General features: G+C 45.2%; 1 protein-coding gene across 4 annotated transcripts; it reads right to left on the bottom strand.

Moving 5' to 3' along the window:
* Positions 1-26990: 26990 nt before the first annotated feature.
* On the bottom strand, positions 26991-66128 carry SLC25A37 (solute carrier family 25 member 37). 4 transcript variants are annotated; one of them, XR_004427961.1, is made up of 5 exons: positions 65928-66128; positions 33483-33711; positions 30531-30587; positions 28592-29271; positions 26991-27477 (listed from the first exon to the last, which is right to left on the bottom strand). XR_004427961.1 is itself a non-coding variant. In XM_033171881.1 (4 exons), the coding sequence occupies exons 1-4, from the start codon at positions 66060-66062 to the stop codon at positions 28751-28753; spliced, it is 942 nt and encodes a 313-aa protein (XP_033027772.1). In that variant the 5' UTR covers positions 66063-66128; the 3' UTR covers positions 28373-28750. The 4 variants fall into 4 exon arrangements, 3 of the variants coding, with proteins under 3 accessions (XP_033027774.1, XP_033027773.1, XP_033027772.1); XM_033171881.1 differs by lacking the exon at positions 26991-27477 and having other exon boundaries at positions 28373-29271; XM_033171883.1 differs by lacking the exons at positions 26991-27477; positions 33483-33711 and having other exon boundaries at positions 28372-29271; positions 65928-65981.
* Between the last annotated feature and the right edge of the window lie 5961 nt (positions 66129-72089).

The raw sequence follows: 72089 nt of genomic DNA, 5'->3' as shown, positions 1-72089 counted from the left end.
CTGAAATCACAGTCAGGCACAGGGCTATTGTCTTGCTTGCAGGCTTCCCTCTGGCACCTGGTTTGCCACTGTGAGAATGGGACACTGGACTAGATGTCTAGATCCAGCAGCAGGCTCTTCAGTTCTTCTTATGTGATGCCCAGAACCAGACACACAGGGTGCTTTGTTTGAGAGGCATGGCTTGTGCTTTCAACTAGAGGACACAGAAGCATTGTAAGATGCTCTACTGAAGGAGTTACCAGATAAGTTGATTGTGTCATCTGAGCCAAAGCTGTAATAAAAAAAAGTTACACAAAGCTGGAACACATTTTTCATCTAATGCAGTTAAATTTTGTACCATTTGCATCTCTTGGTTGTATCCATTGGCAGTTCTTCTGCCACACAGATAGCATTATTGAATATTTGCAACACTTTCTGTTTTTGCTGGTCTTGTAAACGTTCTTCTGTGAGAGGCCAAAAGTAAGCTACTTTCTCACCTTGGCAAAGTATTGGGGAGATGCATCAATCAAGTGGTCAGGAAACACTAACAGAGACAACCTTGACTGACCCTGAAGCAAACAAGGTATTGCTCTTATCAAGGGGGAAATTCCATTTGAAAGTGGAATGACATCACAGCCTCCCCAATGGGCATTCTGTATCTAGATACCAAGAGATTTAAGGCTCCAAACCAGGGGTCCCCAAACTAAGGCCCAGGGGCCGGATGCTGGCCAATCGCCGCCTAAATGCGGCCCATGGACAGTCCAGGAATCAGCGTGTTTTTACATGAGTAGAATGTGCCTTTTTATTTAAAAATGCATCTCTGGGTTATTTGTGGGGCCGGCCTGGTGTTTTTACATGAGCATAGCTGTCAACCTTCCCTTTTTTTGCAGGAAATTCCCCTATCAGTACTATACTATAGACTACAGGGGGATTTCCCACAAAAAGGGAAGGTTGACAGCTATGTACATGAGTAGAATGTGTGCTTTTATTTAAAATGCATCTATGGGTTATTTGTGGGGCATAGGAATTTGTTCATTCCCCCCCCAAAATATAGTCCAGCCCCCCACAAGGTCTGAGGGACTGTGGACCGGCCCCCTTCTGAAAAAGTTTGCTGACCCCTGCTCCAAACCTTTACCAGCTTTGCTGTGGGTAAGCCCATTGAACTCTATGAAATTTACTCATTACATACACAAGTACTCCATTAGTTAAATACTCAGACATCAGAGGTTTTGTCACCATGATTACCAAGTGTCACCAAACCCAATGCAATCTGTAATCTTTAGCTGGTTAAATTTTTAGGTGGAGAGTTGTATCCAATGTTTGTTGTTGTTGTTGTTGTTGTATTATCTGTACCCTACCCATCTGACTGGGTTGCCCCAGCCACTCTAAGCAGCTTCCAACAAATATAAAAGCATAATAAAACATCAAATATTAAAAACTTCCTGATACAGGGATACCTTCAGATGTCATCTAAAAGTTGTATAGGTTTTTTTTTTTAATCTTCTTGACATCTGAAGGGAGCGCATTCCACAAGGCAGATGCCATTACCAAGAAGGTCCTGTGCCTGGTTCCCTGTAACCTCACTTCTCACAGTGAGGGAACAGCAAGAAGGCCCTCAGCACTGGACCTCATTGTCTGGTCAGAACGATGGGGGTGGAGATGCTACTTCAGGTATACTAGGCAGAGGCCGTTTGGGGGTTTAAAGGTCAGCACCAACACCTTGAATTGTGCTCAGAAAAGTACTGAGAGCCAGTGTAGATCCTTTAGGACTGGTGTTATATGGTCCCAGCTGCCGCTCCCAGTCACCAGTTTAGCTGCAGCATTCTGGATTAGTTGTAGTTTTTGAGTCACCTTCAAAGGTAGCCCCACGTAGAGTGTGTTGCAGTAGTCCAAGCAGGAGATAACCAGAGCAAGACAGTCTGTGGGCAGGTTGGGTCTCAGCCGGCATACCAGATGGAGCTAGTAGACAGCTGCCCAGGACAGCTGTGAGTCCAAAATGACCCCAGGCTGCCACCTGTTCCTTCAGGGATGCAGTTATCCCATTCAGGACCAGGGAATCATCCACACCCACACCTGCCCAGCCCCTGTCCCCCAGAAAAAGTATCTCTTGACTTTTGTCTTCTGGGTTTCTGAGGGTTTTCCTGTTGTTATTCTGTCTCTCACGGCTACAATAAACCTACCATTTAAATTGTGGACTGGTCACTTCTTCGTCATAGGGCAAATGGGCAAATTTAGCAGGCGATCAAATACTTTCCCCCTTCACTGTATACTCAGAGCAAGCACACGAAAATTAATGGACATGACTATGGGTTGTATTCAATGATAGCCCTATTCAGAGTAGATCCAGTGAAAGTGCTGATTAAATACATGAAAGTACATTAGCCAACATTCGTTCCTTGCTCTTGAATCTTCTCCCTAAACGTCCGTACAAGACCCACACGACAGGGACCTATATCTTGCTTATGTTGCTCTGCCATGTGCCATGTACACTTGATCATAATGTTACATGCCACCCTCACCACCACAACAGTGCCAGATTCCAGGGGTTCCAGGTGCTTACCCAGGATCTACCAGTATGTTTCCTTTGGAAATGAGGCACAGTGGAGACTGAGGTGTCTTTATGATATAGGGTTGTATTTAAACATTTATACAACCTTAGTCTAGGTGGACAGAGTGCAGAGCATTCACATGCTAAGTGTGTCTGGCCTTTTCCATAAGGACAGCTTTGGATTCAAAGACAGCACAAAAGCCATGTTCTTTGTCTCTTTGTTACCGCTTGTCCCAGCCAGCCCACCAGGTCTTCAGCCCCCTTCTTCACAGAGCCCACAACACAGAGCTGGAGCGGAAGCCTCCCTACTTTGCCTGGCAGTCTTTGCCCTCTAGTGGTTTCCTTCATGGACCATCCCTGGCCTTTGTTCTCCCAATGCCTCCCATCTAGCTAGCCCAGCTGAGCAGGCTGGGCTTGTTAACATAACTAAATCCAGGGGGTTTGGCACAGTTTAATCAAACCTTGATTAATTCTATCATATACTAAATCCAGGAATTATGGGGAGGATCTGGCACCTAGGCATTTAAGGGATCCCTGCCCCCCACCAACTTTATAAACAATGCTCCATCTGGAGCTGAATCTAAGACTGTGTGGCTGGTTCCCCTGCACAGGGCACCATAACTATGACACCGTGCACATGCAGAACAGAAGGTGAGAAGTGGGGGTGCCAATTTTTGGGCTCACACAGGGCACTGCTGAAATTTGAAATACCAAAGTCTGCCCTTGCCCCATGCTTTCCAAATAGACACTTATAGCAACTGCACTTTCTCTCAAAGCTATGATAACATTTAAAGAGGAAGTGCCTGGACAGAGATAAATTTAAGGAGTTTTTCACTGCCTGGTGGGCAATCTGGCCAGGTGCTGAAAGAACTGGGCAAATGAAATAACCAGGTAAGAGTCTCCTTATTTATTATTTTAATCCTCAACTGCCTCCTTGGTGAAGATACTGCCACCTTCTCAAAACACAAAGAAGCAAAGAGACCACAAGCAGCTCACTGAAAACCTGGGCTGTCTTCCAGACACCCTGTATCAAACTTCTCACCAACCATTAGTGTTTCCTTTCCCCCCTGCTGGGTATGTAGTAAACAAACGTGAGGTTATCAGTATCTGTGAACCAGCATGATAACCCTAATCTTTTTCTAATGACTCAGAGGCTACTCATCCAAAGTTTGGTTTATTTCCTGTAAGGTGTTGCTACATAAAAGGGGAGCATTTTATAGAGTTTTGTTCCAAAATCATAAAAAGTCAATACTTAAAATATTAGGTGTCTTCAAATTTTGAAACAGAGTTCCAAAACATGCCAAGGAATATACAGCAGACCGGTTCCTTTATATAATTTCTCCACTCAGTGAAATAAAGGGTTGTAGCCACTGCAAGTCCTACTCAGAGTAGACGCTTTGAAGTTAAAGAACATGGCTAACTTGGGTTTGTTAAGTTCACTGGGTTTGCTCAGAGAAGAACTTAGTTGCATGCAACTGGAAATCTGCTGCTGTCGATAGCTTAAACTTCTACAAACCCACCAACAGGAACAGAATGTGGTCTTTCACATTTCAGTGGCGCCCTGTGCAAGGCCAGAATCCAGTGCCCACACCTCACCTCTTGCCTTCCATTCTGCTCAGTTCACTGCATTATGGTTGCAACGCCCTGCAGTGCCCCCTAGGCTCAGCGCCCAGTGCAGCAGAAGCAGTCACGTTGCCCTAAATCTGCCTCTGCTACTAAGACCTGAAGAACCTGTCTTCTCTGTTATAGACCTGCACAGTCAACTTTCGTAGACACATAGAACCATAGCATTGTAGAGTGTGGAAGGGACCCCAAGGAATCCTGCCCACAGCCATTTCTGGGATGGGCAGGTGGGGGGGCGGGGGGCAGGGCGCTGGAGCCACCAACCTTCTGGTTAGCAGCCAGATACACTGACCCATTGCGCCACCTGAGGTCTTCATCTGAGATACCTAGAGCTGTGCCAAAAATTCAGGGGCGGGGGGGGGGATCTTCATGACATTTCTGAGAAATATTGGGGAAGGGGTTCATTTAAATGATGTACCACCATGGGATGACAAAGCTCCCTTGCTCTACCACTTTCCATGTGGCTGAAGAAAGCAGCACAGCAGAGGGGCTTCTTTTTTGCGGATGGGGATGGGGGTGATGTAAGGCAAGCTGTGGTAAACTGAATTTAAGACTGCAACAATTAGAAACTGAGAAAAACTGAAATTGACAGATCCATCCATCCCTAGCTGTGGAATGCTGCCTTCATGTCCTGCTTGCAGGCTTCCTCAAGGTATCTGGTTACCACTATGGGAGACAAGATGCTCACCTAGATGGACCTTTGGTCTAATTTAACAGGGCTCTTCTTGTGCTCTTATAGCCCTCCTCTAAAAGAGAGGAACAACCACCAGAAATTATTGAGAAGTTTTTGGCATCTGCCTGTCTCAAGAGACAATGGAGTGCACCTCCAGTGTTGAAGTCAAACCACTAGAGACTCTGCTGTGGCTGTAGAGACCAGTAATTCATAACTGCTGCCTCCCAAGTTGTTTTTGCAGCACCCAAGTGACTTCTCCGAGGTGCAAGCCCGGGACATATATGTGGAGTTCCTGGGCTGCCCAGACAGCGTCTCGGCCTGCTCTCAGCCTCGATGATGGGGTCCAAAGGAAAGCAGAGCAATACATTTGGCACCGGCTTGGCTGCAGGAGTTGCCAGAAGGAGGCTTACAATGTGCCAATCCAGCCATCTTAGAGACTCCACTCTGGATTGTGTAAGATTTACTCCTGAGCCTTTTCTTCTGCCGAAGATGTCCCACAAGACAGTGGGATGAGGCCAAAGAGATAAGAATTCCATGTGCAAGGTGCCACTATGGAGAAGGGGACTTTCATGGGTCCTCACACCATGTATCCTACCTCATTCCATGATGATAGGGACCACCAGGAGGGCCTCATCCATGGACTTTAAAGCTGGAAAACTGGGGAAATGAAGAAGGGACTGGAGAAAAGGTATGGCTAACTGGCTGAAGTTTGTAACAGGAATACGTCATGCAGCAATATTGCAGGTTCCGCAGTATTTATTGATGTGGATATAAGAGGGGGAAAATGTGGTCATTTATATTGCTGTGTACCCTGTAGAGCAGGGAGAGGAGGACCTGTGGTCTTCCAGGTGCTTTTGGATTCCAGCTCCCATCAGCCCCAGCCAGCATGGTCAACACTCAGAGATGATGGGAGTTATAATCTAACAATGGCTTGGGGATCTTAGGTTCCTCACCCTGCTGTAGAGCGGGGATTGTCGGAAACCATGATGGTATAGGAGACATCTTGTCTGATTCTAGTCAGACTTGATGCAAGGCAGTTTTGAGAGTTTTGTCATGGGAAAAGCTGTTATCAACTTCTGGTCTAAGCTAATAGCCACACTGAGCAGGTTATGCTGGCAAGCAAGCTAAAGAGTGTTTGTCCCTCCCAGATGGACATATTTCTGTACCTTGTCAGGCTTCAGAGCTGACAACTCACTTAGGTTGCACAAACAAAAATCCACTCAGGGAGAATAATTCAGGGGCCCAACAGGAAGAATGAACTTGATCCAATGTTTTTTTGGAATGAAAAGAAACCCATCTCACAAATATCAGCATAAGATTCCTGTTAAAAGCCTGCTGTGTACTACCAGTCAGGGCTGTCCAGTTGTTGACTATCCTTTGCTCTTGCGACTTTAGTGTAGTTTGTTTTGTAGAGATTAGCTGATCGTATTAGCCAAGAAAAACACCCCTGCAAGGGTGGCAATGTATCCTACCTTACGGAGGACAGTCCTCTCTCTGAAGGTGTTCTCTACTTGAAGCACTGCCCAGTCCAAGACTGGTTTAAATATAAAGAACCCTAAGAAGGGAAGCAGGTGTAACCTTGAAGTTATCAATAGTGAAAACCTGTCCAAAGAAGTGGGTCAAGACGCTGGTCAACTGGTCACAGTCTTCCCACTAGGGAAGATGAGATGTGTTTCTATTTAAATTATAGCAATTATTGCTAACTTTAGGACACCCAGCCCTGTGCCACCCCACATAATTTGATGGGTTGCTCTCTTGGAACAGACCAATACAACTACTGCTCTGGAAAGTAAAGGTAAAGGTAAAGGGACCCCTGACCATTAGGTCCAGTCGTGGACGACTCTGGGGTTGCGGCACTCATCTCACTTTATGGGCCGAGGGAGCCGGCGTTTGTCTGCAGACAGCTTCCGGGTCATGTGGCCAGCATGACTAAGCCACTTCTGGCAAAACCAGAGCAGCACACGGAAATGTCGTTTACCTTCCCACTGGAGTGGTACCTATTTATCTACTTGCACTTTGACATGTTTTCGAACTGCTAGGTGGGCAGGAGCTGGGACCGAGCAATGGGAGCTAACCCCATCGCAGGGATTTGAACCGCCGACCTTCCAATCGGCAAGCCCTAGGCTCAGTAGTTTAGACCACAGCGCCACCCGCATCCCTACATTAAAGAATATAAATACATAAAACAAAAGTAGTAATTTAAAAACTCTCATACTTGCAAAATACTTGCAAATACTTGCCAGAGGGAAAAGAGTTTAAAGCAGGTGCTGAAAACAAAATAATGAAGGCTTCTGCCTAACATCAGTGGGCAGGGGGTTCCAAAGTATAGATGTTGCCTCATTAAAAAAAAAAAAAAATAGAATTCATTTCTTGCAAGTTGGGAATGAATATTCAGTGCTCGTGGCAATTCTTCAAGTAAACTGGTCTCAAGCTGTTGGAGGCTATATACACCACTAGTAACACTTTGAATTTGATCCAACAACAGATCAGTGGCCAGTGCAGATCCATGAACATGTTGTATGCTGACCTGTTCTTGAGGCAGCTGCAGCAGTCTATGCATTCCTTGCAGACCAGATCTGCTGCCCCTGTGGATCCTGCCACCTGAGGCAGTCGCCTCATCTTGACTCATGGGTGGGCCAGCCTTTTCACTTGATTGTGGAAGAGGGAAACTTTGGAAGGAACTTTTAATGAGGACAATTTTGGAACTCATTTGGAAGGGCACATCTTAACGGTTTTACAGCCTGCATTTCCACGCTTTGCTTTGCTGCATATTTTGTGATTTTAAATCTGTGTTGGGGTTCTCTTACCAAAGAGCATGTGCCCCAAACTTTGATTTTGTATCCAGGAATTCTCTTCCTTTTATCTTTTTCTCAAACCAACAGTAACAAGAGCTGTTGAAAGGCGTATTTTTCCCAGAGGCATTATGGGAAATTAAAAGGGGCACCCCTCAGTGGGGTGGCTATTTAAATCTCCTGTAATGTCCTGGAACTACACTATGGAGTCACTATGAGATACTGAAATGGCCAGCAGCAACCAGCTTAGAGGCATATCTTGGAACTGTGGTATATAAGTTAATAAAAAGCAATGGTTGTACGTCTGTAGCCATGGGTGGACCCAGAGGAGACAACAGCTCCTTTCCCTTCTCCAGTGCCCTGAAGGGGAGTATTTTGTTCCCTGAGCTTTAGCCAGATTCTGCCTCTGTTCACACACACCATTGTGGAGCCTCTGCTTTTATTTGAGTAGCTAACAGGATTCTTCCCCTCCCTTTTGAATGGCCTTTGGTTGGGTATTGACAATATGTCAAAACCTTCTTGTCCTTTATTTGTGCCAGTGAAAAGAGGAATTACCAGGAGTATTTATCTAATAAAATATCTTTCACCAGGGGACCGTTCCATTGTATTTGCAAAGCAGGCCTCAAGGTCCTAATCAGCTTTTACACATACCTTGTTGAAAACGATACATAGAAAAAGGATGTATAACCTTGAGACTTAAACAAAGGAGATTTAAGTTCTGTGAAGGTGCAACTGTTCAGCCATCAGCCTGTTGGCAGAAGGCCCACTTAGGGCGTTTGGCCTTGTGGCTTAAGAAACAGTATGGCGTCCTCTGGATGTCAGCTTCTTCCACACTGAAAAGAAGAAACTGAAAATAAGAGTTACCACCCAATTTCTATTTTTAGACGTTTTTATTCAGTTGTGCATTTATAACAAAAAGCACTACAGTCCACCTCCTGCCACTCACCCTACTGAGGAAGAACCCACGTATTTTACGAATTAGGTTGCGCTACAGTTGTCCATGTAGAGATGGAGCCTGCTACCTTGATGCATTGCCAGGCAGGAAATTAATAAAAGAACACCATATTTCCATAAAATTGTTGAGAGTCTTGAGTTTGACTAAAATCAGAGCAGTATTGCCAGGTTGGAATTTACCAGAACTTGATGTGGCATCCAGCACCGAGGGCCTTCTGGCGGTTCCCTCACTGCGAGAAGCAAAGCTACAGGGAACCTGGCAGAGGGCCTTCTCCGTAGTGGCGCCCGCCCTGTGGAACGCCCTCCCATCAGGGGTCAGAGAGATAAACAACTACCTGTCATTTAGAAAATACCTGAAGGCAGCCCTTTTTAGGGAAGTTTTTAATTTGTGACTTTGTATTGTATTTTAGTATTTGTTGGAGGCCGCCCAGAGTGGCCGGGGAGACCCAGCCAGATGGGCGGGGTATAAATAAATTATTATTATTATTATTATTATTATTATTATTATTATTATTATTAGGTACAGTGAAGACTGGTGACATGCACACGAAAGCTCATACCAATAACAAACTTAGTTGGTCTCTAAAGTGCTACTGGAAGGAATTTTTTTATTTTGTTTCGACTACGGCAGACCAACACAGCTACCTACCTGTTTCTAAAATTCAGATAGTTGTTTATTTCCTTGACATCCGATGGGAGGACGTTCCACAGGGTGGGTGCCACTGCCGAGAAGGCCCTCTTCCTGGTTCCCTGTAACCTCACTTCTTGCAGGGAGGGAACCACCAGAAGTCCCTCAGAGCTGGACCTCAGTCTGGGCTGGACGATGAGAGTGGAGACGCTCCTCCAGATCGAAGCCATTTAGGGCTTTAAAGGTCAACACCAACACTTTGAACTGGGAGCTTTCCCTGGTGAGGTAATTTTAGATTCTGGATTTAATGGTCTTACATTGCTCAGTCACTCTTCAGATGCTAAGGTGTATTACTTCCCTTTCTTCAAAATGTGGGAAGCCAGTCCAGCTGCTTTGGGGAGCCCTCCTGCTCATTCTGGGGTGTTCCAAGGGCCAGACAGAGAGGCCAGGGACTGCATTTGGCCTCTGGGCCTGCTGTAAGCCCCTCTGCCACCACAGGCCACCCCTGCTCCCAGTATTTCTGAATTTACCCTGAAAGGAAAACTGGGCAGGGTGGTGGGTGGGGAAGTCATGGTTCAACCATATGGTGTATGGCCAGCCGCCAAGAAAGTATCAGAAGGCCTGGTCTGATCCCGTGCCTTTAACCCAGGGTGGTCAGACCCTACTTCCTTTACTACAGGATCTGCTTTCATTCTTCTTCTTCTTTCATTAATGAATTGCTTCCTATGAAGCATCATGATTTCATAATACAATACAAAACATACCTGAAACAACTGCACGTGTAAAAGCAATTAAAGACTGTTTTAAAACAATTACTTTTATAAAGAAGTTTCATATCCAATACAGAAACCAAATGGGATAAAAAAAAAATCCCTGCTGAAAATGTTTTTCTTGAAAGAGGACAGTCTTCAACAGACACTGGGAATGCAACAGAGATGCTGCCTGTCTGATATGTAGTAAGAGCAGGGATGGGGGGGGGGAAATCTGTCAATTTCAATTCTCTTGGTTTCCCATTTTCCCAGTCTTAAATTCAGGTTTCTGCATTTTTTAATCTTCATGAAAAATCATCAGCATTTTTGTGCTGGTGGGTAGTAAAATGAACACATTTTCTTATGCAATTTTGAGTAATGTACACATTTTTGCAAGCAGCTTCTCCTAATATAATGCATTTTTGTATGCAATTTTCACGAATATATTCATAACATACGCATTTTTGTAAACATTGGTTGAAGAACTGCATCGCAAAATTTGAAGAATGCACATTTCAAAGAATGGCTGTCCCTTGGTTCACATATTGTTTATATTGCATAGATATATTATGCAGATAGGTAGGAAATAATTGAAACAACATTACTAGAGTTAACACAATTGATTTATTAATTTTTTTGTAATCTTGATGCAGCTTTGCTTAAAGTATGTGCATAAACCTTTCATATCTGACCAGGGATAGATTTCTGCTCAGTGTCACTTGTGCATTTGTTCATTCATAAATCAATTCCATCCTTTTTCTGCATTAATTCTTCTTATTTATTTTTAACCCACCTCTCTTGAAGGATGCCAGGGCAGCAAATCTGCAGAAGGAAATCAGGGAAATTGCTCAAAAATGTGTATATCATAGAATTATAGAATTGTAGAGTTTGAAGGGACCCCTGAGGGCCACCTAGTCCAACGCCCTGCAATGCAGGAACCCTTCCCACATACTGACTCATTGCACCACATTTAGCACAAACTATTTAAATACTTATCGTACCTCAAAGTATAATATGAAAATGATCGTTAAATTTATGCAATGATCCACTATCATTCTGGAAATGGGTTTTTATTTGTGTGAAAGCTCAAATATAATGTGAAAATTATCAGTTAGGGAAATGTCGTGAAAATGCAATAAACCATCGTGTGAATACAGCCTAGGACAGTTCCAATCAGGATCCACAGAAATTGTGTTTTTCTCAAGCATGCCTATATCAGACACACAGGAATAAGTGCAAAATAGCTGATAAGAACAGACCCATTGTCTTTGTTTTCACACAGTAGGGCAAAATCTGGTTTACGTACAGTGCTTTTGTCCATATTGCCCCACTAGTTTCCCATTTTCTTCCTAGCAGAAATCTGAATGGACTTTGTGGACAAATAAATATATTGTCATTCTTTTCCTTTTTTCATTTTCAGAACAAAGCCACAGGTGTGGCTAAAAAAAAAAAGGCTCCCCTATACTTTATGCAGTATCTTGTCATCCAAAGTAAACACGGGCTTTAATGACATTGTCAGGGAAGAGAGGTGAGATATTTTCCTCTGAAGCAGCAATAATATTTGATTGAGAAACAAAGCATCAAGTAAACGAGATAATAATCGCATGCGGTGAACAAATACTGCCCAGATCCTGGATTAAAGGACGTGACAAAAGTCATCCAATTCCAACTGATAGAACTTTGGCAGCCAGAGCTGGAGACAAAATTGGGGGGAGGTGGGGGAGTTTTCGGAAACCAGTACAGTGTGTAGTTATTTGATCCGTCATGAGCTGGTGACAAGCATTTTGCACAACAATCCAGAGGATAATTCTCTTGCACAAATCTCATTTCAATTCAAAGCAAACCACAAATCAGATTATTCTTCATTTTCTTGCACAGATCCCCACCATTCATTCATTGAACAGCATCCATGCAAGAAAATGGTGACAATCTGGTTTCTGTTTTGCTCCAGATTTGTAGCTAATACTGGTTGTAAAACTGCAATGCTTAATTGTCTGCAGTATCTTTCCAAACAGGCGCACCACCTTGACCCCGCGACACTGGGTGCCCGGGGCATGCTGACGTCACCACAGCATGCACATGTGCGCATGTGAAGTCAGGACACCATGCAGCATGCGCATGCCATGGCTTAGAACTTGAACATGTGTGGGTTCCCACAGCCCCGCATAGATGGTGCCTATGTTTCCAAGGGAGAAGGATGGGAAGAAAACCAGAAAAACGTGGCCCTGACCCCATGGCTTCATTGGCCATGCCTCTGGGACCTCCTAGCAACCCCACAAGGTCCATTGGGCACCAGCCAACACTGGGTTGAACCAAAACTACGCTGGCTATTTTAGCCTCCAAAATGCCCCAGGAGTTCAGCCAACATGTGGGGCACTGCAGGGGAGAAATGGACAGGGCCACCAAAGTAAGCCTCCCTCACAGGGCACTCCTGAACTTTAGGAAGGTCCAGCATTGCAGGAGGGGTGACTCACTTTGCCAAGGCCTCTCAGCACCAAAGCTTGTCCTCTTGATAGATGACATGGATTCTCACATAGCATGTTAAGGCTGGATCTACAACGATCTGTTAAAATGCTTTAAAAAGTAATATAGCTCACAATGCAATTTTCTATTGACTGCTGTACAGCGCCCTCTGGTGTCACATTTTTATAACACGTTTTATCTGAGCAGTGTAGATTAGTCCTAAGTGACTTTCATTTAACAGTCAGCTGATCCTGGGTTAGGGGAAACCCCTTTAAAGGTCTCGGCAGATGAGAAACAAGCTACTTGCTCCTGCTCCTTCAGCTGCACTAGGCTATTCCCAAAGGAGAATTCCTTTAATGCAGCCAATCCCAGCTAATTGTCGGGTTTTTGGCTCCACTGTGCTCTCTTCAAGCACCAACAATCTGCTGAAAGTTGGGGCTGTGCCTGCAACCCCCCTTTTGACCCAGTCTTGACTTTGCCTGTCCCACACATGGGCTTGGCCAAAATAGCCTGGTGAGCCAAATGGGGAAGCCTGGAGGGGCTAATTAGGCATGTGGGCTGTAGGTTGCAGGTCCCCACCCCTGATTTAACCCAGTATTCCCCAGCCTCATGCCCTCTGGATATTGCTGGATTCCCACCAGCCCCAGCCAGCATGGCCAAGGATAATGGGGCACCCGCTTGGGAAAGGTGAATTTATTGTCTTAAGAAACGAATGATAATATAATAATAATAATAATAATTTATTATTTGTACCCCGCCCATCGATTCCAGGGTGTGTTAAAAGAACTGGTGCTCACATAACAGGTAACCTTTGTGGCATGTTCATCCAGAAAAATATATATCCCCAAGGATATTAAAGCAGCCCTTTTTCAGGAACATTGAATATATTATTTTAAAAACTAAGCTCTTCTATTCTTCAGAATCCCTTTTGTTAGACCAAGGGTTTATATTGTAAGCTGTGTCACCTTTATGGGGCAAGGAAGCTACAGGTGATTCAATATTGTTACAAGCCACCCCAATCTCCGCCTTGGGGTAGCAAGAGATCTCAGGGTTCTAACCACTTAACCAGGGTTGTGTTTCTGTTGGAAAATCAAGACACAGTGGAGACTAGTGGTTTTTTTTGGGGGGGGGGGGTTATTGTACATGTATTTACAACCTGGGTTTTGATGGAGAGAGTTCACAGCATTAAAGGCATCCCTCCATTTACAAGTGACTGCATAAATAATTAAATACTTCAATTCAAACCCAGAAATGGCAGGAAAGAGCTGGAGAGTCCCTGTGGTTCACGAGGAGACCCTCCCTGGAGCCCGAAGAGGGTGTAGCTGAGGGTGGTGGAAGCCCCAAAGAGACCAGAGGTGCAGCAGGACTTTGGTTACGCTGCTCAGCCAGAGCTTCAATTCTAGTTGTAGATATTTTTGGACACAGTGTTTTTTGTATGGATTGAAGAGAGCGCAGCAGAAAGGACGTTTAAAGGGTGCTTAGAGGGGGCTCCCCATTTTATGCAATTTCGCTTATGTGTGCAGCATCCTGGAATGTAACCCTTGCATATTGGAGGGGGTGCCTATACCTGTATGTAAAACTTGAAATTTAGTCATTTTCTTGTATTTAGAGGCCCGAAACTGTAGCTTGGTTAATTTGTGCATAAATATGGGGCTGCAGGTTGGATCCAGCACCTGTAGTATCAGTCATCTTTTTCACATGGAATATTCTCATAAGCAAGGGAACAAAACAAATGAAGTCAATGTGTTGCCCTCCAGATGCATTGGACTACACCTCCCCTGACCATTGGTCATGCTTGCTCGGGCTGATAGGAGTTGTAGGGTCCCATCTTGGTTTTCCCTAAAATGGAGCTTGGATTGGGGTTGGGCCAGAGTGTTGGAGCTTGGATTGGGGTTGGGCCAGAGTGTTGTGCAGTCATGGGATTGTTGTCTATCACATGACTGGGTATGTGTTTTGATTACACAGGAATGGGATGTGACATAGACAGGGTGTTTGTCTTACTGTGTTCCCTGAAGTGGGACTATTGTTCTTTGTTCTCTTTGCTGTCTGATGCGCGCGCGCGAGAGAGAGGGAGCCATGTTGAAGTGCTCTGTGTGTATTTATATGTAAATAAAGTAGATTAGCCAACATGCTGAGTTGTTGTGGTCTGTCATGCAAGCTGAGCAAACCTCTGAGGATCCGTGAGTGTGTGCTGATGTCTTCTGGCATCAGTCGCTGTGATGTTCAGACTGAGGAATGCTTGAGAAGCTCCCGATCACCCAGAAGGGAGGGAACATGCCAGTCGGGCGTGTGTCTCTTCCAGGGTTCTACTTGTGAGTAGGACATCTCCTGACACAGAGATTGCTTCTCACTTTGCCAGTTCCAAACTTTAGGAAGTATTTTATAAGTGGACTTCTTTGCTGGTCCTCTAACATACACACATGCATATCAGCTAAAAAGGTGGCCTAGGATTGTGATGTCCCGCAATCTGGATTAGCCTGGTTTGCTTGACTGATGTGTTTACCTACAGGAGATGGAGCAATAACGTGTTTCTTATGCTTGATAAAATGTTCTGAATAAGTTTATATTTTGGATTTCATCATCGAATAAATATTTAAACACCCCCTTCCCTCTTTGTCATAAATGTGTGTGCTTTTCTGAAAGGTGAGAGATGTATGAGAACGCAGTAAGAGCTACTGATCTGAAGATCTTAGGGGCGAGTAGTTGTGCGTGTCTTTTTATCTGACTGTGTAATCTTCATTGTACGTAGATGTATTGTGAATCTGTTCTGGCTCAGCACTTAGAATGTTAGTCTACTGTTTACCAACTTAGGGACAAACTAAGCATGATTTGAGGTGGCCCAACCTGGGGAAGCTGCTAAATCTGCAGCACCCATGGCATGGGGGAGAAAGGCATTTTCAGTCCAAAGGCCACATTTCCTTGTGGCAGCCTTCAAAGGGCCACATGCCAGCAGGGGGTGGGGCAAGAGGCAAAAATGGGCAGAGAAGGGAATGCAAGCCAGATGGTCAGCAGCCCCAGATCTCTCCCCCCCCTGACCTGCACAGGTAAGAGCTCCATTGTGCAAGTAGCTGGCACTGCCATGCGCTATTCACTCCGCCCCTGCAACCCAACTCAAGAGCGCCATGAGGTGATAGTGACAGGCATATTGAAAGAGTACGTGTCAAAGGCAAACCATATGAATCACAGTTCCAGCAAGTGTAAGAAATGGTACTTTCCCTGCAATGACATGTCTAAAGATGTCAAGCATCAAGGCGTTTTTGGCTTTGGACAAGTCAGCCCCAAGGCAGCTTTCACCAGCTTGGTGCCCACCAGCTATTTTGGACTCTTCCTGCCATTAGCACAAGGCAGCCTGCTTGGGGGGAAGCAGGGGGGGGGGGGCTGGTCCATTAGAGCAAATGGGACACGTCTGTGGCCACCCCCTGCAGGCTTTCTTACCTATAAGCAGTGCAGTGGGTGGCCCTGCCTATCAGCTTCCTTCTCCTCAGTCTGAGTTTTGGGCTTATAGAACTTTGTCCGCTGGAGGATGGAGCATACAAAATAAATAAATAAATAAAGCCAGTGCTTCCACGAGAGAAGATGAAGCAATTTGCCTTAGGTGACAGATTCAACCCCCATCCCCACCTGGCACCACTGCCAGCCTCGCTGTGGGTGCAGCTGCAGTGGCAAGGTTGGTGGCAACGCAGGCATGACAGCAAAGGCAGGCAGGGGCCCCAGATCGGTGGGTGCGGTGGTGGGGTGTTGCTTTGCCTACCGCAACAAAACATCCTGGGCTGCCCCAGGGATAAACCTATGATTAAGAGTCAATCCACACCACACATTGAAAGCACATTCAACGTACATGACTCCCCACAAAGAATCCTGAGAACTGCAATTTCCCCCCCCCCCCCCCGAGCTAGTTTCCAGAATTGTTGTGGGAGTTTTAAATATGTATCACATGTGCTTTCAATGTATGGTGTGGATCTGCCCCACATTGTCTCGGCCTGCTGCCCTCCCCCTGCCTCCTGCCCTACCAGTCCTATTGGGCACCAGTCACCAACTGTGCGAATGGTAAAGATCAGAATGTTCTCTGCAGCTTCCCCTGGAACACACTGGGGGGGGGGGGAGCTTGTCCTCAACCCAGCTGCTGATCCATCTCTGTGCCTCTCCACCAAGATAGCATGAAGCACCTCTGACATCAAAATTTTCACATAGGTGAAGCAAGAGCCCTGGAACTTGGACTCGTTAAGTGGTTGCCCAGCTAGCATGTCTCTATGGTTTGGTCACAAACCATAGAGACAACCGTTTATTGTTGACTTAGGCAATCTTTGCACAGCACCTACAACTCTTCCTCATGAAAAAGCCATCTCAACCCAAACTGAAATCAATGGAAAATGTAAGGAGCCGTGTTATAGATTGGTTACAATGCCATCAGTTACATGAAATGTTTAAATTAGATAGAATGTTTTTTTGAACCAAAGCTCACAATTTGAAAAAGAACTTCTACAAAACAAAGAGAAACTTTTGTCTAAAATGTATAATCTGTTATTAGAATGGGAAACGAAAGACGAGCTTGTTAAAGCCTTGATGACACACTGCTCAATAGATAGAGGACGCAATATAGATTTTAACCTCTGGGAAAAACTCTGGAAAACTGACTTGAAAATTTACAGCATGTTATTCTTTAAAGGAGAACTATATGAAAATGGCTACAGGTAGGTAGCCGTGTTGGTCTGCGGTAGTCGAAACAAAATAAAAAAATTCCTTCCAGTAGCACCTTAGAGAACAACTAAGTTTGTTATTGGTATGAGCTTTCGTGTGCATGCACACTTCTGCAGATACATGCACACGAAAGCTCATACCAATAACAAACTTAGTTGGTCTCTAAGGTGCTACTGGAAGGAATTTTTTTATTTTATCTGAAAATGATTCACAGATGGTATTTAACTCTGAGTAGGCTTGTTAAGATCTACAAGACAGAATCAGATAAGTTGACAGAATATGCACAACTTGAAGACTTAACATACAGAATAAGAGAACAAGAAGAACATACGTTTAAAGAAGATTGGAAAACGTTTATTGAATATATGGAAAATAATTGTGTAGCGCTGGAAATACTGGCAGCATTAAGATAAATTCAACAGTGTAAATAAGTTTTGATGGATGCAATAATGAAATACTGATTGGTATAGGTTTTGCAGGGATTTCTGATATGTAAAATGAACCATGGAAAGAGAAGAAGAGAAGTCATTGAAATCTTAAGGATGTAAAATGAGTATTTAAAATTGTAAAACAGAAAATTTAATTTAAAAAATGTGTGTGTGTGCCATCTCATTTTATTTCCCCACTTAATACAGATTTACCATTTCCCTGGAAAATCGAGTAAGCTTTTTAAAAAATGGGTGGCATTTTTATATAGAGGATGGCGTGCAAGTGCTGTAAACTTGCTGGCATAGGGAGCACAATGAAATGCCATGTAGAAGCAGCCACAGTCTCACATCTGTATACCCAAAGGAGCATCTCCACCCGCATGGTTCAGCTGAGATCCAGCTCCAAGAGCCTTTTGGCAAAAAGTGAGGTTATAGGGGACCAGGCAGAGGACCTCCTCGGCAGTGGCGTTTGCCCGCTGGATCGCCCTCCTATCAGATGTCAAACAGATAACCAACTGTACAACTTTCCGAAGGCAACTGAAGGCAGCCCTGTCTTGGGAAGTTTCTAATGTTTGATGTTTTGTTGAAAGCCACCCAGAGTGGCTGGAGTAACACAGTCAGATGGGTGGGGTGTAAGTAATAAATCACCACCACGACCACCACATTAGCCTTTCAGCAAGTACCAAAAAAAAAAAAAAAGTACAAGAAATGATCGTTGCCAATCTAATGCCCAATTTGTTTCTAATGAGACAACTCTATGTGGGAGAAGAGAACTGAAATTGGGATCAACAGTGTTTTCCAGATTTCAGTAATGCAGTGAATATTTAAAAATTCTCTCAATTCTGGCATATCTATGCTGCAAATTTAAACCAGTTTGAAACATGTTTATCTGTGTTTCTTTCAAAGAACTACAGGAATTGAAGTTTGTGAAAGGTACTGAGATGTCTGTGTTAGAGATCCCCAAATTCCTTCCTATCATTTCCTGCTTCAGAGCTATCTGGGAAGCTTGCAGTTCAACATGCCTTGTGGAGGTTAGGGATGGTGGTGAAATTTGGTTTTGTCTGCATCTCATTGTGAACCTGCTTCATTTCCACTTCTTGAAGCAGTAGATGTCTTGATCCTGTGTGTGCCTGTTGTACCACAGAGGGCTTTTACAAACCATTGATCCAATCCAATAAGACAATCACGCCATCTAATTCCCATACAGCTTGCCTGCCAAGGTACAATTAGTTAATACTGTTGTATCTGTATATACCAGTAGCATTAATGTGGTATACTCATTTATTATAATCTCTTTGCTGCAGCTTATCCTTAATCTTTATAAATACAAATCTGTATCAACAGGAGATCTTCAGAGACAGCGTCCCCAGTGTGTACTCTCAGAAGCACTATAAAAACAGTGTGACGAGATCAGCCAAATGCAGAAGGGTGCTTAAGGAGAAAGGCAGAAATTGGCTAGAAAAAGGCAAGTGTCTTGCAGTAATTGCTCACATGCTGTACTGTAACTTTTTGTACTTTTATTTTGCAGTCAGTAAAATCATGTGGATTAGCTTTTCCTGGGCTTTAGATAACAGATGGAGGGGAGCAGGAAAAGGGTTGCATGGCTGAATTCTCTCTCACCTCCCCACGAAATGTGGACTCTTAATTTTTAGTTTCTTTAAACATGGCACATAGCCCTTTTAAACCTACATAAAAGGGGAGCCAGCATAGACTTCGCATTCCAAGGCAAAATTATCAGACCGTAGTGAACTGTAAAGAAAGAAAAAGAATGAGCACACCCTGCCACCTTTTGGCAGAATGCAAAAAAAGTTTGCTTTCTTTGTATGCATGAACATAAAGATTTTTATTTTTGAACTAGCTGACCCGGCCACGCGTTGCTGTGGCTCATTTTGTGAAATGGAAAAGGAAGATGTAAAAGAGAAAGTGCATGCCTCCCCACAGCTTCTCCCGTTGAACTTCTGCCTGCCTCCTGCTTGTCTTTCCCCCGTTTTCGGCTTCCTCCCCACAGCTTCTCCCGTTGAACTTCCACCTGCCTCATCTCCGTATTTCCTGTTTTTGCCTTCCTCTCCACAGCTTATCCCGTTGAACTTCCGCCTGCCTCCTCTCTGTATTTCCTGTTTTTGCCTTCCTCTCCACAGCTTATCCCGTTGAACTTCCGCCTGCCTCCTCTCCGTATTTCCTGTTTTTGCCTTCCTCCCCACAGCTTCTCCCATTGAACTCTTGCCTGGCACCTCTCCGTCCCGTCCCCCACTTTCACCTTCCTCTCCACAGTTTCTCCCGTTGAACTTCCGCCTGCCTTCTGTTTGTCTCCCCCGTTTTTGCCTTCCTCCCCACAGCTTATCCCATTGAACTTTTACTATCTCCTCCCCCACCCTCTGGAAACCTGATACATGGTTCAGTCCGCTCTGGCATTGAGCCTGGGGTCAGAAGGGACCATAACGATGCAAGGAGGGGTCATGGGGAACTGGTAGGGTTCTTATACATTTGTGTGCGGCGCTTTTTCCTCTTCTGATAACTGGAGTTTCATTTGTAAAGCGATACAGCAGTGCAGAAAGGATTGTGTGTGGAGACAGGATAGGGAGCGAAGCATAGTTGCTGAGCTTTCTCATCCTACACCCCCCCCCCCCGCCATAAGGAATGGTATGGCCCGGGCCTAAAAACCTTTTCCTGCCTGGAGCTGAAACTACTAAGGAGAGTTTAGGCCTTCCTCTTAACTGTTTTTTTGGCGGTAAGGCCCTTGGCAGAGGCTGGGGCTAGGGAGATTAATGGGGGTTGTCCCTGCTGTCTGAAAATGGCTGACTTGAGGTGAAGGAGGTTTTTTGGTTGGCGCACAGTCTGTGACGCTGCCCTGCGATCAGCCTTTCTATTGGTTGTTGTCCAAAGTCTTCAGTTCTGTTGCTGGTGACACGTAATGTGTGCGCCAATTTTTTTTGCCTTTATTCTATCTTTTAGGCATGATAGGTGTGTTGTTTTTTGAATTTTTATTATGCCAGATCCTTCCCCCGTGGTCATGTTACGCTTTGTCCTAAATTTGGTGTGATTTGGTCCAGTGGTTACGGAGCAAGGTGGTGTCGGCCGCACACGCAATGGGAACATTTATATATACGGTATATAGATTTGAATTTTGGAAAAGAGAAGCTGTCCCTTCTCCAGCCCCTTACCTCACCATCTGCTTCCACAGTTTTAAATCTACTTGCACTGTCTCATGTGCTAGACATTATTTCATAAAATAACACAGGCTAAGTTTTGTACTGAGCATTTAATTCTGTACATTTATAAGTTTCTTATCAGCTACCAGATCATGAAATGCTTTCCTAGGGTCAGGGAGGGGGTCTGTGTCTTTACATCACCAATCTCCAAATATTTCTACATACAGTGGTATGGTACCCACGGACACCATCAGACAAGCCCATCATGAGCCACTGCGACTCCCAATTCATATTTTTTTATTTGTTGGGAAGGGGGCTGTTTTTTGGCTGTTTTATTTGTTGGGGATGTGTTCTACCTGCTTCTGTGGTGGGGAGTCTCAGCGATCACCAAATTTTCTTCTGTAAAACAGTTGTTTTGTGGTGCTTCGACATGCAAAAAAAAAGATAGGAGCCGCTTTGCACATCCATCTGTGATGCCAAAGCCAACAGGTATGCAGAAGATGTGCCCCTGAACACATATTTGTGTGCTTACAACACATTTTAAGGCACATGTCTTCACTTTGATGTGAGTACCAGGTTTGTATAAGTGTTTTTTCCCCAAAAATGGAAAATGTTCTAGAAGTTGATAGGGAAAACCTAAGCAGCCCAGTGAGGCCTGAGCATGCTCTGTGGCCACAGAACGCTCCCTGGAGTTAGGGTGGGATGGGAGAGAGGGTGAAGGGGGCCAAGGAATGGGGTGCTGGGGTCCTGAGCATCAGCACTACAACATTTTGCTCCAGATTCCACTTGTTATTTCACCTTAATGCATAAAACAGTCTTCAATTTCGAGGGGCAAAATATTCTTCACATGTCTTCTCCAAGATACCTATGTCAGCCGAAAACAAAGACAGAGGACACCCAGGTTCAAATCCCACCCCATCCCCAGCCATGAAGCTCACCGAGTAATTTCACTGAGCCTGCTCTACCGCACAGGGATGCTGGGAAAATAAAATGAAGGAACAGAACCATGTAACACTGCCCTGGGATCCTTGGAGGTAGGCGGGATAAAATATAATCAACATATTGCAGAGTTCTGCCCCACAGACAACTTGAGTATAAGTTCCTAGTTACCATTTACCTCCCCCCCCCCAAAAAAAAATTCAAACACAACACACACATGCATATGAAAATTAGATCAAATACTTTTATTCTTAAGCTCCAGTGTTTTTAACTGTAGCAGCATTTCTCAGAAAAACAACTTTCTCCCCTGTTAAATATATACATATATGTATATGTAAAAACATTCTTTTAAAAAATAGACATTGGTAAATACATAAAAAGGCAATTTTAGAAGAACAAAACATCAATTTTTTTTAAAATCCTTGTTTTTTTCAAAAAAAATGTGCGTTTATAGCATGCAAAGCAGCAATATGTGCAATTGTCTGTTTCTTAAAGACCTTTCAAAAAAGTTAGCTGCTAGAATATTTTAATTTCTGAGTAGAGAACTGTAAGCCAAGACATGGCATAGCTCAGGGGTCAGCAAGGTTTACCTTGCCTGGGCCGGTTCACTCCAGCAGAGATCCCTCCATGGGCTGGATCTCGGGCGTGCATGAGCATGCATGGCCGCGATTTCCAGCGCCTGCACCTGCGTCTGCGCAGACATGATTTCTGGCGTCTGCATCTGCGCAGACGCAATTTCCAGCACCGCAGAAGCGAGTCTCTGCACCACGCTGGTTTAGCACAGCATGCGAAGACTCGCAGAGTGGGTGGCTTGGTTAAGGGGCAGCTCGTGGGCCGGTTAAACGACCCCCATGGGCCGCTTGTGGCCCATGGCCTTAGGTTGCCTACCCCTGGCATAGCTTAAGATGGCTTTAGAGCAGAGGCGGGGGGCGAGTAGCCCCCCAGATGTCATCGGGCTCCCCATTCCCATCAGCCTCAGCCAACATTGCCAATGGTCAGGAATGATGGCAGGTGTAGTCTGTAATCCCTGGAGAATACATTTCCTACCCTGCTTTAGAAGGGGAGCTCCAGTCCCAGCCGCTGAAGCATTAATGAGTATTCAGATTTTTTTTGTTTTTTAAAAAAATGAAGAATGGACTCAGAGAACACCCCACTGATGGCTGTCAGAATCTTCCCCAGATGCTTCACAGATTAGCTTCTGAGAAGCCAGCCTAGTTCATGGTGACATCCTAGCCTCTGATCTAGATTGCAAGGAAATCAAATCAAATAGGGAGACCGGTCTTTAAATGTAAGCCTGTCCCCAACTGTGTGCACAGTGTCTGGTGAGGTTTAAAGCAGAAAACATGATGGTGAGGCTCCTGAACCCAGCACTCCCCATTCTACCCCTAAAACACACACACACCTTCAGCCAAGTTCACTTACAGAATTACAATCTGGCTAAGGAAAATGATCTCAGGAGCCAGACTGCTGGTGTGCACATGTGGGGCTGGAACATAGCCAGCAGGAGGGTGGTCCAGCAAGCCCCCCCCCCCAATTGCCTCTTTTGTATTTTGATTAATATTCCCAATAGAATAAAAAATACTAGCCAGCAGAACTTTGGGCTGGGTCAGTTATATTTGGTTGATTTTAGACTGTTACTGTCCTTAAGGTCACAGGCATGTATTAACGGCAGCAGCGTAAGGGACATGGCTACAGATCTCCCTCCTACAGCAACCTCTGTCTTCTCATGCATGCATTCTGCAACATCAGCAAGCAGAGATGCTGCTGCGAACTGGATCCCTGACCGGCTAGCTTGTGCTGCTTCATTTTCAGTCACACCATTAGTCAATGTGTGAGCTGATTCCAAACTGCTTTCCCAGAGGCCTGTTTTCCAACTCGACTGGAAGATTGCTTCACACTTTCTCGTGACAGAGGGTTTTGTGCATAATTTTTTAAAAAAATGTGCAGTGATTAAGCAGGCATGTGGCATAATTAACATGCTACAGACCCTTGTAGCATGTTCCTGTAGTGGAAGACTTGTGGTTATCCACCAGTTGCTTGGAAAAAAGCAACTCTGATCTACGAATAGAAAGTTGGGTCCAGTTCCAAAAAAGCTATGTCACTAGTTCTGTGCACAGCTCATCCAAGGTAGATTTGGGCTTCTCATTGAAGAGCAAGCCCTGTCCAAACATACACATCCAGCAAACTTCTGAAAAGGAGGGATTTTCAACAGCAGTTTGTAGTAAGGCATTGAGCAGGGCGGGTGAGGGTGAGGATGAGGGTGTGTCCCTACTATTCAAAGGGGGATACAATTGCCCATGAATACTTGCCCTAGTCCTGAGCATTCTGCTGAACCCATGTCTGGGCTATAGCACTTCAGAATGTAAGATGGAGGTTTACGTTATATATCAGGTGTGGTGGAACCTCCAGATATTGTTGGATTACATTCCCAACTAGAATGGGCACTGGTAGGGTTAACAGGAGCGGGATTCCAATATCTGGAGGGCCAAAGGTTCTCACCCGTGTCCGTATTCTATTGGCAAAGAAATCTAGACTGTACGGGAACCTAGCCTAGTCTTCTGCCGGACATGCTGGGACAGGTGTAGAAATCAATTTTAAATTTCAGTCCTGAAGACCAAGGTTATTGCTAAACTCTCCTCTGGTTTGTATGACACTCCGGAATGTCTTTCCTCTCTGCATTCCAAAGGCTGCAAATGCTACATACACACTGTTAAGAGAATGAAAAATAATCCTATTGATTTTGCAACCTAATGTCCATTTTCAGTTGAACAAACAGGCAACTAGAAATGATGCACACACATTCGTCTTCCAGCAGTAGCTGCTATAATAATTCTGTTTTCCCCAGTCAAGTAATGCACTAACCCTGCTTTTAGACAACGTGCCTCTAGCTCTCATGCATCTCCAAAAAGGCAACAGCAAAGATTATTCCCCAACAATAGGAAGTTACTCAACAGTACATCTCAAGGGCCAAGTTACTAAATGTATGCTGGGACTGCTGTCTGCATTTATATCCAAGTGATCAGTGCCTGTATTCAGAAGGGCAATGAAAATCAGCATGCAAGTATATTGCAGAAGAACATTTGACTGAAGGTATTGAGTGGAACCTTAAAAGAAATCCTTCAGCTTCCTGGAAATCATTCAGTGAGAAGTATTATCAGACTGGTTTTAAAACTTAGTGCAAGCTTGACAACAAATTCAATATTTACTCGGGGTAGAAGCATTGTAGTTAATGGACATGTTTAGCTTAGGTTCATTAATTTCAATGGGTCTACTCTGTGTAGGATACAGTGGAATACCACCCAAAACCTCCTTCTGCTCCAAACATATGCTAAGAAAGCTGAGAACCAAGAGACACATGATTTTGAAAATGCTTAAGTTGTGATTCAAGAGGTGTTTTACAAATTCAACTGTGCACCTCTACAATCGATATTTGACCACCAGGAACAGAATCCTCTTTTTGCTAGGGAATACAAAACACACACACACACACGAGAGAGAGAGAGAGAAACCCACCTAAATAAAAATAAATGCCACAGCAGGGGGAGGGGAGATCAAAATTTGTCTGATATAACCATCAAATGGCAGGAGGCTTTGGGACAGGATGCTATTTTCAGATTGGTTATCCCTCCACAGGCAGACCTTAGGACACCTTCAGAATGCAGGTGATCATCCCTGTCAAGTAAAGGGCAATTCCAGATGTAGTGCTTTGGCAAGTGATCATGGCAAGTTCTAGGGCAGACCTCCATGTTATGCCCAACCCTGAAGACAACACTTTTGTCAGTTACTCCCCGATTGCCCATCCCAGTAGGAACACCTGTGCTGTGTGGACATACAATCACAACATGGTAAAGGTGACCCTACTTACCATGTCAGGATGAGGTGGGGAGATGGAGGGAAAATTTACATGGGGTGCTCTTTCAAGAACCAGCCCCATATCATCCACACCCTGTAGTTCTGCCACAAATATATTATAAACAGTGCTTTTTGTGACAGTACTGACCAGTATGGAGTACCATCACTTTTTTTCCCTGCCCATGGCAGCCATTTTGTACTGAAACTCATGGCTCTTTTTAAAGATATGAGTACCGGCACCTTGTGGGTCTTTTCTACACTCCCCCCCCCAAGCAAAAAAGCACTGATTAGCAACATTTGGGGTGGTGGCAAAAGGTAGCCGCCAACATGCAAATGAGCAGCAGCAGCTCTGAGCCCACCATAACCCACCAAAGAAAGAAAAAGAACCTCTGAGGTATTTTTGTTTCACTTCTCGCTGCTGAGGAAGCAGACGTCTGGAATCATCTCAAGCAGTTGTGCATTAGTATTTATAATTAAAGTGATCAGGTTGAGCTTTGGCACTTTCAAGCACAAAAGCAACCATCTACACCCATGGCGCCCTCCAGGTGTATGGAACGACCATTCCCATCAGGCTGATCTGCAGAAAGTCCACCAAGTGCATTAAGATTACAATGAAATAGCTGCTATTTATAAATAACTATTATTTATAAAGTGTACAGACCCAGGCACTTGAGAAGAGGCAGCCCGTTACAATTATTCCTTATATATTGTTCAGTTAAATCCCAACAGGATTTCTTCTTCTTTTTAAGTACCATATTGACCCAAATATAAGCCACACCTGCAAATAAGCCACACCTTTAAAATTCAATGGGGGGGGGAGAAGAAAAGACAAAACCCGAATATAAGCCGCTCCCTTAAAATTCCGCAGGCACTCACACCCGTAAATGGCAAATGTAGAAGAAAATCCTACGGGTACCATTCCCCTGCGCTCCCAGGCTGCTTCCTGGGGGGAGGGGGGAGCCATGCTGCTTTGCCGGCGGCCTTCCCCCTGACGGCTTGGGGGAGGCTTGGGAGCTGCAGTCGGGATGGGTACCATTGTCCCACCCCCCCGACGGCCCTCGTGGTGGCATTTGGGGGGGGGCGCTCTCCATTCCAGCCTTGGAAGGCAAGGCAGGGCCACGGACCTAGCTCAGCTGCTTCAGCAGTGATGTCGTAAAAGCCAACTTTCGTAAGGTTGCAAATTTAAGCCGCACTTTAACTTTTCACGGTTGGAATTTGGGGGGGGGGGAAATGTGGCTTATATTCGGGCCAATATGGTATCTTGCTTTAGAATTGTACATTTCCCACAAACAGGGATGTGTAGTACAAACAAACGGGACCATCCAGTTGCAATCCTGATTTGCTAACTATATATATAAAATAAAAATCCAGTGGTACCTCGAGTTACAAACACCACAAGTTACAAACTCCTCAGGTTACAGACTCCACTAACCTGGAAGAGTTATCTCGAGTTGAGAACTTTGCCCCAGGATGAGAACGGAAATTGTGTGCTGGCGGCAGCAAGAGGCCCCATTAGCGAAAGCACACCTCTAGTTAAGAACAGTTTCAGGTTAAGAATGGACCTCCGGAACAAATTAAGTTTGTAACTAGAGCTACCACTGTAAACTGTACTCTTTGTATGGACAAAACGTTTCTGGGACAGCATAAAAGTTGTACATGTTAATAAAAAAGCAAACACAAAGCTATCACAAGTGCTAGAACTAACTCTACATACCTTCATTTGCACAGGCCAGGGGGCCAAGAGCAACAACTCTCTCTTTTGGAGGGGGGGGGGGAGTGAAGTTTGTCTCCGCCTCTGCAAAGGCTTTTTGGTTCAGAGGCATTATAACTGTACCGCAACAAAGAGCTGCCTTCTCTTGTCAGTCTTTTTTGCCCTTTCCTTTTTTAAAAACAAAAACTAAGAAGTGATTCAAGGCAAGTTTTCCTAAGGAAATGTAAACTGATGCCCCACCCCTCAGCACACTTGAAGGAGTGAAATTTGCAAACACACACACACACACACCTGCAAAAGGTCTTGGACATTTGTGCAAGTCTGGCACAGGGGTCTTAGCGTGAAAAAGTCACACAACACCTGTTCAGAAACTGAGATGCAATTTGGTTTTAAAGTACCATCAGAGGCATTTAAGGGTTTGCTAAAGCACAGTTTTATGCAAAACTGTGTACTCTTGGTCTTCTACTCAGTATTGGTCAAAACTGGCTGAAGTTTCCAGAAGTGGCTACCGATCCCAATACATTAAAAGGGATATGACTCACATAAGGCCGTTTCTTAAGATTTCAAAGTCCTATGCCTCTTTGAGTGTCCAGTTTCAGGAGAATTTAATGAGATGTTTAAGTGTTGAGAATTCTTTACAACTATGACACTGGACAAAAAGCGATGATTAAAGCCATTCTGGTTTAAGGGGGCAGGGGGGGGGAATGCTATTCACAATTTTTCAAAATAGTGCAGAAGCCTCTTCTGACACACACACAAAAAGAACTCTTGTTCAGCTGTTAAACTCTTAAAAGCCACCCAACTCGCTGATATAGAAAAATAAAAGGATAAACATTATCCATCAATTTATATCGCATAATTTCTCTATATAAAACTTTGTTCAGCTAAAAGGCTCAATCTTTTATACAGTGGTACCTCGGGTTGCGGACACAATCCGTTCCGGAGTGCCGTTCGCACCCTGAAAAGTCCGCATCCCGAGCAGTGATATCGCACATGTGCGAAAGCACGGTGTCGCGCTTCTGCGCATGCACAGACTGCGTGGAGCACTTCTGCACATGTGCGCACAGCGAAACCCAAAAGTAAACACTTCTGGGTTTGCCGCGTTCGCAACCCGCAAAAACGCAACCCGCGGCGAACGTAACCAGAAGTATGACTGTATTTTCAAAGAGGGGAAAGTCCAATCCACAAGAACTCTCTTTGCCCCTTGCCCCTAAGGGGCAGCCCTCAAAAGCATTTCAAGGCAGAAACAAGTAGACCTTGTAGAACCCTGTACAAACTGGTCACAGTTATAAACTCCAAATAAAACTATAAATACTTGTTCAAGCCAAACAATCCCTTGCACAATATGGTTTAACAAAAGCAGGGGAGAAGGTACAGAATCAATTTCTCTAGTATCTAAGAAAACACACACACACACACAAACACACACACAGCATACCCCAGGGGTGAATCTACCAGAAACCTTTACACAGTCACATAAAGAGCCCTGGAGAATTCCAGCACCCCCACAAAGGGACTCTGCCGTCTCAGAGGTTCTGGGTTGCAGCTGCAGCATCAGGGAATGTCAGCACGGCGTCCCTTTCTCCAGTTCACGCTTTGTAAGTGCATATTTGAAGAATTCATACACAGACCAGGAAATGGCAGTTGAAGGCATTTGGTATATCACCCTTGCCTGGACCCCCTTAAAATACCCAGCGATGCCCCCCAGCTGGTACACTGTCCTAAAGGCATTGGCCATTCCGGAGAGATGTCCGCTAACGTTCACAGAACTCAACACCACGTTCTCTTGCGTGTTGAGGAGAGTCTTGCAGACGTCCAGGGGAGTCGTGGCGGCGGCCGCCACAGCCCCAGCCACAGCCCCCGAGATGATGTGCGTGCTGGGATTGTACTGCCGGCAGGGGTTGATCTGCTCCTGCATGAACTCATAGGTGATGAAGTGAATGGCTTGGAAGGGGATGTTCATGGTGAGCTGGGTGCTGTAGCTCCGGTAGAAGGCGCCCATCCCTTCCGTCCGATGCACCGTCCGGATGCACTCCAGGACAGTCTTGTACGGAGAGTTGTACATCTGCATGCGCTGCTTCACCACTGGCTCAGTGGGCAGGAAGGCACAGCCCCGAGCAGGGAAACAAAAGAAATAAGAAAAGCCAAATTAGATGCAATTCACAGATTTCGGCAGTGCATACTAACCAATAACAGAATAGTAAATAATGGCCATTGTAATTTCCCAGATAATATAACTGAGGGAAGTCAAAGTCCCAAAAGTTTAATTTCAGAATTACAAGATCTGAAAAGTTTAAAATTTTAAACTTACAAAGCCAAATACACCAAAGTATCTGGCAGATTAAATATCAATCACCCAACCAACTGTCAAGTTTAAAGTAGCTTTCATTTGGATTCTCAAGGCTGCCAAGCAGAGACATTTGTCAGTCAGAAAAGTGTCTGTATCAGACAGAGGCCACATTCAGACCTTACCTTTACAGCACTATGATGCCACCTTAAACAGTCATGGCTTCCCCCAACAAATTCTGGACTTTGAGAGCTTTTAGGAGACCCCTATTCTCCTCACAGAGCTATCATTTCCAGCATGGTTTGACAACCAATGCCTCTTCACAGGGAACTCTGGGAACTGTAGCTCTGTGAGGGTAATATCTACTGGCACCCTTAACAAACTACAGCTCCCAGAATTCTTGGATGGAAGCCGTGGCTGTTTAAAGTGGCATCATAGAACTTAAAAGCACAGCATGAAGGGTGCTGGAGTTGCCCTTTCTGAAACAAAACTAATGTAATTGCTCTGAATGCACCATGTTTCAATTCCCAGGTGACCCTCGCAGAAATTTGGGAGAGCCATTTGCCAGTCAGTACTGACAATGCTGAGCTGCCTGTGTCTCCCAATCTGCAACATTTCATTTACTTATTTGACTCCATTTATAAAACTCTTGGGGGGGAGTGGGTCAACAATAAAACAATTTAAAATGAAAATACAATTCTGTATATAACAAACAATTTCAAATACAATACAGGTACAGAATGGGGTTTATCTTCACTTAAAAGACTTTTTGAAAAAGGAAGGTATTTGACAGGTGCCAAAAGGACAACAGAGACAGTGCTTATCCAGATAACCAATGGGAGTGAGAACTGCTGCCATGCTGAAGGCCCGGATCCTGCATGGTGCAGAATGGGCCTCCGGATGAAGTGGCATCAAGGCAGGTAATATCAGCCTGCTGCAACAACCTCCAAGGTCACACAGAGGAAAGCACTATGTAGGTCTTATGGGTGTCCAGGCAATGTTAATTCTCCTTTCCTCCTCTCAACGCCACGGAACCATTTGTACGCAAGGGCATTACCTTCAGCTGGATTCATAACACCATCATGGAGTAGGGTAGCTAAGCTCCCAGCCATTCCTGCACAAACATACAAAAAAAGACAAGTCCCCTTTCACAAATCAATCCTCAACAATCCGCCTTTCCTTTTGCACCCAAATGAGCTCTTGAATGCACAATATATAATCACCCTTATTTATGCAACTTTATCAGGAATCACACAGTCCCTTAAAAAAAAAAAAACAGCACCCACAACTCTTTTATATAAAAAGCTACAGTAGACATATGACAGCATTCACCATTTGCAAAAATACAGCGCAGCAACTTATAAGAGACCATCTGGGGGAAGAATGGTTCTTCTTTGGCAGTTTGTGCCTATGCAATTCATCTGTGTGTTTTAAACTGTCTACCTGTCCATACTGACTTCCAGGTATGCCTACCTATGACGAAGTTATTATGAAAAAGTCAGCGGGGGACGGGGGACGGGACACAACCGCAATCTCAAACTGAAACACAAGAAGATAAACCTCAAAAGATACATTCTTATTTGCAGTCCCAGTTTCTGGATTAAGTCGTAATATATTTCAAATATGATATTGGATGTGTAAAACATAACATTATTAAGATTATGTACAGCCATGACATGCTATTTAAAACATGCTGTTTTTCAACTGAAAATCAAAAAATCCTATTTGTTTCAAAACACTGTTGTTGTTGTTTTTTAAAAAAAATTATCCCTCCATTTATGGCATCATCTTGTCATTCTGAGCAAGGGAAATATGCTAAGTGCTGCTCCCTTCAAACAATCCTTAAATGTGACGGGAAAGGCAGGGGCCAATTAAATCTATAATTATAATGTTGGGGTATGAGAGACATTCCCCAGCACCGAGAAGACACAGTTCAACTCTTAGGTTGTGACTGGCCACACAGCCAGCAATGGCTGACATGTCCCCTGAAATGGCCATGGGCAACTTTGTACCTGAAGAGACACTGGGTTGCATCCAAAGAGGGTCCTGTTCAGAATAGACCCACTGAAATTAATACACAAAGTTCACTTGGGTCCATTAATTTTATTGGCCCTGCTCTGAGGATAAGTTAGATGAAAGCAACCCCACTGTCTGCATCTGCTATATGCACTGGATTCTTTAAAATGGATTTCTGCATATTAAATAATATTTCAGAGGCACACTTTATATATATATTTTTAAAACACCCTGCATAATACTATACACATTGACTTGGTACATTCAAAGGTTTGTATCTTAGACCACCAAGCCTGAAATACTGTCTGCATTTAAATTGGATGTTTTTCTACATTAATCCATTAATCTGCGGTTACAAAGCCAGGCAGGTGCAAATTCAGAAAGCGGAGAATTTATTCCATGGGTTATTACTATAGTTCTCTCAAGAGTGGGAATATCAACACAGGCCCTAAAGAAAACCTCCCAAAAAGAAAGGCAAGATACCTCCAAATACTGGGGAACAAAGCAAGAACAAAGGCATCTGGCTGGCTAGACCACAACTTAAGCTTCTGAAGATGACAGCCAAGAGAGGCAGGCAGGCAGGCAGGCAAAGAGAATCGGGACCTTCTCTGGTTAGACTGCTCCTCCAGCACCTCCACATACATAGGCCAACTTTGTGCTATAGATCACTTGTTTTAGTGTTTTAGAATTCTAAGCCACCTTGGCAACAGAGGCTGATTCCTTAGGGCAGAGGTTTTCAAACTTTTTAACTCCACAGCTCCCTTGACCAAGTACATTCTTTCTGTGGCACCCCTGTGGGGCTCAGGAGCCCAGTTCTGTCACTCCTTGCCTGCAGAGCTGGCAGCCTCTCACCCTTTTTCAAACACCCTCCCTTGTGTAGTGTTCCTGCCCCAAAGAGAGGTGCCTCCTCACACTGCCCCACAGGGGCCTGGGACTTGTCTGTCCATTCCCAACAGCAAGGTCTGGCAGACTGGCTGGCTGGGTTCTCTTGCCCGCTTGCTTGCTTACTCCAAGGCTGCCTCTGTTCCTGGCACCCAGCGCCCCCTGGTCAGCCCCAGAGGCACCATTTGTCCGGGGAGCTTATAGCCAGGGCTACTGCCACAAACAGCTGTGCAAGCCTTTGGGAGGCAGAGATGCAAGAGGGCATAAAAGGAGGGAGGGAAGGAAAGAGGGACAGAGGCCAGTGTTGCCCACGGCAGCCCTGACCATCATTCAAGGCACCCCAGGGTGCCACGGCACACTGCTTGAAAACCACTGCCTTAGGGTGAACAGGGCACTGCCACTCCAACCTGTCTGCTGTCAGCCAGCCCCCACCTAGCCTGCCTTTTTACTTGCAACCAGTCTAAGGGATGGAGATGCCTGTCAGCTTCCTCCTCCTCCTCCCTAGTCTCAGTGTTGCCCTATAGAACTTAGCAGGGAGGCGGAGGACGGGGCAAAACTAGACAGGCTCCGGCTGCAGTTACTGTTGATCTCTCTGCCTCCTGCCCTACAGTGTCCCAAAGGCACCAGCAACCACTGCATCTGGCAGAAAGGCAATATATAAATGCAATGGATAGCCCCCCCCAAAGCCCTAAGAACCTGCTTTCCTAGAGGGCTGCCCAAGCTTGACCGACAAGTTGTTTCAAGTACAGTATCTGCTTCCTATGCGCCCCCCCCCCCGAGGTGCTCAAGGCTATTTCCTTTCCCAGGGCCCCCAACCAGAGTTGCTCAGGGAAAAATGCTTCTTCAACATCTAACTTTTAGGGGCTCTGGAGCACCACATAACTTCTGTATTCTTCATACACGTGACTCTAACACTGCTGATGCCTGTGGAAAACAGACAATGAGTTGGATGCAGCAAGAGAGCGCTTAGGCAGCCACGAGCGGAGTCTTCCCAGCGTCCTTTTTCCAGAAGCAGAAATGCAGGCGGAAGATGCCAGAGCGCAAGAAAAAAGTACACCATTTGAGAGGCAAGGGACCAGCATGGCACCCTGGGTTGGTTATGTCAGTATACCGTTGGCCAGGTGGCTGTTCCCTCCGTGGCGAATAATGTCACTTAAACTCTGTTTCATTTTCTCATAGCAGGCAAAGTACAGGGCATGCGCTGGGCCTGCTCCCACCACAGTCACGTTGATCCCTCGCAAGGGTCTCCAGAAGCCTTCCGTCTGGACCATCTTCTTCAGGGCCTCAAACACACTTCTGTACTGGGCTTTGGGGTCAGGCTGCAAACTCTGCATCCGGGTCTAGAAAGAAAGAATGGAAGAAGCATGAGGAAAGGAGCCCTTAATGGCCCCCATGATTAAGTTTAGGACACCATCTATCTATCTATCTATCTATCTATCTATCTATCTATCTATCTATTTTTGCACCCAAGTGCCTCAAAGCCAGCCACACAGATAAAACAAAGACATTACACTCAGTAGCAAAACAAAACAGAACAAAACTACTCAACTGACAGTGCATTTGAAGGGGAAAGCGCTACCCTCTCCACTTGAAAGAGGATTGCAACAGAGATTGCCATCTCTTTGAGCTGGCATATGAAGACGGGACTCAGGCAATGTGCAGGTTGGTTCATGTGGGGAGAGGCAGTTCTGGAGGAGCTATGAACTCCTAATCTGTGGAGACCCATTTAGAAATGAATAAATAAGCCAAGGAACCTTACACACGGGCTTCAACAGCATGCCAGCAGGGGGTGCTATAACTCAGCCAAACAGGATAGCACTCTCTCCCCACAAAACCCACTCCCTGAGAACTTCATTGCTGTTAAACTCTCAATAACAACAGAAGATGCAAAAGAGAACTGTATGTTATGGTTACCAGACGTCCCCGTTTCCTGGGGACAGTCCCTGGATTTACAAATCTGTCACCAGATAAAATCTGTCCCCGGATTTCATTTAATGTCCCCGTATTTATATTTTAAGTGTTGTAGATTTATTAGTAGGAAATGAATGTTGCGTGATTGGTTCAACGGCACAAGACACATCATATGGAGAGTTCCGGCAAGGCAAAATGGCGGGTGCCATGGCAGCGAGCAGCTCCTGAGGCCAGCCAGAGCCAACTGCGCTACCAGGCTGGCTCTGGACTGCTGAGACTGTCGCCACCGCCGCTACCACTGCCAAGAGGGAACTGGGGACGCCCAGCGCATCAACTGGTGGAACCACTGTCCCACACACCCCGCGACCCAAATCGAGCTGGGAGCAAGAGCACCCGGCTGACTGCCCAGCGGTGCTCCGGGGCCAGCAAAACCCCGGAGCCAACACAGGGAGAAGGAGGAGAGGAGAAGGAGAAGGGAGAGAGAGAGAGAAAGAGGAAGGAGAAAAAAGAGGGGAGCCTCGACCTTGCCGTGCTGCCACGGCCGCTGAGGAGAACAGGTGGTAGAGCACTGGGAGGGCAAGGACACGTGGCCGAGTCCAGGCCTGACCCAAGCCTACTCCACGGCGGCTAGCACTCCAAGAGAGCAGGCTAGGGCCCAGAGGAAGGCCACACAACAGAGGAGACCACAGAAGAGAAGATATTACTTCTTTTTAAAAATTAAATAACTTTTTTTTCTCTTTTCAAAAAAAAAAAGTGTCCCCGGATTCTTTGAAAAAAATCTGGTAACCTTAGTGTATGTACTTGTCTTGCATGTCTCAGTAATGAGCACCCACTTTAAACAAGAGCAGAAATGAGTAGGACAAAGCAAGAGCCTTCTGTGTCTTCAGAGCCGCATTATTCTGGACCTGTCTTGCAAAAGCCAATTTTAATTTGTGCTGTAAGATAATCGTGCTGGGAAATGGTTTGGGGTAGAAGCAGCACAAGATCAAGTGCCAGGGCTAAGTGACAAACTATATATTAACACCATCAGGTCTAGTTGGCACAGATATGAAATTGTGCAATCTTCACTCAAACCACCCTCTTGTAAGATAGAAAATCCGGCACCATTTTAAAAAGGGAATGTGGGGGAGCTCGGAAGTTGCAAGTCCTTTCACTTGGCTTCTGTCCCAGGTAAACTGGCCGAAAGCATGGCACTAAAGCTGGAATCATTAAAATGAAGAGCGGGCTTTGGCAAGGAAGTATCAGCACGACTTCCACAACAGGAAGCTTACCATACCTGGCATTCGTTGAGGCCACACCTTGATGAAAGCAAAAGATAAAAACCCCACAGCGCCCCTAATTACTATATATGAATTTTGGAAAAGATTGAAATATTATGAGAATTGAAATTTTTATTCCCCCCCTACTTATATTGTACATATTTTTTTGGGGGGGGGAACCCTGACACCCCCGCCCCCACCCAAGTATTTATATATGCTTACCTGGTTGAGAAACGCCTATCTAAAATCAGGGATTGTTGCAGAGGAGCTCATTCCAACCTACACTCTGCACACACCCCAGAATTACATTATTATTATTATTATTATTATTATCATCTTCATTTGCTCAGCAGGTGGCAGTGCACTGAGCACAGAACACAGAAAAAAGCAAGTCTGGGTGCTGACTGCATGTATCATGTACTGGATACTGTCAGACTAGGACCCAGGAGACCAGGGTCCGAATCCCCACTCAGCCATGAAGCTCACTCTCTGCCTAACCTACCTCACAGGCATGTTGTGGGGATTAAATGAGGGGGGGGGGAGCATGTGCCACCTTGAGCTCCTTGGGAAAAAGGTGCTGTGTAAATTAGCCCCAGAGAGCAAAATCAAATCCTTGTATTGTATTGTATTGTATTGTATTGTATTGTGGTATCCACAGTGACTCAGCAATCAAACCTATTGTTCTGGAGTGTTCTCTCTGTCCAGGCCTGAGCTTAAACATAGGAAAATAAGTGTGAGATTGCAGCTAGCGCACAAACTAAGCCTTAAGTGTGATGCAGCTGCAAAAAGCCAACAGACACATATGATTTGAAGTAAAAAGAACCACACTTCCAAGCCATGAGAATCAATGGTGCCACTTTATTGTCTGGGGTGTCCAACCTGAGGCCGTTGAGTTGTTTCTGAACTTCAACTTCCACCAGCCCCAGCCAACATAGTCAGGGATGATTGGAGTTGTGGTTCAGCATCATCTGAAGAGCTACAGGTTCCCCATTTCTGAAACAGAGAAACTGGAATGGGTTCAGGAGGAAGACAATGAAGATGGTCAGAGGCATAAAAATAAGTCCTGGGGGGGGGGGACGGACAACAGAGGAACTGGGTATATATAGCCTAGAAGATTGTGGGGGGTGAAGAGCATGATAAAACTCTTCAAATCCTCCAACAGCAATCACACAGAAGAGGACACATCCGCACCATGCATTTAAAGCACATCCACACCACTTTAGCAGTTCATTTATCAAGGAGCTACGGTTTGCAACAGCCTACAAACTACAGTTCCCAGGATTCTTTGAGGGAAAGCCATTCTCAAGTACACCCACCTCACCCAACAACCCTATGATTCGGAATCTGTGTCCGAGCGCATGATCACGACATTGAGCATCTCAGGATGGCAAGACTCTGGGATCCAATTCAAGCTACTTGGCTGGAAGGAAGAACCAACGCTGCCAGCGCAGACCGGACTTGTCCCAACAGCCTAATGTCAGCCTGAGCAATGCAGATCACTGTCATTCTGTGCAAATGCTCATTGGCTCTCGGTTCCCTGCTCATTAAACATGTCTGAAAATGTACCTGCTTTGGAAGTTTCCACTCTCAAACCTTGCAAGTTTTGTGTGCATGTGCTAATGATGTTCCACCAAGGTACAGCCAAGAGGTATAGAGTCAGGCCATGCCATGGTCTCAGGTGCTCCAGCTCTTGAGTGGCAAAGCTAGGAACTCACTAGCCAGTCAAGAAATCTCCACCTTGCTGTTTTAATTGCTTAATGCAATGCTTAATAGCCGCCTGGATTGTCTCTACTGGTTCAGGCTTGGGCTGTTTAAGTTGCCGTGAAATCAAAGCAGAGGCCCAGCAAGTCTACTCAAGCCCCACAGAGCTGCTTGCTTGCGTCTCTCCTTTGAAGAACGGCATTCCGACCTGGAGCACAAAACCACTCTGAGTGGCAGGACACCATCTCTCGCTCTGCAATCTCACAGCTCTGCCTCAGCGAGAAGAGGTGGCTCCCACCACTTTGCCACTGTAAACAGCAAGGTGCAAATCCAGGCTTCCTTACTAACACAAGTACAGCAAATCCCACTTCAACACAACCACCTATTTTCAAAGATGAAAAAAGGATGCAATTCTAATCCCAGAAGATTGTCTCATTTGCTGCAAAGCCCCAGAAAATGCAAGAGAAGAATTACAGCGGATAAACACCAATTTGCCAGCTGCAAAAAAACCTTGTGATTGGCCAGTCACATGATGAACACATAACCAGCCTTAGCACAGCCTTCCTAGAAGCAATTAAAGGAACTGTGTGTTTATATCACATTTGCGTTTATGTCACATTTGCATGTATTTATGTATTTATTCATTTATTCCATATATCTCCCAACCTGCCTCCCCAAAGGGCTTGGGCCAGCAATCTGAAAAGCAAACAAAAGCCATACCGATGACTATGTGCTTCTCCAAGTCAATTTCAAGCAGTACTTTTTTAAGGGGGTACCGGTACTTTAGGGCACACAGTACTGGCACCTCTTTTTTTGCTGCTGTTGAAAAGTGTGGCATTTACTGTGACAACTTCATGGTGAATCCCAGCACCTAACTTTCTAGGGGGGAAAGCACTGATTCCAAGGTATCTCAGGTCAGTAAATTGGCCCAAAACAAACAAAGCAGTGTGTGTGTTTGGGCATGAGAAGAAGAGCACCCATCCTCATCTCTGGATCCATTTTGGTTTGTAAAACCACATTTCATCTTAATACACCAACATAGGTGGGACAACAACAAAAACCACCACCCCAGTGGCAAAAATCAATATTATTGGGATTTTTTTTACTTTACAGTCCAGGCACTTTTTGTGGGCAAAAAGAAGTCTGTAAATGGTAAGTGGCTGAAATTTGGCGATATCGTTTATTACTGCACAGGGACAAATATCCTAGACACAGTACACTTCAGGTCTATAGCTGCTATGTAAAATTTTCAATGAAAAGCACATCAAGGGCTGTGTGTGTAACTTTGCATTAATGTAACATTTTTATGTGTAACTGCATTTCTGTAATATTTTAAGTTGTCTACTGTTGCTTCAGTTTTATTCTACACTGCTTAGTGATATTTTAATATATTAAGCAGTATATAAATTAAATAATAAAAATAATCAGATGGCTGACCCATTCCCAGAGCACGCTCATTTTCAAGACATGGCAAAGGAAACTTGACAAATTCCTGGACGGATGCCAGAACTGGGGTTTCTGAAAGGCTGTTATGCCGGAAGATGACACTTGCCTTCCTTCTCAAAATCAGTCCAGAAAGAGGAGAATCCTACTGAAAAAATCCAAGTGCAGCAAAACTCCCATCTTCTCTCTTTTCCCATTCTAGCTTGCCTAACCAAGACCTTTACAGCACAAAACATTTAAATAGTGTTGTTGGTGTTGGTGTTGTTGTTGTTGTTCTTCTTCTTCTTCTTCTTCTTAAAATATTTGCAGATTATACATCTGTTTGCTCTTATCTGTCTGGGATTTCATGAACATGTCTATTGTATGAAGCAAACATGCTTGTCATTAATGCCTCCCAAAGCAGGGAAAGTAGTGTTAGGAGACTGATCTTGAAGATCTTACACACACACTTATATTATTAAGAATTGCTTGATAATAATATTGCAGAAAATAGATAGCATCTATAATGTTAATTTCAGGAGTTGAGATGCTCCTTAAAGCTCCAACATCTGCTCTAGGCTTTCCATGTGCCCTGTGGAACAGGGTCCCTGTTGAGATATAAGAGTGGGACACTCTTTATACTTCCTGAAAACAACCGAATATATTTTTGTTTCCAGAAGCTTTTCCTAAAATATGTGAAACCAACATTGTTATGGCATTTGTAAAACTGCAAGCTTGGCAGATTGAAGTCATCCCTAAGACTTTGCCTTGTTCCTTGGGTTCCTCCACAGAGCCAGAACAAGACAGCTCCCCCTCCAACCTACTTTAAAGTATAAATATAATGTATTACTGAAGGATAGGCGTGCCTGGCGTGCTCTGGTCCATGGGGTCACGAAGAGTTGGACACGACTGAACGACTGAACAACAACAATAATGCATTACTGTTTCTAAGGATGCCTGGTGATGTTAGACTCTCCTTTTTACAGATCCATATCAAGATCTGCCTGGTAAATGGCCCCCAAGGGACGGTTTGTCTTGTCCTGCTTCAACTGTTATACCATTCACACAATTGTCACAGGAGCTCCCTTGCTGCAGCCGTGTTGTTTTAAGAGAGGTGACTATTTCACGATGGGATGGTGATCAAGTGGCAGCGGCAGCAACCACCTCTCCTCTGCATGGCCATCAGGAAAGAGGCACCGCCAACCTCTACGGTGGCACCTAATAAGCTGGTCGCAGCCTGCATGCAGAAGGTCCCAGGTGAGGCTGCAGAGGGGGAGCAGCGCTGGAACCCCCGGAGAGCCACTGCCTGTCAGAAAAGTCAATCCTGAGCTACAAGGTCCAATTGCCTGACTCTATACAAGTTCCTACGGGGACCCACCTAAGGTCATATTGTCAAAGGGAAGAAAGAGAAAAGGATAGAAAGTTGTGCCTCTCAAGGACATAAAAAATAACACCCATCTTTAAGAAGCACGTTTTCATACCTTGAAGTGCTCCAAACATTGGTCTGGAGACAGCCGTTTTAGATAAAATAGAAAGTGAAGCCACGATTACCAGGTTTATCACGGCCTGACAGATGTAAAGGCAACAACAAAATTATGTAAGATGTCTTAGGGCTGATTTGGGGGGGGGGTCCAGTCCGAGAATGGATTTATGAGTATTGGGCTTTGCTTCCTTTTACACTCACAACAAAAACTTGTTGACTAAGCCCATAACACAAAGCCAGATCACTCACTTCCCAGGGATAGCTGGTCCAAGGGATAAATGCAAAGGGGGAAATGGAGCAGGGACATTTTTGAAATATTTGAGCACCACACCCAGTTTAGTCACAAGGAGGTTTATGTAAAATGAATCCTTCAGCTTGTTTACACTATTACAAAAGACACCCCTGTCTGCAAGGCAGATCTGAAAATGTAGGCAGATATCAGAGCCTGCTGTTCCTGCTATATACACAAACACTTCTCATACATACACAACTGCCTAGATCAGGCAAAAAGTCTATTGAGTTCAGCATTTTGTTTCGTTATGAATTACAAGTGGAACCTGGAGCAAGACGCTGAGGTGCGGAGTGCTCTAGTTCAGGTTTCTAGCCAGCCATGCCCATACTCCATTCCAGGATTTTCTGTTCTCCACCCCACCACCACCCCACCACCCAATTTCAATATTTAGTGCACTGAATATGCTCAGTCCACACTGGGTTCTTTTTTGAGGGGCAGGGGGTCTTGCCCCACCCTCTGCAAGGAATGCTGTCTATCTGCAAATCATGTAGTGCCTGAAAGCCCACAGATACCTCCTTCTTGTGTGCAGACTGTGCCATTAGGGGTGTATCAGGCAGGAGCGGGGAATCTCTAGCCATGAGGCCATTTCGCACCCACCAGCCCCACACATGTGATGTTACCCCTGATAGGATTCACTTTGGAAGAGCGAATTTGCTGTTACTACTGCACAGGATAGTTTTACCCTTCAAAATGACCCCCCTCCCACCAAGACAGCTTGACAGATATAAACACAAGCCATTTTTTAAAGAACTGCACTATTAAAACTGCATAAGAACATCTGAATGGAGCTTGCAGACCCCACTATGGTCTAAGGACAGCAGTTTGAAAATATATTGCCAAGGGTACTCTATCACTGAGCTACAGTCCTGGCTATTGCATCAGTAAGATGAGCATGGAAGTTGTTAAAATGAATGAACACCCAGCTCTCTGTGCAGGATGTTGCAGGGACTGCATTTGACAAATTACAACATTTCTGGCAAGTCCATTCACTTGCAAAATATACTTTCTGCTCATCCCAGAGGGGAAGAAAGCTTTGAAGGGAACTGTGACACTTAGCAGCCCTGTTCAGCTGCTCTTATTTCATCACACGTAACCCATATGATTGCAAGCCTTCATAGCCATAGGCGGAGGGTTTTTTAAGCTTTTAGGACAAAAGTGATTCTCACCTTCATGCCCAATTTCAATACAATTATGGAATAAGAGAATGCAGACCAACAGACACTGGAAGAGCATTAAGCCCAGTTGTGCCTTTCTGCAGTGAAAATGCCATTCATCAGTGTTAGAAACTCAGATATATAAGCCAGGCGCCAAATGGGTCCTTAAACCAAGGTTGCAGTCGCCAAAACAGATTGTCTAGTTGCCATTTGGGGGCCAGACAGCTAAGTCTTGTTTTTCAAATGACCGACTGACTGTCATCTGGCTTGTTCAGATGACAATCTTGAACTTTGAGAACTTAAGGAAGAAAAGTCACTTTATCCACATATATATATTGGCTGGCCCCTACCTCTTTTTGTTACTGGTAATAGCATGCAGTGCTATTTTTCTAGAAAAAGTGGTGCCAGAACTCCCCCTGAATGCCTCCCTCATCCTCTTAGAATAACAATGGTGCCCACCTGAGAGGTGCCAAAACTGAGTTCCAGCGAGTTCCAGCTGAAAAAAAGCCCTAGGCATGTACCATTCATAATGTAAGAATATTCTTCACAACTGCGAGGAGGGCACTGGGGTGGAGTAAGTGAAGACAAGCTACAACAATTAACTATAATGTTGTTCAGCGCTCCTGTTCAGGCTGCACAGAAAAAGCATTTTGGTTCCTGAAATTCATTCTGATTGTGCAGATAAAATATAACTGACAGAATTCTACAGGATGTGGTATTTGTGTGTGAAAACTGTCCAGATCCAAGGATTCCCAGGCATGCATCCATGGTGGAGATATCAGACGACATCCTGGTGCCCGGGCATCTTCACTTGGTCGCAAGGGGCTGATAATTTCAAACATTGCCGCTGCTTCAAAACACCCCTGGGTCAAGAACAAAGAAGTGTGCCTGCTTGGTACTGTTCACTAGCTGGGAAGTAACACCATGAGGCACCTGTTAATACTGGCTTGGTAAGGAATCACACTGGTACACACTCTTGCAAACAAGCTTTCTGCACGCAAGGCGGTGGGAAGGGTTTTGCACTCATCTTGGACAAGCCATTCTTTGGCAATGGAAACAAAATCCTGACAGTTCACATTTGCACACTCCAGCCGCTTGAATCATCACCAAATAAAAAAATTAAAAAATCTCTCCAAGCTGAGCATCATATGAACGTCTGGAATGGCCTTACACTCTTAGACCACAAGTGCATCCAGACCAGGACTGCCTAGTATTATAAAATTAATTTTGAAATGCACAGCATCCCATTCCTCACAGTGGGCAACCAGATGCTTCAATGGTGAACCTACAAATAGGGCATGAACATAACAGCATTCTGCCACTGATGTTCCCCATGCAGTAACCTTTATTCGCAGGAAGGCCACCCTTGATCCTGGTGGCAACTTATACTGCAGCTATCATGGCTAGTCGGCTTTGGCAGCCTTATCCTCCAAAGCAAGTACCTTCAACAAAGATCATCTCATGAGATAAACCCTGAAGGGCTGTAGAGATCTTGTAAAGGCCCTGGGCTGCATCCCATGCTGATCATACTCAGACCCACTGAAATTTGCAGACATGGCTAACCTAGGTCCAAGTATTCAATGGGTCTCCTCTTGAGCAGATGGGGCTACTCAACCTGGGAAGGTGGCCTATTTAGAAGAAGAAAAACTCTGGTCCTAAATCTCTGCTGCCTTGTGGAACATCTTCAGGAGAAGAAAAGGCTAAGGGGCAAACCCTACACAAATCCGGAGTGGAGCCCCTCAGATGCTTGGATGGCACCTTGTACACCTCCTTCCAGCAACTCCTGCACTGACTGCTACTTCTCAATGTCTCAGGTAAAGATACCTTTTTATGTCCCTCACAAGGGATCCAGTCCATTGGATTCTCACAATTCCTGTCCAACAGCTCTGGAATTTTATGCCTCTGTTTAGATCAGGGTTTCCCAAATTTCTCAGTTCACTGATCCCTTTAGAAGAGTTTGGATTTGATATCCCGCTTTATCACTACCCGAAGGAGTCTCAAAGCGGCTAACACTCTCCTTTCCCTTCCTCCCCCACAACAAACACTCTGTGAGGTGAGTGAGGCTGAGAGACTTCAGAGAAGTGTGACTAGCCCAAGGTCACCCAGCAGCTGCATGTGGAGGAGCGGAGACGCGAACCCGGTTCACCAGATTACAAGGCCACCACTCTTAACCACTACACCACACTGGCTTACGGGAGTTTATAAAGTCGTTATTAACTGCAGCCCAAATTCTTAGGAATGTAAATGAAATACAATCAAGAAATATCAATATATAACCAACATTTATCTATCAATCACCAATCCCAGGAATCATAATTTTTTTTAAAGGAATAGTATTGCACTGTGGAATCATCTTATTAAATTTAGAAGTTCCTCAATGGCAACAGAAATGCACTCTGCACATGCCCATGCCCTATATTTCTGGGGCTCATAGTTCCTAATTAAATTTTTCACTCAGTACCTCATAAACGCCTTTTCTAACCCTAGACATCCTCACCCTTTTCACAGACCCAAAAACCCCAGGGAGAGGGGAGGGGAATATCTACCTGGAAACACTGGTTTAGATTGCAACCCACACTGTTATTATGCCCATGAATCCAAGATCTGTGCTACCCATCAGATTTATCATTCAGAAGCCAACATGAAGCATACGCAGGGCCAGCCCAAGATATTTCACTGCTTCAGGTGAGGAATAAGATAGTAGTAATAAATAATAAATAATAACAATAACAACAACAATATTTATTTATTTATACCTCACCCATCTGGCTGGGCTTCCCAAGCCTCTCTGGGTAGCTCCCAACAGAATATTAAAAATGGAATAAAACATCACACATTAAAAACTTCCCTAAACAGGGCTGCGTTCAGATGTCTTCTAAAAGTCAGATAGTAGTTTATTTCCTTGACATCTGATGGGAGAGTGTTCCACAGGGCAGGCATCACTACCGAGAAGGCCCTCTGCCTGGTTCCCTGTAACTTCCCACAGTGAGAGAACCACCAGAAGGCCCTCAGAGGAGGACCTCAGCGTCAGGGCTGAATGACACAAATGGAGACGCTCCTTCAGGTATACTGGGCCGAGGCCATTTAGGGCTTTCAAGGTCAGCACCAACACTTTGAATTGTGCTCAGAATTGTACTGGGAGCCACTGTATGTCTTTAAGGACCAGTATTATATGGTACCTCCCACTCCTTGTCTTACATGTTCAGAAGCTGACTGGACTAGCAATAATGGCAATTTTGGCCACCACAAATGAGAGCGGTAGGCATGTTTCAAGGGTGCACAGCACATAAAGCCATCTTTCCACTGTCTTGCTGCCACTTCCTGCCCCTCTGCCCAGCACCTGATGCCTGAAGGAGCTGACTCCCTCTGTCTAATGGTAGTACTGGCCTTGGACATGCATGCCTCAAAAAGAAAACAGCACCCGCAATCCACATTGCAGTAGCAAAGCACATATGACTAAGATCCATGAACGCTGGCCCTTACATGCCTGTCTATGGAGAGATGCCACTAAAAAGCTATTCTAGTAAAACGCAACCAAAAAAAAAAAATCCCTTTTAATTTCCATTTAGCTTCCTGCAGACTATTTTGAGACACTGCATTCTGAGATTTACATTCCTAGCACAAAGCTGCACTGGAAAACAAAATACAGTATGTCACAAGGCTTTGGTATTGAATCCCCTTTGGCTATGTCAATAAAAGCTAAAATAAAGATGTCTTGCAAGTGTGGACCATGAAGCAGAACCAGTAGCGGCTTGTGCTTGCCCAAGAGTGGGAAATGCATGCAACTGTGGCCTGTGTGAAAACGGGGCTAGAGGGAAGCACTGTATTTTAGGAATCCAAGCAGTTATGCCCCTTGGACATTCTTCATACTGGAGTACTAGTAGTGATAACCATGTACTTTTATTGCCTGGTGCAGCAGCGGCAGTCAGTGCCTCCAAAATGTGAGGATGCTACAAGTCCCACTCATCCTGACAAGTCAATCCTCCACATCTGGGCTGTTGCTCTGTGATGGAGCAGGTGCTTTGCATACAGAAGGTTACAGAGTCCATCCTTGGCAAACCCAGGGGTGAGCTTTGCCCTCTTCGATCCACCAGCCCTTCAGGAAGTCATGGTGCTTCTGCATCTTTGAACTTCTCCACAGCAGGAAGGCGCTCAGCCAGAAATGGCTGCTCCCATCACTGCACCGCCTGGGAAGGAGAAGCCCCACCTACCGGCTATTAAAGTGCTGAAAGGAAATAGGGCAAGCCAGAGCAAGCAAAATAAACCCCAGCTTTCTAGCTGACTACACATTATTAACAGTTAATAAGCCTTCTGCAGGGCTGGCACCCAATTTTGAACACAAACTCCTTTAAAAAAGAAGAAGAAGAAGAAGAAGAAGTCCCAGCACCTGGAGAGATGTGATTGGCCCGGTTGGGGGGAGGGGGCCAACAGAATAACGGGGAGGAGGTCCTCAGTTTTTCCATTTTTCTTCCAGGCCTTCACATATCTAGGAATACAACCCTCAAGTTAAGCCAACTGCTGATGACTGGAAGATAAAGTACTGTAATTGAGCTTTTCCTTAGACGTTAATGGAGCTGCATTCCGGAGGAAGGGAAATTTTGGGTGCGACAAAGACACTTGCACAAAATAACTTGCAGAAGCCTCCCTTTGTTTTTCTCTCTTTTGAGAATGGAGATCCCAGCAGCTGCCCTAACTCCAAAGGAAGGATCCTCATTCCAGTCTTACAAATGAGGCAGCTGCCCTCAAAAAGCCTCTTCAGCAAAACTAGTGACACACAAAGATAAGCACTGGTTTAGCTTTTACTGTGAATCCACATCAGATTTTTTTTTCTTAACTTACTGTGCACTGCCCAAATAATCACCATTATGAGGCATCTCCTGAAGTTGAGGCTCCAGTACTTTGGCCACCTCATAAGAAGAGAAGACTCCCTAGAAAAGACCCTGATGTTGGGAAAGATGAAGGGCACAAGGAGAAGGGGACGACAGAGGACGAGATGGTTGGACAGTGTTCTCAAAGCGACTGTCATGAGTTTGGCCAAACTGTGGAAGGCAGTGAGAGATAGGCGTGCCTGGCGTGCTCTGGTCCATGGGGTCACAAAGAGTCAGACATGACTGAACGACTGAACAACAACAACAATAAATAAACAGCTTAAAGGAGGCAACTCTGAACAACAGGGGTCCACCAGTTTTGGCTGACGTGACTTACTGGGTATGCAAAATTGATGGTTTCACCAACTCCTCCTTTCGGGTAGTCTTGTTCATTCGCACAATGCTTCTGCAGGCTGTCTCAGTAACTCCACTATCCCTAGAAGAGTCCAGCAGGGCATATGGGTGGGAAGGGAAGAGAACTCACCACCAGAGATGTGGGGAGGAGGACTTTCCAAAGTAGAAGCGCTTCTGCTTTGTATGTTCCTTAGTTAACAATGGATGGATAGCAACTGCAAATGAAGTGTTAGGCAAACTTGGCCGCTTCAACATTTTTAGCAAGTTAAAACTAAAACACACAATATTAGATCACTCTCTAGGTCAGGGATAGACAATATAGTATCCTTCAAGCGAGCATGGTCAATGGCCCATGATGGGAGCAGGAGTCTAACAACACCTAGGTACCATGTTGGCTATCACTGCTTTAGGTCCTCAGAAAAACTTCCAATGCAAATTAGCCCACAAAGTGCTTAGGAAAATTTTCATGATCCAGTTCAAAGATTTCCAGAACATTCACATCATGGCTCACCAGTGTTTAGCTGATTTACTGAACGCTGCTAAAGTGTGGGTGCTCCGGTGGAGGCAATGGAATTTTCTTGCACTGTTTTCTTCCTACCACAACTCTAGGAAAACAAGCATGAATCAAAGTGTGGCTGATTTTACATTCACAAAAAACAAGGGTCTGTCTCTGAGTGACAGCTGGGGAGAGTTGGGACAGAATGCATGTATGCATTTGAATCTAAACCTGTTTAGGGACAATTATGAAAAAGTTTGGGCAGAGATAAAAAGAGATATGGAGACATGGTCAAGACTGAAACTTTCTTTGATGGGCAGAATAGCTGCTGTAAAGATGAATGTGTTACCAAAGATGTTGTTTTTATTCCAAGTGATCCCAATTATCGATAAACTAGAGTGTTTTAAGACATGGCAAAAGGACTTGACGAAATTTATCTGGCAGGGGAAGAAACCTAGAATTAAATTAAAGATTTTAACGGACTCTAAGGAGAGAGGAGGTTTCACCCTGCCAGATTTAAGGATTTATTTTGAAGCAGCGGCCTTTTGCTGGTTGAAGGACTGGTTTAAGTTAGAGAACACTGATGTGTTAGACTTGGAAGGCTTTGATAATGTATTTGGTTGGCACGCATATCTTTGGTATGACAAGGTAAAGGCCCACAAAGCCTTTAAAAACCATATAGTTAGAAAAGCCTTATATCAGGTTTGGATCTGAAATAAAGATTTACTGGAGAAAAAGACCCCCAGATGGGTATCACTGGTAGAGGCCAAGGCATACAAAAGACCTAATATGTCTGCGAAATGGCCGAGATATGTGGATATACTGCAGCAGGAAGGTGAGACTTTTAAGTTGAAAAGTTATGAGCAAATGAAAGAAGAGGTTACCGACTGGCTGCAGTATCATCAAATTTATGAAACATTTAGATTGGACAAAAAAAATGGTTTTCAAATAGAGAAATCAAAGCTGGAAACAGAGTTAATTGAACCGAACTCTAAAAACCTTTCCAGGATGTATAACTTGTTGCTAGAGTGGCATACAAAAGATGAAATGGTTAAATCTGTAATGATAGACTGGGCAAAAGATGTTGGACATAACATTATGTTGGATGACTGGGAGAGGCTGTGGAAGGAAGGTATAAAATTTACAGCTTGTAATGTATTGAGAGAAAATATTATGAAAATGATATATAGATGGTATTTGACACCAGTGAAGTTAGCCAAGATTTATGATACTACAAGTAATATGTGTTGGAAATGTAAAAAAGTGGAAGGTACCTTTTATCATATGTGGTGGACATGCCCAAAGGTTAAGGCTTTCTGGGAGAAGATTTATAATGAACTCAAGAAGGTAATGAAAATTACCTTTAGTAAGAAACCAGAGGCCTGCCTTTTGAGCATGACCAATCATGAGATACCCAGTCAGGATAGAGTGTTTTTTATGTATGCCACAACAGCTGCTAGAATTTTACTTGCAAGAAACTGGAAAGGTGAAGAGCTCCCGACAGTGGAAGAATGGCAGATGAAGCTGATGGACTTTATGGAACTCGATGAGCTGACCGCGAGACTCCGAGACCAGAGGGAGGAGAAGGTGCAACAGGGTTGGAAGAAATTTAAGGATTATTTAAAAAATCGTGAATAGCTAGATATTTGAAGCAGAATCGGCTTGTTTAATTAGCTTTAGCTGGTTGATGTTAAATGAAAATAGTATACAAGAAGTAATGTTATGAATGGTTTAGAATATTTAGAAATGCTTAAGGGTATGTTGTTTAAGTAATGAATTATATATGATTAGTTAGTATTTTAAAGTTTATTAAGAATAGTGGTGAATGTTAAGAAAATAGTTATAAAGTTACCAAAGTATAGTAATATTGAACGCAGTTGAGAGAACGGGGGAAGTCCCCCAAAGAAGATTTGAAACTAGAATTAAACAATGATTTTTTCAATGTTCCTGTTTAGGTATGTATAAGTTTTCTTTTGTTATTTTTTATGTTGATTTAATGTGTTTGATGTGTTTTTTTTATTCTTTGTTAATTGTTTCTGTTTATTTGTTTGATGTATTCGTTGTTTATTGTAGAAAATAATAAAATCTTTTTTAAAAAAAAAGAATGCATGTATGCATTTGAAGCAGTATCATACCTTTTTCAGCAGGCATGGCTTTCCCTCGAGGAATCCAAAGAACAGTAGTTTGCTACGGGTGCTGAGAGTTGTTAGGGATGTACAGGAAGCCCTGCGCTCACTCTGCAATGGCAACAGTTGCCCTCTTTGACAATGCCATGTGACATTACTTTGCCAACCAGATTTGGTTGCCACTGAGGAAATTTGGGGAATCACCAGTTGGTTAATCAGCTGCAAAAAGGAAAAGGAGGGAAGGAATGACGAGGCTCCGTGGTCACTTTGGGGCCCCTACCCACAAAAGCACTGTTTGGTCCAAAAACGTTGGCCAGCTGACATCTGGCACAGTCAAATGCTGCTGGAAAGAAAATCTCCCCAACTATACTGCCAGGTATGCACACAGGTCTCCAGGAGAGAGCAGAAATTTATGAAGTCCAGACGGAAGGTTGTGCAAAGCTCACGTGAGGCACACTTGCCCAGCATCCAAACAGCACTCCCAATCAGCAGCATCTCTGGAAAACAAGGATCTCTTTCTGCAATCACTCAGAAACACCTGTATTGAAAACAGGTAGATTTCAAGGATGCCACAAAGGAAACTGCTGCAAAATAGGTACCACAGGGATCCTCTCCACAAAAAAGCAATTTTATTTCATTTACATATAGTCCCATTCTTCCAAGCTCAGGGCAGCATGGAGGCATCGCTTGCAATCTACTGACAGACCAACACCCCCTAACACACACTTTTAAAAATGTGTGTTGTGCATCCTTTCCAGCATCTTAGCCCCTGCTTTTCTTCATTGCAGATGCCTCTGTCCCAAGCATTGAGACATCCAGCATTTCCCATGTTTTGTATATGCAGGGCACAGGATTCACCCCCAGCGACACAGTCCACAGCAAGGCACCAACTGCTAGTGTATGGAGCCCTGTAGCCGCTGCTACTCTACACTGTTATTGTTTCTTGTTCACCTGCCCAAGAGAACAGAAGAAGAGCCCTCTTGGATCAGGCCCAAATCTCATCTAGCCAAGTATCCTGCTCTCACAGCAGCCAGCCAGATGCCCATGGGAAGCCTGTAAGCAGGAGCCGAACACAACAGGACTCTCGTCACCTGTGATTCTCAGCAACTAGCAGCAGCAGCAGCCATTCACGTGCCTTCCATTCTTAGAATCATAGAATTGTAGAGTTGGAAGGGACCACGAGGGTCATCTAGTCCAACCCTCTGCAATGCAGGAATCTTTTGCCCAACTTGGGGCTCAAACCCACGACCCTGAGATTAATAGTCTCATGCTCTACCGACTGAACTATGCCAGGTCCATCCTGGCTATCCTGCATAGCAGTGCAAGTTGAGCCCAGGAAGGGAAAGAGAGATGGGGGTGAGCAAATGGGCAGTTGTCACAGTGGAGGGGAGAACGACGTGGTCCAAACTCAGGGCAGCACAACCAAGGATTCCCCTCTATAACCTCAAACAGATGCAATCTTTTTTAAACAGGCTCCAGGAAAGCTAAACGTTTGAAGGAGCAATCTACCTGCCTTCACGCAAGTAAAAGAAAAGAAGCATCCTTTGAGCAAGGTCACAACTCAGTGGCAGAGTATGAGGTTCCAGGCTCAATCTGTGGCATCTCCAGACAGGGCTGGCAAAGACTCCCTGCCCAAAATCCTGCAGAGCTGCTGCCAGTCAGTGTAGACCAGTGTTTTTCAACCACTGTTCCGCGGCACACTAGTGTGCCGTGAGATGTTGCCTGGTGTGCCGTGGGAAAAATTGTGTTTATTTGATTCCTATTCAAGAGAATTACTTTATATATAGTCAATATAGGCACAGAGTTAATTTTTTTAACATTTTCTAATGGTGGTGTGCCTCTTGATTTTTTTCATGAAACAAGTGTGCCTTTGCCCAGAAAAGGTTGAAAAACACTGGTGTAGACAATATTGAGCTAGATGGACCAATGGTCTGACTCAGCATAAGGCAGCTTCCTCTGTCCTGAAAGCCACACATTCATATAAATAAGGTTCAATGCAAAGAGCAGCAGACGACAACCACCACCACAAAATGATTAAGACCCACCAGGAAAAGGCAGAGCTTCTCAGAAGCTTGGAAGGAATCCTCCCCTGAATCACTGCTCTGCAGGAGGAGGAAACACAAGCCAAAGGAAAGTCTCTCTTTGGCAAGTCCAGCCAAAATTTACCTTGGCAAAGCACAGAGCTAGTATTCCTTCGCTTTCCATTTGCAAGCAAGCAGCCATGGCAATTGCACACGCTCCGTGTTCAGAGAGGCCTGCCATTAAAGGATAGTCAATGCGTCCACACTCAGAGCACTCCAAATGCTAAGTCATCTTTCCCAGCAGTGAAAGGAGGTTACGTAGGAAGGGAGGGAGGGGCATGCCTGGGCCAGAAAATGCAAGCCTCCCTTGCAACTGTGCAACTGACTGGCAAGAAACATTTAGTTCTGGCCCGTGTTAAGAAGAGAAAATGAAAGCTTTCTATTGACACATGTCAACACGATTCACTCCCCTCTTTCCTGTTTAAATTTACACTCCTTGGGGCAGAGGCCTATCTTTTTATACTTGCGTAAATACTGGGAAATGTCACGTCCATCAGTTGACACAATAATAAACACTTTCATTGAACTATGAACTTTCCCCCTCTCTTCTTGGATGAGCACCACAGGCGCAACACAAGCACAGCTCATCCACCACTATGCCCAGTACTCCTAGGTAGCCCTGCTTTGGCTCAGCTTGGAATTGAAAAAGTCGCACCAGGAAGCCCAAGAGGACCAGACTATTCACCCACCATTCCTGCCTTCCACTCAATCCACAGATATATAAACATTTAAAATATAAAATCATTTCATCACCGTTCATTTTCTAAAACTTTCAAGGTTGCTTACGACAGCCTTGTAACTTTTCAAGGGCTTTTTTTTTACTGTTTATTAACTGTTATTTATTACATGTATAGCCTTCCTTTCCACCAATGAGCCTGAGCCTAGTAGCAGCCTGCATCTCCAGACTTGTTAACGCAGGACACTAACCTCTTAGTAGCAGACTAATAATAATGACTATGCTGGCAGAGGAGGGTCGGAGCTGAGGGGTGGGTTTCCCATCCTCCACAGCCAGCACAGAAGTGGATTCACGGAGTAAGAGACAGAGAGATCGGCTCCTCCTCTGCCAGACCACCCACTTGCCTGCATGGAATTCCTAGTCGCCTGTGGCCACTGACTGAGTGAGTAAAAAACACAAGAGGTACAATGCGATCAATCAAGATAAAAAGCAGCAGATGAGACAGCTTAAACAGTCCTAAGAACACATCACTGATAGAATTTTAAATACCCTGTTTCTCCTAAAATAAGACATAGCCATAAAATAAGCCATATCAGGATTTCTATGCATTTGCGAAATATAAGCCGTTCCCCAAAAATAAGCCATACCCCGAAAATAAGCCATAGTGACGCGGCACCTCCCATTAAAACAGCCTGGAGAGGCGTGGCTATGCAGCTTACCGATGCGACACGGTTAAAATAAGACATCCCCTGAAAATAAGCCATACTGTGTTTTGTTGAGCGAAAAAAAATATAAGACGGTGTCTTATTTTAGGAGAAACACGGTAGCTTGAGAAAATAAAAAGGGGGTTTGTTTTGTTACCAGCACCTAAAAGAAAACGTTGATGCCAGGCAACACTCTCTGGGGAGGGCATTCTATACCTGGACTCCTGGCAAGGCAGACTCATACCCTGTCGGAATGAGTCTGCTTTGCCACTGACAAGAAGATGCGTATGGACAAAGGGATTTCCAGCACTGCTGGACCATCTGACTGAAATTTCCTCCCCACCCAAAATGCAGTAAGCAGATCATGGGCAAGTCCCTCCACACTCCAGAAAACAAAATCAATCCTTTGCCCATTCTTAAGAAAATGATTTTGTTGAGAAAAGGGAACACCCACAGATAAAATGCATCAGGCAGGTAAAGTGGTTTTTTGATGCAAGAGCTTCTAGGATCTTTCGTGTCTAGGCTATATTGCCACAAACAGGGAATAACCCCTCAGTGCCATGTACTTACCTGAAAACTGAGTCCTAATGAACACAGCAAGGCTTATTCCCATGGACAGTACATGTACACAGGGTTCTGCTCTGAGCTGCATGACCATTACATCTGCTTAACCCAAGTCACCTTTAGGTGACTCCCAGGGACCTGGGCCAGACAGCAAGCAGCTGCTCATGCACAGCCATCACCACCACAGGCATCCAGCCCTGTGTGCCCGGTTAGCAGCACACAATAGCCCCACAGTGGCCAAATGGCAGGCGGAAGGGAAGTATGTGCCAACAGCCTGCTTAACATGAACACAACCAACTGACAGCCAAGATTTAGGTTTTTAGGAACAACCCTATTCCTGTGACTGTAAAGGTAAAGGGACCCCTGAACATTAGGTCCAGTCGTGGACAACTCTGGCATTGCGGCACTCATCTCGTGTTACTGGCCGAGGGAGCCGGCGTACAGCTTCCGGGTCATGTGACCAGCATGACTAAGCCGCTTCTGGCGAACCAGAGCAGCGCATGGAAACGCCGTTTACCTTCCCACTGGAGCAGTACCTATTTATCTACTTGCACTTTGACATGCTTTCAAACTGCTAGGCTGGCAGGAGCAGGAACCGAACAACGGGCGCTCACCCCGTCACGGGGATTCGAACCGCTGACCTTCTGATCAGCAAGCCCTAGGCTCTGTGGTTTAAACCACAGCACCACCTGTGTCCCTCCTGTGACTGTTGTTTGTTTTAAACAGTTTTCAATAATGTAGTTTTTTAATTGCTGCAAACTGCCCTGGGACCTTATGGTGAAGAGCAGGAAAAGTATCAAATAAACAACCAACAACAACACCAAACTCACCAGCCATCACCTGAGCCACTCATCTTATAATGGCACCACCTCAAGACAAAATTCATTCCTTATGTGCAGGCAACTGCATACTTCAGTGCTCAATTGCTCATAGAAGCACATGCTGCAGAGTCAAATGTGCCAGGAGGGACTGAAAACAATTTTTTTAATTGGTGCGTGCAAAATGTCACAACACCAGGTTGTGCACCATGCATGTGCAGAAGTGATCTGCACACCAGGGGAGGAGACTGGACCGGGGGGGGGAGGGGAGAAGGCATGAATGCGCCCGTCAGTTGTGGCAAAGTTCAGGTAAGTTGGAGCCCTAAAGACTGGGGAGAAATTTGCATAGGGAGAATTTCATAATCCCTGCGTATAAAGGCCCAGAGCAACCTTCCGGATGGTAGACTCTTCCTGTTATGCCGATTACGCAACAGAACAAACTTCCACAACAGCTGCCCTGAATGAATGCCCTCATTTGCGGCAGCAATCTTAAAGGCACTTTGACCAGGAAGACCACGATATCACTGCCAAACCAAGGCTGTGATGCAATTTAGGACTTTTGCTCTTACAGTTTCCAAGTTATTTAGTTCCAGTAGTGGCAGCAGAGGAAGGGAAGGGAAGGGCAGAGAGAGGAGAAAATGCTGCTTTCAGTTTCTCACAGTCTCGCCGGGATTTTCAGTAAAGGGGGGGGAAACATTTTTTGAAACATGAGGAAAAGTCCACAGTAGTGGGCAAACCCCAAGAAGTGTCTTAACTGTTTCATAATCCTATCTATTTGCCCAGCATCACAATGGAGTTATGGGAGTGCCAGATCAACAAATTTCTAGCCCTCAAATGTACAAAGTTTGGTGTTTTTTTTAAAAAAAACAAAAACAGTTGCTGTTGTTTTCTACATCTCCAACCGCTGAACTTCCTGCCCTTTCAGGAAATCCTCACATATCATCCATGGAACTCCTGCATGTTAAAGCAGATTCTGGAAAAGGATCTATAATGCATGCAAAGCTCACCACCTCAAAAAGAGAGATCCGCTACAGATATAGTACATGTAAATATCTGCTGTATACATTACTCCTGCTTGGTGTTCTAATCGGCCAGGCACCCTCGCCATCGAAAAACACTGTTTCATCACCTCCAAGTTTCTGGTTCTCCATCACCTCCAGCAAAACAAGGTCACAGAGAGTGCCAAGGAACAACGTTTAGAAAAGTGCTAACCTAGCAGGCACATCCTGAGTCGGAGGATACAGTAAGCATTCATATAGCATTTTTCAAGTGTCCCTCACATATTGCTGGAGGCGTCATAAGAACAGCATAAGGTAGGTCGATACTGTATTATTATTCCCTTATGGTGGACAGGAGGAGCAAGGTTTCTCCAGCATGTTCACAGCAGAGCATGGATTTTCGAACCACTCCACATCCACACCACACATTTTTCAGGTGGTTCCTTGTGAATGAGGATTGTTAAAACTACTCTGGGAACTGCAGCTCTGTGAAGGGAATAAAAGGTAAAGGTACCCCTGACCATGAAGTCCCGTCACGGATGGCTCTGGGGTTGTGCGCTCATCTCACTCTATAGACCGAGGGAGCCGGCGTTCATCCGCAGACAGTTTTTCCAGATCATGAGGCCAGCATGATTAAGCCACTTCTGGCGAAACCACAGCACTGCACAGAAACACCGTTTACCATCCCACCGGAGCGGTACCTATTTATCTACTTGCACTTTGACGTGCTTTTGAACTGCTAGGTGGGCAGAAGCTGGGACCGAGCAACGGGAGCTCACCCCGTCGCGGGGATTCGAACCGCCGACCTTCTGATCGGCAAGCACTAGGCTCTGTGGTTTAGACCACAGTGCCACCTGCATCCCAAGTGCCACCCGCATCCCGTGAAGGGAATAGGGGTCTTCTAATGACTCTCAGCACCCTTAACCAACTATAGTACCCAGGATGCTTTTGAGGAAGCCATAGGTGTATGAGTATTATGCTGCTTCAAATGGATGGTGTGGATGTGGCCCCAGAGGCTTCAATACACAGCTTAGTCTCTGACCCACTACACCAAACCAGGGATGAAATGGGAGACTGTGCCCCTTTGGGCTATCTTCCACAGTGTTGGGCCCTCCAGATGGTCAGAAATAATGAGAATTTCAGCCCAATCTGGAGGGGCACAGTGTTCCACACCCCCCCCCATTAAAAGTTCTTAGAACAGAGCTTTCCCAACTTTTCATGTTGGTGACACACTTTTTGGACATGCATCATTTCACGACACACTAATTCAGTTTTACTAACTACCCAGCAGGCTGCCTGCTCCCTTTCCAGCCCCAGGAGGAGCATGGGGAGTTTTTGTGCGACATGCCGACATAGTAATGCATCGCAATACACAGTTTGGAAAGCTCTGTCCGAGAAACACAGTCTGAAAGTTGTGATCCTCTCATTTTAGGGAGGTTTAGTTTTAGATTTTGAAAAGAGAGATTTTCCAAAAACTAGAACCAATAGAAGGCCTTGATTCACACCACTGGCTCTCCTGCTGGACATCACGTAAGATAAGCAGACCCGTTTTTCATCCAAAAAAACAGGAAGTGCTCGTAAGCCATGCGAAGCAACTTTGTGTACAGTTAATTCTGCCAAGCTCTGGCAACACACTCTGGAAAAGCATGCCAAAGCACACTTTTGAATAACTGCATGCTGGATTGGAGCAGCGCAGCCAGGGAGGGATGCAAAAGCTCCTCTTTAGCTACTTAATCATCATGAAGCCGATTTTGCTGGAAGCAGGAGAGCAGAAAAGGGAAGAAAACGAAACCTCCCCCAGTTACTGTACTTTTCCGTGTATAACATGCCCCCTATTTTAGGGGACTCAAAATTAAGAAAAGGGGGGGATTCCCCGAAGGTGTTGAGCTTTTTTTGGGGGGGGGTGCCAAAAAATTGCTCACCCGCCAGACAGACAATGCTGCTCACGTGCATCAACAAAGCAAACTATCCTCTGTCCCATTGCCGGAAAAAAAAACAGTAAATCGCCCGCCCAATTGCCACAGCAACAGCCAAACAACAACAGCCCTTGCAGCAGCCACCAATGACAATATCCAACTCACGGCAGCAACCAATCCCACGGCCCCACAATGCTCTACCCGTGTATAAGGCAATCTCTAATTTTGAACATGATTTTGGAATAAAAAAAATAGTCTTATACACGGAAAAGTACGGTATGTCATTTCAGAAGGCCATGTGCGACCTGCGACAGAGAAGGAATGAAAGCATTTCACCTTGCGGACTTTCAGTGGTCCTGTGCAACCTCTTAAACATGCAGAAGGTACCTGATTAAACATGATGGGCAAGCAAGCAAAAACTTAGCCAAGCAGCATTCCCTGAAGCCATCGCCTCATTCAGGTGATGCACAGCAATGCAATGCTTGCCCAAGCTACCACTGCCCACTGCTGTTGCTGCCGTCCCTGGTCTCTGAGGTGCATCACACACATCCCAAAGAGAGGTGCAAGCCTTTGGGGGGGGCAGAGACGTGAGGGGGCATCAGAGGAGGGAGGGAAGGAAAGAGGGACAGAGGCCAGTGTTGCCTGCAGCACCCCTGACTGTCTTTCAAGGCACCCCAGGGCATCGTGGAGCCCCTCTCCTGCACCTACTCCCAGCTAGTAGATTGGAGGATCCTAGCAAAACAAAACAAATAGATCACACAGGTCTGAAATTCAGACACACAGCATCACGTACAAGATTTGGGCCTAAAAGCTGATCCACAATATGTGGATCCACAATATGTGGATCAGATCACAGTTGGTTGACCACTGACAAGCACTATATCTGCAAAATCAGCATGGATCTTCAGGTCAAAAACAGGAGCTTCACACAAGCAAACTTTTGATGAAGACCACAATACTGCATGAAGGACAGAGCTTTCTTTCCCTCTTCTGCCAGACTCCAGCAATCCAATAAAATTTATGGGCTTATTTACAAAGTTGTGTGGATACAATGTCCAACATGCAGAGGTCCCCACTGACCACGATGGCTGGGACTGGTGGGAGCTGGGGGTCCAGTGAGCAGCATCTGTAAGACAGCAGGCGGGTGATCCATGATCTAGAACAGGGGTCAGCAAACTTTTTCAGCAGGGGGCCGGTCCACTGTCCCTCAGACCTTGTGGGGGGCCGGACTATATTGGGGGGGGGAATGAATGAATTTCTATGCCCCACAAATAACCCAGACATGCATTTTAAATAAAAGGACACATTCTACTCATGTAAAAACACGCTGATTCCTGGACTGTCCGCGGGCTGGATTTAGAAGGCGATTGGGTCGCATCTGGCCCCCGGGCCTTAGTTTGGGGACCCCTGATCTAGAACAACCTACAGCCCTTCAGATGTTTCTGGACTACAACGCCCATCAGCCCCAACCAACATAGCCAGTGATCAGGGATGATGGGAGGTATAGTCCAACAACATCTGGAGGGCCACAAGTTGTGCACCCCTGGTCTAGACTGTCAGCCACTTGAGGGAAAGGACCTGTCTTTTTGCTTACAAACTTCAACCTTTGGTGGCTGTGGAACAAATCCCAGTGTCCCTTTCAGCACTAGAACGCACATTTCTATGCATGTCTGTGCAGAAGTAAGTCCCACCAAGTTCAACCAGACCAACTCCCATATGGCTTGCAATCTTGAACCCTCTGAAGACTGTCTCATTTGAAAGAGCTTTTAAGTGTCCTTTCTTGAAGGCTGCTCTTTTGTAGCCTATATTTCACATTTTAGTTACCTTGCAGCTGGATTATTTCAGATTTTTTTGTTACAGCTGTATTTGAAACATGCTTGTTAAGATGCCTTGTAGAATTCCACTGTGGAAAGACAGGACAGAAAATATTTTAATTTTCATTGAAGTCCCATGAACATTGAGGTTCCTGTAATAATATGAACGATGTACCATAATAGGTGGCTGACAAGGCAGGCGTTGTTCTTCAGCACTTGTGGTGGAACGGGAAGGCCTGAACACAGAACAACCATCTCTCCCAGCAGCTCCCCAATTTAGTTGATAGCCAACTAAGTCAAACTTAAATTTCTTAACTCTACTGATTTCAATATGTCTACTCTAGTTTGAATAACATTGGGCATCACGTGTAGAAGTCATAGGACTTCTGAGAACCATGCATTTGGCTTCTGCTGTGTTGCTTCCTGGATCTTTCAACACACATGAAGTGAACTCCACAGCCATAGGCATAATTTTTTAAAAGCAGATTTTCCAACTGCACAAATCCCCAAAAGCAATATGAACACGAAGCATCCTGGGCTGCTTGCTTACATTCTGTATGGGGGGGGGGGTTTCCCCTCCCCAGGAGTCAGTATCTCTTAGCTACTATTCAGAGACAGTTCAATAATGATTCTGCCTAAGTTCAGGCACCAAAACAAGGAGCATTATTTATAACAAAGTTTCACCTGCCACAGAAGGTGAAAAAGAGACACTCCTGCCCCCCCCCCAAGAGTAGTGTGTTTTAATAAGGTTTGGGCAGTGTTAAGTATGGAATCTGAGCACATTCTACCTTAACAAAATTGTTTACCTGTGGTCCCTGGCGCTGCCTGTAATTTAAGTGCTAGATAAACACACACACTGAATGTCTAGCTTCCTGCCCCAACACAATTTCCCCCCCTAAAGTGGATATTATCAACTTTCCAACTGCACATACAAAAATTCCTACTCCACATTTTGTCTGTAAATGCACACTAAACAAAAACTAGGCCAGAGGATTTGAAACCTTTCATCTCCCATGCACAGACTCAGTTGAGAAATTTGCCATTTGCTGCAGGAAGATAACAGCTCAGTACGGACCATCGCCAAGTGGCAGAGGACATACTTTTTGTCCAAAGGGCTCCTGTTCAGCCACAGCACCTCCCAAGTTTTCTAGGAATGCATTTCAAGCCCCCTGCAGCCTTGAAGAACCAAGTCACAGCCACACGATACATTTAAACCACTCTTATACCACTTTAATAGTCTTCCCCCCAAAGAATCATCGGAACTGAAGTTTGTTAAGGGGTGCTGGGAATGGTAGCTCACTTAGAGGTCTCCTAACAACTCTCGGCGCCCTTAAGAAATTCAGTTTATAGGATCCGTTAAGGGTGCTGTGAGTTCTTAGAAGATGCCTCAGAACTATGATTCCCAGTACCCTTAACAAACTACATTTCCCAAGATTATTTTGGGGAAGACATGACTACTGAAGTATAAATATGCTTTTAATTGTACCGTGTGGGTGTGACCCCAGTCAACACAGAAATCAGCTTCAAGGTATATGGCTCTAGGGTGTCGGGGATGGAAAGAAGAGGGGATAAATTGGACATGTGGCTCACAAATGCTACTGGAGTACAAATTGCATCAGCCTCAACAAACATGGTCAATAGTCACAGCTGCTGGAGTTGTAGCCCACCCATTTCCGGTGGGACAAAGGTTTCTCATCCCAATGAGAGGTAGAGAGACCAAAGCCCAGAGTAGGGAGATGTCCAAACAGGGAGAGGGGTAAGGAAGATAAGGGAACCCCTTAAAAAAGCTCTCTTGGCATGTGCAGCAGAGTTCGACTCCACCAAAAACTATAGGTCAACTGACAGCTGTCAAACATTCCATGAAACCACGAGGCTTCAAGACCTGGTTTGCTTAGCACAACTGCCTTTAAAAACTGATGTTTTATTTTTATCTTTTTTGTTATGTTTTTAACTGTAGGTTGACCCTGGGTGTTCAGGTGTATGTACCGTATATGTCACTATTTTACAATTAACATGAAATTTATTTGTTTTGCAATTAGCATGTACTAGTGTGCAGAAAAAAGCACAAAAAATACATTATATCAGGCAAACATGCTTTGCAAAAAGCAATGTGTGCATTGGACAACACTGCATTCAAATATATGCATATTAGGAGAAATTTGCACTAAAATTCTGGTGAATTTTCATGAGAACATAAAATAAAATTCACAAACTGATATAGAAATGTGGATAGCTGAACTTAACAATGGCATATTAAGAAACTGAGAAAGGCTGAAATTGACATAGTCCCTCATCCCTACACACTGGACTGAGCTTTGAAGTAGGAATCCATTTCTCATATTCCACTGGGCTTCGAACTGGAGGGGTGTGGGGGTCTTATCACCTAACAATATGGAAGAACCCCAACCCCAAATTCTCTAGCATGCATAACGATCCTGATAAAAGGTCTATGACAAATTACAGATTACATCAAGCCAAGAACTCTTAACTGGGCATTTGGCTGATTAACATTCTATGGCTTTTTTAATGTGTTTGTGGGAGGGAGGTTATTGGTTTGTTTTTGTTTTGTTATGTATTTTGTATTCTCATTTTGTATTTTTATTCTGTGAACCACCCTGGAATCTTTAGATGAAGGGTGGTATGCAAATTTTAATAATAATAATAATAATAATAATAATAATAATAATAATAATAATAATGCTTCAAGAGTCTGTAAAAATGTAAAGGTGTGAAAATGTTCTTACCATCATCCACTTCTTAAACAGCAGTCACAAATCCAAATGAGTAGAGCCATTTAATGTTAGTTTTCAAAAGCTGTGCTCACTTACACCTGGCATATTTAGAAAAGTCCTGCCACCCTCCAGCATTCACTGCTGCAAGCCATATAATCAACCAAGGACCATCCACAGCTCCATTGCAGAGCATCTGCCTTGTGTGCAGGAGGTCCCAGTTCCAATTCTCCGCATCTCCGGGCCGGACTAAGAAAGGCGCTTGCCTGAGACCCTGGAGAGCAGGTGCTAATTATGGCAAACAATACTGAGCTAGAGGGAACAATAGTCAGACTCGGTAGAAGAAGGCTTCCTGCATTCCTGTGTGTTTTGGATGTTAAGATCTCATTGCATTATTCCAAGAAAAAAAGAAGTGAATTTGTTGAACCCACTCAATGCAAGGAGATGGGGAGTAAGAAGCCATGCACAATTTGGTATAGAATCCTGCCCTGTGTTTTGGAGGTGCTACACCAGAGGGGACTATCTATCATCAACAGCAAGCTTCAAATTTCTGGGAATGAACAATGAAGACAATGCTTCCTTTTTTCAAATAGTGGTACTTACCCAGGCTCAAGTCTGCATGACAACCTTGTTACCTGCTTCTCTACTTCATTCTAAAAGTGTTGGGGCAAAGCTACATTTGGCTCCGGGAAAGGCGTTCTGCACATGTTCAGTGCTGCCCTTTATTAAAGGGGTGTGCAAGTGTGTCTCTTTTTTTACTTCACCTACCCCACCGCTCCCACTTCAAACAACTCCTACAAGTTCATGATCATCTCCTGCGGCTCACCTGCACCTGCCACCCTCAGCAAAGGATTACACAGAGATGACTGAAACACCACCAAACCAGTCATTACTGCTTATTTACCAGCATTTCTCTCACACGCAAAAGAATTTAATGCGTTTAATCCACTTTACAAAGGGGTCCAACAGGTTAGCTACCTAGCTGCACAAGCTTGAGTATTATTAAACTTGACACTTGGAAAAGGAAAGCAGGCAATTCGTTTTATAACAGTGGAAGCTACAATAGGACAATACAAGGTGGACTCTGACCTCAAAACGCCAAGGCTGCATCTCAGGTTATCACCAAACACTCGCTGCTCTGCAGGGCTGGCCGACCCATGAGGCCCTGCGCCCCATCCCAAACTACCACAGCCACCCTCCAACTCAGAAATACCACCTCCCTCAGGTAGGAGCTGGGCAAATCAGATTCCTGGTACCTAATCACTAGATATCCAGACACTCTGAACTGGGGGGCCTATCCCCAAGATCCTAAAATATTTCCTTGACTATCTCTTAAAATTCTGGTGCTGGGTTCTAGGAATCTGAAATATTTCCCCAACTCTGATTAGAAGCATCATTCCTCTAGGTAGACTTTAAGTAAAGAGTTGAGAATATTAAAGAGTTCGATCAAACGAGGGGCAAATATACATGCTATGTGGAAGATGAAATGGCGGTGTGAAAACCAATGTTCCTTGAAGTACCATGGGAAACATATGAAGATGTTTTAAACATGTGTACAGGATTCCCACTGCTGCAGCAGATGTCAGAGCGATAGCATGAACATAGGAAGCTGCCTTATACCAAGTCAGACCAGACCAATACAGTAATGTCTACATTGACTGGCAGAGGCTCTCCAGGGTTCTCCCCCAGGGACTGAACCTGGGACCTTGTGCATGCAAAGCTCACACTCTCTTTTTAGCTGCGGCCTTCCTCTGTTCACAGAGCAGGCACATTTGCTGTGTCCCATGTATAGCTGACAGGAGACAGCTACTCCCAAGTCAAGCCATGAAAAATTTCTTGGCATTCAAGATTGAACTTAGCAAAACTTGAGAGCAGGGAATCGCCACCCAGCCACAAGAATAACTGAGGGAGGGAAGCCACCCAACCAACTGCATTTTCCCTCATTCTTGAGCAACACACAAATTCCTGCTCCAAACCAGAGTGTGCTTCGCAAGGCAAGCAAGTAGCACATTGCCACATTTTTGTTAATGATCGTTGTAACGTCAGGCACACACCCATGCTGTTACCAGACATAACCCTGCTGACAGACTGCTTTTCCAATCAACTGAGTGGCAGAAATTATTAGCCTATTATACTAAATATTGCTAGAGAACTTAGAATGATAGCATCTTCAAATATCTAAAGGGCTGTCGCATGGAAGAGGAAGCAAGCTTGTTTTCTCCTGCTCTGGAGGGTAGGACTTGAACCAATGGTTCCAAGTTAGATGAAAGGAGATTCCAACTAAACATCAGGAAGAACTTTCTGACAGTAAGAGCTGTTCAACAGTGGAACGGTCTCCCATGAGAGGTTGAGGAATCTCCTTTCTTTGGGGTTTTTAAGCAGAGCTTGGATAGCCACCTGACATGGGGACTTTACTTGAGATTCCTGCATTGCAGGGGGTTGGACTATATGACCCTTGGTGGTCCCTTCCAAATCCACAGTTCTATGATTCTATGAAAGTGTGTGTGTGCAAACGAGACTAAACCTGATCAATGAGGGGTAGGAAGAGTGGCTCTTTTTTTGTTAACATTAGTCTGAGTTCTGTGGGCTGCAATCCTATGCATACTTACTTCCAGCTAAGTTTTGCTGGACACAGTGGGACTGGATTCTGAACAAATATGCTTAGGATTGCACTGGCAATTGATCTGAACAATGAACACACACACATATATCAAGAAATTGGATAATGTAGTGTTTCTGGCAGATGGGCAGGGGAACTCCATGATGTCTCTTCAGCAATAATGCCAAAATGGGCACCAGAGCTCACTTCTAAATATTCCTGCAAAGTGTTTGGTCAGAGCCAACCACCAACTGAAATGACAGGAGGGAAAGCAGTTCACCTGTTCAACTAGGAAGGTGGTGCAGTCATCTCCAAGTAACAGAATGCAGGAGAAGGGCTGCTAAACTGAGAATGGGGAAAAGGAGACAAGACTTTTACTCCAGATTGAAGATTAGCTAGAAATTTAATATTTAGCAGCAGGAGAACACCAAGTCCTGCAGCCACCATTCCTCCTACTATATTCTCACTAATACGAATTAGGCACATTCCCTCCTTATTCCTGACTGTGATAACAAAACGATTCCCGGGGTTAACAGTGCCCAGCGCATTGGGCTAAGAACTGGAGAAACTAGCAGTGGTGTGCAGTGAAATTTTTCATAGTGCAAGGAAGATTGGGGGCGGGGGGGGTCACACACACATCCCTCCCTAAGCTGGGCAGAAGCTTCCTGGGCTTTGGGATGGAGGAGTCAGGCTTTAATACTCTAATTTACTGGGCACATTTAGGGGACTAGCCTAGTCCCCCTGGTCCACTGACTGCTTAAGAGGGGTGCTCTCTGCCAATGATTCACTGCGCAGAACATCAGCATCTCTTAGGCTGCATACGCGACATATATTTAAAGGACACACTCTCCTAGTAAAATATATATATTTAAAATCCTGGGAACTGTAGTTTGTTAAGGGTGCCAGGAATTGTAGTAAACTCCAGTTCCTGAGATTCAGGGTGCAGGAAAAATGTGCTTTGAATGTATATGCATCCTTAGTCTCAAGTCTAAGCACCATCATTAGCATTTCCAGCTGCAGTGCTGAAGCACAATTATTATTAGACTGCATAAATATGCAGAGTGAGTGGATCCTATTTGTAAGTAGTAGTAGTAAAGACAAGAAATGGCAACTTGGGGGTATGCGTGGCGGAGGGCAGCCAGCAAAACACGCCCCCCTTGGCTTAAGGGGGGGGGGGTTGTCACTTGTTACCTTTAAAGAGATGTTACTTGTAAGAGCCTAGATGGCACTGCCATGTTGCAGCGCAGCCCGACTTTTGCCCTGCCCGGGACCTGCCCCCCAGCTCTCGCTCTCCTGGAGTCAAAGGCGAAGGGGAACCTGGAGCGGCGCTCCGGGAGCCACGCAATGACGGGAGGGCGAAGGGAACACATGGCAGCCGCTGCCACTCGCCGCTCGTCCGGCTGAGCCCCAGCCACTTTGGGCAACGAGGACTCGCCAGAAAGGGGGCAGCGGAAGGTCTCTCGCCCGGAGGGTCGCGGGGAAGGCGCGGGGGCGCGCGCGTCCCCTGCCCCACGACTGTGGCGAGGAGTCTGCTCGGCTCGCAGGCTCTCCCGCGAAACCCCGCCGCGCGCACTCCCCGCCGCCGGCTCACCTTGACGGAGTCCACGGGGTACATGACCGTGTGCTCCAGGATGCCGGCCACCGCCCCGGCCATCATGTGCGTGCCCAGGGTGGCGCTGGTGGGCAGGCTCTCGTAATCCTCCTCGCCGGGGCTTTCGACCTCCATCAGCAGCCCGGGACCGGCCGCCGACGCGGGGTTGCCCGGCGCCGCAGCCTGGCTGCCTCTCCTTCCCCCGACGCCGCAGCTCAGCGCCATCCGAGCGACAACCAGACCCGAGGCGGCAGCTGCTGGAGGGAAGAGAGCGCGCAGGGAAGGAGGCGGAGGAGGAGGGGAGAAAAGGAGGGGGGAGAAAGTTCACTTCTTCAAGTAACACCCCTCCGCCCCCGGCACGCCCCCGCGGCCCGCGCCCGGCCAATGGCTGCGCGCAAAAGCTGGCGAGCCATTGGCAAGAGCCGCCCCGCGCTGCAGCCTGCTGGCAGCCGCTCTCTGCAATCCTGCAGGCGCGCACCGTGAGTCACAGGCTGGCCAGCAAATCCCCGGGAACAGAAAGCGCAAGGCTCTCGCCCACTGGGCGGGATCGGGTCCTGTCTGTTCCCGCCCCGCTGCAAAGGGGAAAGCGAATTACTATTATTATTGTTATTATTATGCTACGCTCAGAATGCAAGCACAGTAAAGTTGACTTGGGCTGTTGCTGGCTCGAAGGAAGACGGCTTAAGAAGGCTTGCCAACATAAAATAAAAGGTTCCTCTTCTTCTACAGAACGGGGAATGAGTTAAGGCACGCACGCATGCATGCAGTCCGCGGGCTTGCAACGCATGGCATGGGAGGGTTGCAAAGAACAGCGCCTCGTGATGACTTCATGAGGCTAACTCGTGAGCGCACGCATGGGCACGCTGAGACTCCGTGTAGGGTTTGGGGTTGGTTACCCGCTTTACTACAAGGGTATCCGCCGTGCAGTGAGGGAAATCCGCATGTAACGAAGTCTCCAGAGCTTGCTTTACCCAATCTGTTTTCAATGACAGTCAGGACTTGGTGGATATGCTACTAATTGGGTTTCTCTTAGCTGCACCTATGGTTATAGCCACATTTTGGAAGGTGCGAATGTAACGCTCGGTGCAAGAGAATGTGCAGAATAATACAGAAAAATTGACTCACAAATAAACACTGGCAAAAGGAACAAAGCAGGAGAATGGTGGAGCTTCATTTTGTTTACAAATTCTCCAGAAAACCAAAGACCCTGTTCCAAAGGTTTGTACTATCCTGTGGATCAACTCTGCAATTCTATGATTCTACAAGTTTTATAGGTGTCTACTGTTATAAGTTGTGGTGTGTAGTATATACAGGAATACTGATTTTCATAATGTATTTTTGTGGATCTCTGGTGAAATAAATAAAGTGAAAACAATAAAATGAAGCTGCACAACAAAACAATTTTGTGGAAATCCATGTGTCAGTGGCGGGTATCTGTTAGCTCAGCGCAGGCAATTAAAAAAGGAAAGTGCTTGTCCCTGCTGTGGGTCAATTTGCAACACAGATAATGTCAGGTGAGGGTCCTGTGGGCCGAGGGTTCAGAATGTGGTGAAACCCCTTGTAGTGCCTTCCGTTAAGAGTTTGGGTGTAATCCTAGACGCGCAGGTTACAGCAACAGTTAAGGCAACATTTTTCCATCTGCACCATATCAAGCAGTTGGTTCCCTACCTTTCCCGTCCCGACCTGACCACAGTGATCCATGCAACTGTCACCTCCAGGCTTGACTACTGTAACTCGCTCTACGCGGGGCTGCCTTTGAAATTGTCCCAGAAACTCCAGCGGGTGCAGAACGCTGCAGCGAGGCTCCTCACGGGGTCCTTGCCATGGGAGCATATTCACCCAGTGCTTTACCAGCTGCACTGGCTCCCAGTGGAGTACCGGGTCAGGTTCAAAGTGCTGGTTCTGACCTTTAAAGCCCTATGTGGCTTAGGACCCTCGTACTTATGGGGCCGCCTCTCCTGGTATACCCCACAGAGGACCTTAAGGTCCACAAATAACAATAGTTTAAGGGTCCTGGGCCCAAAAGAAGCCAGATTATCCTCCACAAGGGCCAGGGCTTTTTCAGTGTTGGCTCCGACCTGATGGAATACTCTGTCCCACGAGACTAGGGCCCTGTGGGACCTGACCTCCTTCTGCAGGGCCTGTAAGACAGAGTTATTCCACCTGGCCTTTAATCTAGCCTGATCCCCTATTCCTTTTCCCCTTCCCTTTTTTCTGAAGAAACCCTTCTGGGTCCCTACATTAAAATTCCTCCCTGGTCCCCCTACTGGCCTAGCATGACTAACCTGGCCAGTTAGCCCTGGGGATCCCACTGATGTTTGTTTTTATGCTGTTTTTTTTAAGTTGTTTTAATCATTGTCTTATATTTGTTGTTAGCTGCCCTGAGCCCGGTCTTTGGATAGGGAAGGGCAGGGTAGAAATAAAAATGTATTATTATTATTATTATTATTATTATTATTATTTGGCCTTGTTAATCCACACAGGCCTTTCTCTGCACTGTAGGCCTATAGATGCAAGCAGAAGCAGCCTGCAGTCCATTGCAGAACGTTTGGCCCTCCATATGTTGCTGTCTCCAATTCCCATCAGTTCCAGCCAGGATTGACAGTGGTCAGGGATGATGGGAGATGCATAGCCAGGGGGGCCGCTGCCCCCATCAAGTAAAATAATAGTAACAACTAACTGACCAGTCGCATCAGTTCTGCCTCCCCTAACAAAGTCCTGCTCCCCCCCCCAAAAAAAATTGTGGCTATACCCATTGTTGCTAGGATAAGGATTTGGGCAAGAACTTGAGAGAGAGGTGATCTTAGGCCTGACTGACACAGGTAGCCAGCCAAATGCAGTGGTGGGAGAATCTTGAGTAGAGAGAATAGACAGCAGGTGGAGGGATACTGTTTTGGGATGTTCCTTCACATGAAAGCCTCCCTGCAAGTGAAAACAATGAAACTTTAGGAAACTTTTCCTTGCTGACGGCTGCATTCCCTCTGCAACTATCAGTTGAGGGGCGCATGCTGGCAATAAGCAGGGTTGAAGCCAACTGTGAGCAGGACCAATTCCTAAAATGGGTGGTGCCTGAGTCAAAAATGAGGACCATAGTTTGCCCATCCCTGTCTTAGGACATCAGGGAGAAAAGTTCTGGCCTGTCCTGCTTGCTGTTCCTACCTGTGGGGAGTCATTCAGGAACAGGAGCATCATAAATGCACCCCCCCCACACACACACACACATTCCACCTGCTGCCTACAGAATCCTACCACCTCATTTCACTGTGGTCACTTCCACACTATGCAGTGAAAGCACATGGCTTCCCCCAAACAGTATTGGAAACAGTAGTTTGTTAAGAATGCTGCAAACTGTAGCTCTGTGAGGAGTAAACTGCAGTTTCCAGGTTTCTTTGCAGGAAGCCATGATGGAGATGTGACCTGCACATGTAGAAGGGGCAGCTCCAGAAAAGCAAGGTTGGGGGAATGGAGTCAAATAATGCTATTAAGGGATAAACAAGGTAATCCATTCCTTATAGGGTCTTGATATCACTGTGCCTGAAAGGTGGAAGAGCTTTGGAAGAGGATAAAAGGTGCTTAAATCTGTTAATTGGCAGAGCATCCCCTTGCCACTGGATGTTTTCTTTCTTCTATAAGAATTTTGGACGGTTTCCTGGACGGGTCTGGCTCTGTGATTTATGTCGTAGTTCTAATTAGGAACCGCCATGTTGAAGAGAACGGGCCGTGAATCATCAAAGTCAGAGGGGGAGAGATGCCAATAAATTATCCCTTATATATGAACTCATAGTTTGACAGGTGAACCTCCCCTGGAAACAGGTAGGTAGCTGTGTTGGTCTGCCATAGTCAAAACAAAATAAAATAAAAAATTCCTTCCAGTAGCACCTTAGAGACCAACTAAGTTTGTTCTTGGTATGAGCTTTCATGTGCATGCACACTTCTTCAGATACACTGAAACGGAAGTCACCAGACCCTTAAATATAGTGAGGGAGTGGGGAGGGGGATTACTCAGAAGGGTGGTGGGAATGGGTGATCAGCTGATAGGTGTGGAAAACCTGTTGACGACTGTCAAAGACTGGAAAGACTTTGATGTAGTCGGTTTGAAAAGATACTGAGCAGAACGCACTGTTTTTGCAACAAGCAAAAATACCCATCTTACTATACGCCAACGACATGGCAGTCCTCTCGCTAACAAAGTTAGGACTCAACAACATGATGAGAGGGCTCATGCAATTTTGTGAAGAAAACTTCCTAATTATTTCTTTAAAAAACCAAAATTATCCCCTTCAGCACGATAAAACCAAAACCATTGTGGAACCTCGCGGGCCACACCATTGATCCAGGCTCGGTCTTTAAATACCTGGGCATTACTTTCCATCACAGATCATCTTGGACAGCCCACTTAAACACAACCATTCTGGCCGCTCGCCAGACCATGGGTGCTTTGGTGAAATTCTTCTTTGCTAAAGGGGGGCAGCTGGTGGTGCCAATCAGAAAGATCTACCTCAGTAAAATGCCCCCAATGTTGCTATACGGGGTGGAAATATGGGGATGGAACCTGAATATCCTCCAATGACTGGAGTCTCTGCAAAACCTATTGGCGAGAAAGATCTTGGGCCTCCCCAATGGGACAATGGCGGCCCAACTGAGAATGGAACTGGGTCTACCATCCATCGTAGCAAGAGCCCATATCAGGATAATTACCCACTACAAATTGCTTGCTGAAACTCCAAACTCTCTATTAGCTAAACAAGCCTTCTTAGCCTTTATCGGCAGTAGCACCTGGTCAAAGAGCATGGAGACCATCTATGATCGCTACTCCCTTCCAGACTTCGCCGCCCTATCCTCATGGGACAACGACAAAATTCGTGACTGGATTCTTGCTAAGGACGCAGCCCTCGATCTAGAACTATCTAACGCAGCCAGACTCTCCATGTGGTTTTCTCGCGTGAAGGTAGTTAGATCTCTGGCCCACTATTTGAGTGATTTGATAAATCCTACGCTAAGAAGGGCCTTCACACTAGCCCAATTTCATGCCATCCCCACAGCATTCTTACAGGGTGTATTTTCCAATACTCCTCTGGATCTTCAACTCTGCCCATGCAACAAGGGAAAGATAGAGGACTTTATTCATTTTTTCTTCTGCTGTCCACTATATGTCTCAGTAAGACCCACACTTTTCCTTTTAATCCCGCCGATCATCGCCCAGGAAGATGATCGCATGAAATACTTACTGGCGGATGCCAACCCACTGATATCACGTGGAGTGGCCATCTACATATTACAGGCCCTGAAACTCAGGGCCACCTTTTTGGCTAACTTACCTCAGCCCTAGTCCTATGTAACTTCCTGACATAGACTCAGTCGACATGCCCTGTTATTGCTCTTTATCTCATCTGTATTACTCAGCATGATTTTACACTTAATGTTCTAACTGTATTCGTAGTATTCTATGTATGTTTGGATTATATCGGGACTGAGTGAAGATGGCGGCTGCTGCAGAGTGAAGATGGCTACTTGAGAAACACCAGTGTGTCAGGGGGAGCTGCAATTTATGGAAGAAGATTACAGACATAAAATCCACACAGAAATGTCATTTTTTAAGCTGTTTTATCTCGCTTGTAGAAGAAAAAACTCAGTGGCGTGAAAGAGGAATGAAGGACAACATCAGAAAGGGTATGGAAAACATCGGAGGACTATGGAAGGCAACGGAAATTCGACGTTGATTTAGACTCCTAAAAGTTTGAAGCATGGGAAGTCGTATAAAATTAATAATTTGGCAGTTTATTTGGACTTATTTGGATTATTCAATATTCATATGTAAAATTGGAATATTTGATGTGATTATTATAATTGGAAAATTTAATAAATATAATTGGCCAAAAAAAAAAAAAAGAAAGGTGGAAGAGCAAATGAGGTACTAAGAAATATTGCAGGGGGCTTCCATCAAAGTCATCCGGTTTGGTCTACTTAAGCAAAAGAAATCTTGGACCTGTGCCTGGAGAGCACAGCACAAAATGAAGTGTCAAGTGTGGATGAGTCCAGTGTTGTTTAGAAAGGTCACCATGATTTTCTCGCATACACTTAAGCTCTCACTGAATTGTCACAAGACTGTGCTTCCTGCATTTTCATTCATTCTGTTTCTTCCCTCTGCACCCATGTGCCTCC

Source organism: Lacerta agilis, chromosome 15, assembly GCF_009819535.1.
Source record: "Lacerta agilis isolate rLacAgi1 chromosome 15, rLacAgi1.pri, whole genome shotgun sequence".
NCBI classification, from domain to species: domain Eukaryota; kingdom Metazoa; phylum Chordata; class Lepidosauria; order Squamata; family Lacertidae; genus Lacerta; species Lacerta agilis.
Note: the sequence above shows the minus strand (reverse complement) of the source record. Positions and strands in the feature narration are given on the sequence as shown.

Coding starts and splice junctions, on each gene's coding strand:
- SLC25A37 (XM_033171881.1), bottom strand. CDS start 66,062: ATGGAGGTCGAAAGCCCCGGCGAGGAGGATTACGAGAGCCTGCCCACC. Junction 33,712..65,927: donor ACCCCGTGGACTCCGTCAAG/GTGAGCCGGCGG, acceptor CTTTCTTTCTAG/ACCCGGATGCAGAGTTTGCA. Junction 29,272..30,530: donor TGTTATGAATCCAGCTGAAG/GTAATGCCCTTG, acceptor CCACTGAGCCAG/TGGTGAAGCAGCGCATGCAG.